The sequence below is a fragment of the Lolium perenne genome, chromosome 3, assembly GCF_019359855.2.
Source record: "Lolium perenne isolate Kyuss_39 chromosome 3, Kyuss_2.0, whole genome shotgun sequence".
In the NCBI taxonomy this organism is placed as follows: Eukaryota; Viridiplantae; Streptophyta; class Magnoliopsida; order Poales; family Poaceae; genus Lolium; species Lolium perenne.
In genome coordinates, this window is record NC_067246.2 from 212565827 (window position 1) to 212637915 (window position 72089).

A 72089-nucleotide genomic window follows, 5' to 3' on the forward strand; every position below is an offset into this window, starting at 1 on the left:
CATCTTCCACACAATACGGTTAATCCTTTGTTACAGCAAGCCGGTGAGATTGACAACCTCACTTTGTTTCGTTGGGGCAAAGTACTTTGGTTGTGTTGTGCACGTTACACTTTGTCCCAGGAATCTCTGGTGTTGCGCCGCACTACATCCCACCGCCATCAACCTTCAACGTGCTTCTTGACTCCTACTGGTTCGATTAAACCTTGGTTTCTTACTGAGGGAAACTTGCCGCTGTGCGCATCACACCTTCCTCTTGGGGTTCCCAACGGACGTGTCAACCACACGCATCACTACCGTCTTCTAGATTGCATCTTGGCTTGGATTGCGTGTTCGCGGTAGGAAATTTTTTGTTTTCTATGCAACGTTATCCTACAGTGGTATCAGAGCCGTGTCTATGCATAGATGGTTGCACGAGTAGAACACAATGGTTTTGTGGGCGTTGATGCTCTTGTTATCTTTAGTTTGAGTACTTTGCATCTTTGTGGCATAGTGGGATGAAGCGGCTCGGACTAACTTTACATGACCGCGTTCATGAGACTTGTTCCTCGTTCGACATGCAACTTGTATTGCATAAGAGGCTTTGCGGGTGTCTGTCTCTTCTACTATAGTGAAGATTCAATTTACTCTTCTATTGACAACACTAGTATCACCGTTGTGGTTCATGTTCGTAGGTAGATTAGATCTTACTCGAAAACCCTAAACCACGTAAAAATATGCAAACCAAATTAGAGACGTCTAACTTGTTTTTGCAGGGTTTGGTGATGTGATATGGCCATAATGTGATGATGAATATGTATGAGATGATCATTATTGTATTGTGGCAACCGGCAGGAGCCTTATGGTTGTCTTTAAATTTCATGTTGAGTAGTATTTCAAAGTAGTTGTAATAGTTGCTACATGAGGTGAACAACCATGAAGACGGCGCCATGAACCTTGACGCTACGCCGACGATGATGGAGATCATGCCCGTTGATGATGGAGATCATGTCCGTGCTTTGGAGATGAAGAGCGAAGGCGCAAAGACAAAAGGGCCATATCATATCACATATGAACTGCATGTGATGTTAATCCTTTATGCATCTTATTTTGCTTAGATCGCGACGGTAGCATTATAAGATGATCCCTCACATTAATATCAAGATAATAAAGTGTTCTCCCCTCGTATGCACCGTTGTAACAGTTCGTCGTTTCAAAGCATCTCGTGATGATCGGATGTGATAGATTCAACGATTCACATACAACGGGTGTAAGCCATGTTGCACACGCGGAATACTTGGGTTTGCTTGACGAGCCTAGCATGTACAGACATGGCCTCGGGACAACGGAAACCGAAAGGTTGAACACGAGTCATATGGATGATATGATCAACATGTTGATGTTCACCATTGAAGCTACATCATCTCACGTGATGATCGGTTTTTGGTGTAGTGAATTTGGATCGTGTACTACTTAACAACTATGAGGGATGTTGTATTAAGTGGGAGTTCATTAGTAATTAGATTAAAACATGAACTAATTATCATAAACATAGTCTGAGTAGTATTTTGAATTAATTTTGTAGTATTGGCATCCGTTTACTACTATGCGCTAGTCTTATAATTGAGGTAGAAATACTGTTAAAATCTGACAAGAAACTTTACGGATTGGTACCGTATTGTTAAAGAATCAAGAATTGATTAAGTCCTATTGCAAACTTTTAGTAAACCTCACATTGTTGATTCAAAGAGCTATGGTTTCAATTAGTACCTAAAGTTATCTTGTCTCCGTGAAACTTGAAGTTCAAATCTGTTTGAAAAGTAAGGAGCTGAAAATTTAGTTTTGAAATAATCAAGGTATGAGATATATGTGATATCTAAGACCTTATTGCAAGATGATAGAATATAATTTGGTGAGACTACATGAACTCATAAGTTTTATGGGAATGTACGAAGGTTGAAGACGCAAGGCGTCACAATCCTCCAACTATTGGGGCACTAACGATATTCACATATCCATGAAGTGACCATCCTTAATATGCACCGTTACTAAAACTCGTCGTTTCGAAGCATCACGTGATGATCGGGTGTGATAGATTCTACGTGTGCATACAACGGGTGCAAGCTAGATTTGCACATGCAAATACCAAGGTTAAAACTTTACGAGCCTAGCATGTACAGACATGGTCTCGGAAAGTCGTCATGATATGATGGATAAAATTATGAGTGAAATTGTTCATCATATTACAAAATTACTAATAGTGAAATCTGGAACACTTGTCATATGATGATCAACTTCAAAGTAAGAACCTCAAGGTTATTGGTATTTGACCAACAAACCTAGAAGTTATTAATGTTGAAGTGTTTTTCTGAATAATGAGGAAAGCTAAAAGAGAAACTGCAAAAGATATTTTGGCAAAAAGAAAAGAAAAGACTAGAAAGTCTAGCTCAGGTGTATATAAATGATATACATGTTATGGTTGTATTCCTAGTTAAGTCACACAATGAAATTCTTGGGTATTAGTACCATATTGGTTGGTATGAAGTGTCATACAAAACAACGCAATACAAGAATACAATGGCCTAAGTGATTGACAAGGAATATGATAGGAATGCATGTCTGGAACAAAATAAAGTGTTAGTATGTTCGTCGTTGGCATTCTATCTAGCCCTTAGAATTTATAATAAAGAACTTAATAATTGTTATTTTGCTCTGGTCAAATGAAAACAATGAGTTGTTCAAATTATGACATTACTCCATGTACGATGGATAAGTTATTATAAATCTTAATGGTGAAACACACATACATAAAACTGACGCTAAAATGCCATAAGGCAAATGATTTGAATTCCACTTATTTATGGAACCGCCATTTAGGTCATGTTAGAAAGGAACGCATGAAGGAACTCCATGCAAATGGATTTTTGGAGTCATTTGATTTTTGAATCATTTGGCGCTTGCAAATCTTTTCTAAAGAGAATGATTAAAATACCGTTCATAGGCCAAGAGTTGAACGGGCAACAAACTTTGTGAAAAATACATAATGATGTATGTGGTTCACTGAGCATAGTTGTGTGCGGGAGATTCTTCTACTTCATGAAAACTTTCAACAATGAATTGAGTATATATGTGGATATATTTAATAAGGAAGAAGTTTGAAACATTTGAATGGATTCAAATAAATTTCAGCATGAAGTGGAAATCATCGTAATAGAAAAGTCAAATATCTATGATTGGATCATGATGAAAATATTTGAATTACGATTTTTAGCGAACATCTAAAAGAGTCATGAAATTGTTCTACAACTCACATTTCTTGGAGTATCATAATGAAGATATAGTATCCGAGAGATGTATCCAAACCTTGTTGGATTAATGATGAGATAAAATATTGATGCCATTATAATTTTGTGGATTATGCTTTAGTGACTACCGCTTTTACACTGAATAGAGCATCATCATGATCCGTAGAAATGACACCATACGAGTTATGGCATGGGTATGAACCCTAATAGTCCTTTTCTTAAATTTTGGTATGCATAGCATAAGTAAATAAGTTTACAACCAAAATTGGATAAATGTCTTTGTTGGTTATCCCAAAGAATTGATTGGGAATTCTTCCCACTATGAAGACAAAGACAAAAGTGTTTGTCAATGTTTCTTATTTCCAAGAAATTGTTTCTAGCGAAGTTTTTGAGTGGGAGGACAATAGAACTTGATAAGGTTTATGAACTTGAGCATAATGATCAGAGTAGCGCAGCATTGGAAATGGTTCCGGAAGCGGCCACGACGATCATGGCTCCCATAGCTACAAAGTGTTTTAGCCATGGAGATCGAAGTACATATTGAACTTTGTAGGTATGGTTTACTTTGTGATCAAATAAATGATTTGTGGACAAAGGATTGATTTTGAACAATGATAAACCAACTACAAACAAAGAAGTTATGATGGGCCCTGACTCCGTTAAAATGGCCATGCGCCATAAGATCCATAATAGATGAATACTTTTTGAAAATAAATGGATCTATAGACTTGGATGAAATATCCTTGAAGAAGCTCGACTTGTCGAAAAATTGTTAACGACAAAGTTCAAAGAGTTGACTACGATAAGATTAGATCTTCCATAGCAATGCTTATAGTCTATGTGGATTATTCTAGTAATTACTACATATTTCTTTTGTGAGATATGTTAGTAGGATGGCAAAATACATTACTTATCAGAAGTATGTATTAAAGGTGTATACAAGATACAACCAAGAGTTTTGCTGGTCCGTGGAATACTAGATAGGTATACAAACTTCAATTGGATGAAGTGAGTATCACGGAGTTGGAATCTTCACCAGATGAAGTAGTCAAAAGAGTTTTTGATTTCATCAGAGACGATGAAGAGGCTTGCATTTGCAAGAAATTAAGTGGGAGCGCTGAGACATATTTATAATACTTATGTAGATGACATATAGTTGGTTATAAATGATGTAATTATATACTTGATTAAAAGGTTTCACTGAGAAATTAATTTCAATGAAAGGATATGGACAAAAACATATTTAGTGTCAAGATCTATGAAGATAGATTGAAACACATAATAAGTTTAGTCAAAGTACATAGAATGGATATTGAAGTAAGTTCAATATAGAAATATTAAGAAAATGTTCTTGTCATGTGAAGGTTTAACAAGACTTGAGTGTATCTGACACTCAATGAGTAAAAACACATGAGTGATTATAGATCACGGATAATATGTACACAATCAGATGTCCTGTGCTCTTAAAAGTGTTATGAGCATGTACCAGAATGATTCATGTGATGATCATTGAAAAACAGTAAGGATATTCTTGAGTACTTGAGAAGAATCAAGGATATATATATATAGTTTTATATGGAGAAATGACAAAATAAATCGCTGTAAGATGTTGCACCGATATTAGTTTTGTCACATATGAAAAAAAATTTTCAAATCTCAAATTAGACTAAGTGTTGTTTAAAAGGTAGCACAATGAGCTAGAAGTTATCTATGCTAGATTTAGAAGAGTTCTAAATATTGTGACGGATTCTACAAAAGAAGGCAGAGTATGTCATTGTTTTGACAATGGCAAAGGATGTTAAGTCAAGAGGTTCTTTGAGAGCCTAGTGTAGTTCCGACAGAGTCAGAACTTTGAAGCTATATTGTGTGTGACAATATTAGTAACATATTTCAGACCGCGGAATTAAGGTTCCACCAGAAGACCAAACATATTTAATGCCGACTCATTTGGAAATGAGTGATGCGTTGAGACGCAAATGAATTACAAAATACATACGTGTCTGAGCATGTCAGATCCGTTGACTAAAACCTCTCCCGTGAGCAAAACATGATAAAACACCAGAAGGCCAAAGTGTTATATCTTTACAAATGTAAACTAGATTATTGACTCTAGTGCAAGTGGGAGACTGAAGGAGATATGCCCTAGAGGCAATAATAAAGTGGTTATTATTTGTATCTTTATGTTTATGATAAATGTTTATATATCATGCTATAATTGTATTAACCGAAACATTAGTACATGTGTGATATATAAACAACAAAGAGTCCCTAGTATGCCTCTTAACTAGCTTGTTGATTAATGGATGATTAGTTTCATAATCATGAACATTGGATGTTATTAATAACAAGGTTATATCATTGTATGAATGATGTAATGGACACACCCAATTAAGCATAGCATAAGATCTCGTCATTAAGTTATTTGCTATAAGCTTTCGATACATAGTTACCTAATCCTTATGACCATGAGATCATGTAAATCACTTATACCGGAAAGGTACTTTGATTACACCAAACGCCACTGCGTAAATGGGTGGTTATAAAGGTGGGATTAAGTATCCGGAAAGTATGAGTTGAAGCATATGGATCAACAGTGGGATTTGTCCATCCCGATGACGGATAGATATACTCTGGGCCCTCTCGGTGGAATGTCGTCTAATGTCTTGCAAGCATATGAATAAGTTCATAAGAGACCACATACCACGGTACGAGTAAAGAGTACTTGTCAGGAGACGAGGTTGAACAAGGTATAGAGTGATACCGATGATCAAACCTCGGACAAGTAAAATATCGCGTGACAAAGGGAATTGGTATCGTATGTGAATGGTTCATTCGATCACTGAAGTCATCGTTGAATATGTGGGAGCCATTATGGATCTCCAGATCCCGCTATTGGTTATTGGTCGGAGTGAGTACTCAACCATGTCCGCATAGTTCGCGAACCGTAGGGTGACACACTTAAGGTTTGATGTTGAAATGGTAGAACTTGAATATGGAATGGAGTTCGAATATTTGTTCGGAGTCCCGGATGAGATCCCGGACATCACGAGGAGTTCCGGAATGGTCCGGAGAATAAGATTCATATATAGGAAGTCATATTCCAAGTTTGGAAATGATCCGATGCATTTATGGCAGGTTCTAGAAGGTTCTAGAAAAGTCCGGAAGAAATCACCATGGAAAGTAGAGTCCCGGAGGGACTCCACCATGCATGACCAGCCAACCCTAAAGGGGAGGAGTCCAAAGTGGACTCCCCTAGGGTGGCCGGCCAACCCACCTCAAGGAAAGGTGGGAGTCCCACCTTGGGTAGGACTCCCTCCTTGAGTAGGTTTCCCACATATGGGAGGTTTTAGTGTTGGGGTCTTATTCGAAGACTTGGACTAGAACTCTTGGGGCTTCCACCTATATAATGAGGGGCATAGGAGAGGGGGCTGACCACTTCAAGCCTCAGCCTTGGCCGCACCCCTTAGAGGGCCGGCCCCCAACCCCCCTCTCTCCCCAAACCCTAGCGGTCTCTCTCCTCCACCACATCCCGCACGCTTAAGCGAAGCTCCGCCGGATTTCTCCACCACCACCGACACCACGCCATCGTGCTGTCGGATTCAAGAGGAGCTACTACTTCCGCTGCCCGCTGGAACGGGGAGGTGGACGTCGTCTTCATCAACAACCGAACGTGTGACCGAGTACGGAGGTGCTGCCCGTTCGTGGCGCCGGAAGCGATCGTGATCAAGATCTTCTACGCGCTTTTGCAAGCGGCAAGTGAACATCTACCGCAGCAACAAGAGCCTACTCTTGTAGGCTTTGGAATCTCTTCAAGGGTGAGACTCGATAAACCCCTCGTTGCTACCGTCTTCTAGATTGCATCTTGGCTTGGATTGCGTGTTCGCGGTAGGAAAATTTTTGTTTTCTATGCAACGTTATCCTACAGAAAATACAGCAAGAAAAAGGAAAAAACCCTCAGCGGATACCTAGCACATGGTCTATGGTTATTCGCTCATTGGAAGCACGAGTACTATGCTCGGCATAGCTACCCTTCACAAAGAACTCAGCATCCATCCGAAGAAGTTCATCCATCATATCTTCGGCTACAGGAGTCACAAGATCATCAATTTTGCCCATGTTTCTCTTCTTTTTTGACATCTTAGCCAGGCACTTGGAAACAATTTGATTCATGGGCAATTTTGGATAGCAAATCTTTATCATTATCATAGCAAATCTTGCGCTAGCAGAGAGTTGAGCTCGCACGAAGCCATGGATTCGAGGAGCATCTCGAAATTTCTCCATCAAAGCAGGAAGAGTTTCTGGCATCTTGTTGCGCGGGAACATGGTTCCATACACTAAAAACAAGGTCTTTGTACAGAAGTCGAGGAAATCACGGACCTGAGCCACGCGATCTTGGAATCTGACTATTTGGCGGGTACGCTCAGGGGTAACCCAAAAGTTAGAACCGTGTTGTGCAGCAAGTCTGAGTAGAACACTGGCTCGAGCTTCAACGCGTTGATCTTCGGCAGCAGTATCCAAAAAAGAGCCTGGTCCAGCGGAGAAAATATTAATGGAAAATAGCAGGAATTACATCAAGTATGGTTACGCATAGGAAGCATACCTGTCATGTCCAGACTGGCGTCACTCATTAGTTGAAGCATATAATTTTCTCGAGAAGAAGCTTCGGTAGCCTCAGCAACCGCGGCATCCTTTGTAGCAATGGCATCTTGAGCCTGTTGAAGAGCAATTTTTTCTCTCTCCGAAGATCTTCGAGACTGTTCCATTAGCACAAGCATTTGTTTTTTCATGGATTGAAGTTGCTGGCGAAGTTCTTGCAAATCTTGCGACAAATGTTTACTCGAAGATCCTTCGATGAGGCTATCATCGACGAGTGTTTTCTTCGAGAAGGAGGAAGCAGGAGAAGTATCGACGGGATGAGGATTTGTAGAGTAGTTATCAAATATCAACTAGAAAAGAAAATCTCAATATCAAATGATCGCGCAAGATAGAATTCCATTGATCTTCAGGAAATTTACACAGACATTACAGAAGGAGTTCTTCAAAAGGATTACTAGGACAATTATCGCCAAAGCTATTGTGGCGACAACGGCAAAAGAAATAGGAAAATAAAAAAGAAGGGGCATTCAACTAGACCTCCGGCTTCGACGAGCTAGGAGTCGAAGTTGGCTTGATTCCGAGATAGGCCAGGATCTTCTTCGTGTTGGGCTTTGCCGCCCTGATCAGTGCTCGCCACTTTGTGGTCTCCATCTCTTCTGTATCGCCCACTTTCGTCCAGTCGATAGTTTGCTGGCTGTCAGCAACCAAGGCGACAGTGCTTTCGACAGCAATCTTCATATTTTCTTGGCGCATCTTCAGTCCAAGATCCTCTGGTGGATTGAAGTCCTTGGCAAGAGCAAGGAAAGTCTTGGGTTCCGTTTTCTTCGGGAAGAAGTAAGGGAACAGCCGTGACAATCCTGCTTCAGCCTGTTCAATGCTTTCACGAGTTTCTGTTCCATGAAACTCAAGGACAGAGAGTGCGTCGAGAAGAGGATCGTTGTCGGGATCTTCAAGCTCAAATTCTTGGTTTGTTTTATCTGTCGAAGAAAATATATATTGGTCGACAAGCAAGTAAAGAAAAGCAAGTCTAAAGAAGACATAATAGATTGAAAAACTTACTGACAAAGCGCCGATTCTGCAAGTTCAAGCGCTTGAGGATCGCTTTTTCACGAGCAGCCTGCGCGGCTTTATGCTCGTTCAAAGAAGTTTCGGCATCATGAAGCCTTTTCTGCAGATCTTCGACACCAGCAGCTTCTGCCTTGGCCTTATCAGCCTCCGCTTTAGCTTTGCCAGCATCAAGTTCGGCCTTCTTGCGAGCCGCTTCACTTTGCTCTAATTTCTGAGCAAGCGTGTCGGCAAGTTTGTTGGCCTCCGCAAGTTTTTCTGCCAAAATAGTCAAAAATAGTCAAAATTGCGATAAAATAGGAGCAAGAAGTCATGAACAAAGGCAAGCAGGGAGTCATTACCTTCGGTCTTGCTGGCATACTCGCGATACCCAATGAATTGGGCACCGATGCGAATAAGTTCTTTGATCATGGGCTGCCAAAGAAGGAAAAAGAAAGAAAGCATAGGTATGAGAAAAAACATGATGGCACAAAGAAGCAAACAGAGAAAATATAGACAATGACAAAAAAGAAATTAAGGACTTACATCGTCCAAAAGAGGACTCGAGGAGCTACCCAATTGCAGGGTAGGCTCCGTGAATGTTTCAACCCTTGTCCTTTTTGGTGAAGGGACAAGGGGGCTTGCAGGAAGAGTAGGAGCATCGAGGTTTTGTTGAGGAGGCGAAGATTCTTCTCCTTCCACTTGCACCTCAGAAACAACCAGAGTGTGCGACGTACTCGTTCGAGCAGTCGCATCAAAAACTGGTACTTCTTCCTCGTCACCACTACGATTAAATGACGTCAGCATAAAAAGCAAGATAGACAAAAATCTTCGAGTACAAAAATAAGGGGAAATAAAAGGTGACTTACGAGCTGATGAGGGCCTCAAGGTATGGATCAAAAGCTGCCTTCTGACGTGAAGGAGCAGCTTCTTCGGCTTTGGAGGTGCCGGAATCTTCGACATCAGCCCTTTTCCTTTTGTTCTTTGGAGAAACAGCAGGAGGAGGAGACTGTGCCGACGTGGTACCCTCCGATTCAGCTTCCTTTTCAGAGGATCCCGCAGATTTTCGAGAACCTGCGGGTTCACTATCAGGGACAGGAGCATCTTGGTTGTCTTCATTGACAACAGCACGTTCTTCGACTTCTCCACCTTCAGGAAGGGGAGGAAGCGAGACAAGATCTGGATGGTTCTATATGAAAACAAGGGGGAATGTTAGCAAAAGAGTTATGCAAAGGATGGTAAATCAAAATGAGCAGAGTCGACAAAGGTTACCTTGGGGAGCGCATTGGTGGCGTTGTATGGTTTTACGCGACAAGAAGAAGGGACAGGATCTTTTTTGCTGAGGGAGGAGATTTTTCGGACAAGTTTCTCTAAGTCCTTGACCTCTGAATCCACCGACAACCGATCTGCATCCTTGTCGCCAGCATAATTCCAGAGAGGGTATTTGCGAGCCTGAAGAGGCTGCACTCTGATTCTAAGGAAATATGCTGTGATTTGGATACCCGATAGCTCTTTGCCGCGAGTGTTTTGCAACTCGTGGATGCGAGTCATCAATGCCTCTATCGCCGTTTTTTCTTCCTCGGTAGCCTCTGCATCCCAAGAGCGGCGGCGGTAGATTTTCTCGGCACCGTCAAAAGGAGGAATATTGTCTTCAGCACATCCATGGTTCTCCTCATGGATGTACAGCCACTTTTTGCGCCACCCTTGAACTGAGTCAGGGAATTTGACGTCGAAATACTCGACATCGGGGCGAACGCAGATAACAATGCCGCCTATATTATAGGCGACATTGGGAGAACCATTGCGGCGACAAAAGAAAATGCGCTTCCACAGCGCCCAGTTAGGTTGGACGCCAAGGAAGGCTTCGCAGAGGGTGATAAAAATGGAAATGTGGAGGATAGAATTGGGCGTGAGGTGATGAAGTTGCAGACCATAAACAAAAAGCAATCCTCGAAGGAAAGGGTGAATGTGGGCAGAAAGGCCGCGGATGAGATGGTCGACAAAACTAACCCGATACTCCATGGGAGGGGTTGGGTAGCTTTCTTCGCTGGGGAAGCACAACGCTTTGGGTTTCTTGTTGATCCCCAGTTTCTTCAGAAGGTTGATGTCTTGGGTGGAGATTTTGGATCTCTCCCACTCGGCGCTTCCCAGATCCACGGAAGCCATCGTCGATTTTGGCGTGCTGTGTCTGGTCAATCTACGCGGTGGCATTAACAATGGCGCAGGAATGCAGCTTGGGAGAAGATGAGCTCAGGGAACTGTGGGCGCAAGAGGAGTTTTTGCAGAGGAGAGCAGGAGAACGGCGCAAGCGGAGGTGCTCGAGGAAGAAGAAGGGGATCTTATATAGAGGTGCGGCGAAGCGGCGTACCGTTGGATGGAAAAATTAGGCGGCAGATGATGACCACGTGGAAGAGGGGTAAACAAGTAATTTAACCCTGGAGGAGTTACAGTGCGTGCGCCAGGAAAAGCGGAGGACGTGTGTCCCCCACTTGCACGACGTGTCAATATGATGCGTAATTTGGGCCCGCAAGGCAGCTGGAGAGGACTTCTCGCGATTTCAGGAAATTGCAATCGTGGCAATCGTCAGCAATAACGTCACTTTAGCAAGAGAAAAATTCGACAACTTCATAAGGATGGCGATGGCAAAAGATATTGGAGAGCCTTCGATCAAATACAAGTTTTTGATCAAATGCTCGGGGGCTACTTTGGAAAAATGAAAAATTTGAGAAAGACAAAATAGAAATGGCGAGAGCCTATGATCAAATACAAGTATTTGCTCATAGCCTCGGGGGCTACTCCCATCGGGAGCGCTGTTCGCGCACCCGAGAGATTTTGACAAAATATGTGACAGGAGAAAATATAGCGACATAAGGCGTGGAGCCTACACCCAAGCACAAGTCCTTGGTTGTAGCCTCGGGGGCTACTCCCATCGGGAACGCTGTTCGCGTGCCCGATGAAATTATAAAAAAAGAGAAGAAAGAGAGATGGAGAAAAAGAAGAAGAAAAAGTGAGCATATTTCGAGTTATATACATAACTCCACATATACTCCCATCGAGAGAGCAATATAAGTCATCCTTTGACTCAATAAAATGTGCCATTCCAACAGCCGAATAAGCACTCGACAATATATTCTCAGAACGCCAAAGTTGCGATCAATTTCTGAATGCCGCAAATTTGCGAAGGTAAGACCCCAGATCAGTTCTGTGTGGCGTGGCGCCGTCTCTGACGTCGGTTTGCTACTTTTATCTGTATCAACAGATACGAAGAAAAATCCTAACGGACGCGTTAGGTACCCGATAAATATGACTGGGACTCGACAGAATGGTAAGACCTTAAGCGGCACCTATCGAAGTTTACACCAGTATCCCGAGATCATGTCCAGGGACGTGATCTTGAAGTAGGTTTTTGCGGATTGCCACTAGAGCAGTTAACTAGTACCTGATCCGTCAGATGAACTAGCCCCAATTACCATTATCCCTGTACAATATAGAAATTCATAAGAAGAAATATAGAGAAGTTTTAAGTTGTCGAGTAAAAATAAACAGTGGAGATTTTCCCTGACTCTACGATTCAAGCAAAATCTCGGGGCTATCGACATAGGCATCCCCAATGGGCCCGCCGAAGATAGTACCCTGGTTTATCAAGGCCCACGACCCGAAGAATATGAAGATTCGGAAGCCCAAGTTGATATTAAGGAAAGTTAGAATTGTAATAGAGATGATGTTTGTAATCTTGCGGGATGAGTTGTAAACCCTCTCGGACTCTGTAACTTGTACAACACGAATCCCTCGGCTCCACCTCCTATATAAGGGGGAGTCGAGGGACAAAGAAAGCATCGAATCATTGTCTCTCAAACCCTAGTTTTCATAATCGTCGAGTACTTTTCGGCTGAAACCTTCGAGATCTACTTGCCCTCTACTTCCAACTAAACCCTAGTCTACAACCCGTAGGCATTGACAAGTTAATACCTTGTCAGTGCCATGATAGTTCATGGGCTCAAACAAGGGAAGTCTTGGAGCACCTCTACATCAAAGGTTGGGGTATTCCGGGCAAGAGTGCGGATCTTCTCCCTACTTGGGACATTATGCTTAGAGTCTACCGGGAGACCATTGGACCAAAGGGTGGCAACCTTGATGAGCTACATCTATATGAAGTGGATCTAATGGCAAACTCCTTTGCTAAGAAGGGCACCGGTGAGAAGCTTGATGTGATGGACTACATCTACCATGAGATGTGGTCATGTGTGATGGAGAAGAAGCTTCCCTCGTATGCTCCGTACATTATGAAACTCATTGAGGACACTTGGGTTGATACTTGTGAGAGTACCCTCCTTCACTCTATTTCTCTCAATATCACATCCCATGAAGTGAACGTTTTGAGGACCAAGCGCCACAACTCCCCTATAGAAGATGTTACCCCCATGGATGAGAAGCCACCTAGCTAGGCTTCTAAGCTTACACGCCGCATGAGACAGATTTTTTGCCTCACATCTGCAGTCAACCACCGTCAGTATCAGCAGCATGCAGAAGCCAAGAAGTCTCGGGTTCGTCAGAAGAGCATCATGAGGGCTCTTGAGGTGGAAGTGTCTCCTCCCAGATCCGAGGAGAATATCACTCCGGAGGCTGAGTGGGTTTCTCGGCATGGTGTTCCTCTTCCTCCGGATGGTCTTGAGATCGAGTCTCCTCCTCACACTCCTCCCTACACCGGCGCTCCATCGGATCTCCCTCCCGGCTGGGCTAACGCCGACCCTTGGGGCGTGTAGCTTCTCCTATCCCTTTTTGGTGCTTTGGTGCCAAAGGGGGAGAGTGAGACCTTATTAGGTTGCTCTCCGTTGGGTATTTGCATGGGGGAGTCACAAGCTCATGTTGGCTTTTATTTTTATTGCTTGTGATTCTATTTATCCTTGTGGTGTCGAACTATGTTCTTAGCTATTTGGTTTGTAAACTCTATCTATGTGTTTGGAACCTTATCTATGTGTATGGTTAACTCCGTATGTGAGTCTTCCTTGGTTATCTATGTGTGCATGATCTTTTTATCCATATGCTTATCACTATGTTGTATTACTAACCCATGGAAGACGGATGCAAGATATAGGGGGAGCTTCTTATGTACCAATGCTCATATCTAGGGGGAGCTCCTCTATATCTCTCACATTGTTGGTTTACATTATCCATTCCTTGCAAATACTTGTGTTGTCATCAAACACCAAAAAGGGGGAGATTGAAAGAACATTTCCCGCCCTTTTGGGTTTTGTGTGTTTGATGTCAACACTGGGTATATATTTATGTGTGTTGATGTAGACAGGTACAAGTTATCAAGAAATATGTTGGATCGGTGAAATGGTATGGCTGTTCTGAAGTTCTGCAGGTCATTTTGTTTCTGGCGGAAGTTCCGGCCCCAGCAGGCGGAAGTTCCGCCCTGGTACGTTCAGCAGAAGCCTCTCAGTGCAGTTATGTGTGCAGCTGTTATTCCCTGACCGAAAGTTCTGGTGGAGTTGGCCGGAAGTTCCGGTCAGCGGAACTTCCGCCCAACTTCCGGACAAGTTCCGGAATTCTGGAATTGTGGCTCAGTAATGTCCAGTATGGTTTTCGCCAAATTCCGGAACTTCCGGTCACCGGAAGTTCCGCCCAAGTTCTGCCCCAACATTGTTTGAACTGGACGTCTGACGAAGGGGGAAGTTCCGGCCCTCATGGCCGGTACTTCCGGTGGAAGCCGGAACTTCCGGCCCTCCTGGCCGGAACTTCCGGTGTTAGTGGATTTCGCCCCAACGGTCAGATCTGAGAGCTCCAATCATATAAATAGCTTTCTTCTCCAAAGGGACAAGTTGCTCAATCATTGCAAGAAAAATCTGCCAAGCTTCACCACCATTAGAGCCACCTCAAGAAACACAAGATTTGCAAGATCTCCTTCCTCCCCCAACCAAAGCTCTTGATCTTTGGAGATTCGAAGGAGAAGACACCGATCTACATCCTCACCGAAGCGTTTTTCATTTCCCCCTCTCTTGTTTGAGGGATCTCATGCTAGTGTTCCTATTTGGTTCCCTAGTTGATTTGTGTTGATGTGTTGTTGTTGATTGTTGTATTGTTACAGATTTGGGAGCCTCCAATTCAGTTGTGGATGTGTGCCCCAAGAACCTTGTAAAGGCCCGGTTTCCGCCTCGAGGAAATCCCTTAGTAGAAGTGGGCTAGGCCTTCGTGGCGTTGCTCACCGAAGATCTGAGTGAAGCCTTCGTGGCTGTTGGTTTGGCTTTCGTAGAAACCACACTCCTCCAAACGTAGACATACCTTTTTGCAAAGGAAGGGAACTATGGGAATCATCTCCGTGTCATCGCGTGCTCCACTCTCGGTTACCTCTATCCTATTCTATCTCTTATATTGCTTAGCTATATCTTGCTTAGTTGATTGCCTTGTCATATAGGTAAATTCACTTAGTTGCATATCTAGAGAATTTACCTTTGTGTCAAGCCTAAATTGAAAAAGAACTAAAAATTGGTTAGCACCTATTCACCCCCCCCCCCCCCTCTAGGTGCGGCATACGATCCTTTCACTTCTTTAGGCTCATATATAGGACAATCAATAGTTCCAACTTTGATAGTTCTCACATTAGAAATGGTATTAACTCCACATACTTTATCAATCCTCTTGGGGAAATAGACGGTATGCTCCTTGTCATCAACATTGAAAGTAACTTTTCCTTTATTGCAATCAATAACAGCCCCTGCGGTGTTCAGAAAAGGTCTCCCAAGAATAATAGACATATTATCATCTTCAGGCATTTCCAACACAACAAAATCAGTTAATATCAAGCAGTTATTAGTAACTTGAACAGGAACATCCTCACATATACCAACAGGAATAGCAGTAGATTTATCAGCCATTTGCAAAGATATATCGGTCGGTATCAACTAATCTAAATAAAGTCTCTTGTAAAGAGAAAAGGGCATAACACTAACACCCGCTCCCAAATCACATAGAGCAGTTCTAACATACTTATTCTTAATAGAACAAGGAATAGTCGGTATACCTGGATCACCCAGCTTCTTTGGAACTTTGCCATTGAAAGAGTAATTAGCGAGCATAGTGGAAATCTCCTCATTGGGAATTTTCCTTTTGTTAGAGACAATATCTTTCATATACTTTGAATAAGGCGGTAATTTAATAGCATCAGTCAAAGGGATTTGCAAGAATAAAGGTTTCACCCAATCACAAAATTTATTATAATGGTCTTCTTCCTTTGATTTTAGTTTCTTAGCAGGAAAAGGTATTTGCTTTTGAACCCAAGGTTCCCTTTCAATACCATGTTTCTTAGCAATAAAATCTTCTTTAGTATACTTTTTATTTTTAGCATGCTTTTCAGGTTCATCTTCAATTTCTTCTTTATCAGAAGCATCATTCTTATCATTATCATTATCATGTTCATTACCACTTTCGGTTTCAGCATCAGAAATAGAAATACTATTAGGATCATTAACAGGTTCAGAGGATTCTACAACATTTTTATGTTTCTTCTTCTTTTTCTTAGAAGGAGCACTAGGTTCAATTCGTTGACAATCTTGTTCAACTCTTTTGGGATGCCCTTCAGGATATAGAGGATCCTGAGTAGAAACACCGCCTCTAGTTGTTACTTCATAAGCATGTTTCTCTTTAGAATTATTTTTTAACAAGTCATTTTGCACTTTAGTGAGTTGATCAATTTGAGTTTGAACCATATGAAAATGTTTAACGAGCATCTTAACATCATTGGTGGTTCTCTCCACAATATCATGCAACTTGCTAATAGCTTGAGAATTTTCCATTAAATGATTCTCTACTCTCATATTAAAATTTTCTTGCTTAACAATATAATTATCAAACTCATCTAAGCATTGAGCAGGAGGTTTTGAATACGGAATATCTTCCCTAGTAAAGCGTTGAAGGGAGTTTACCTCAATCATGGATGAAGGGGGAATTATCTCGCATAAATCTTCTATGGGAGGTAAGTTCTTCACATCTTCGGATTTAATACCTTTCTCCTTAAGAGACTTCTTGGCTTCCCTCATATCTTCATCATTCAATTTAATCAAACCCCTCTTCTTCAATATTGGCGTCAGAGTTGGTTCAGGTGTAGTCCAATCATCATGATTCCGGCCTATTTTAGCCAATAATTCTTGACTTAAATGTCTGGGGTTCTTTTCCTGAAAACACAACCAGCACAACTATCCAAATATGCTCTAGACTCAACGGTTAGTCCACTATAAAATATATCAAGTAAATCATGCTTTTCCAAATCATGTCCAGGTCGAGCTCTGATAAGAGAACAAAATCTTGCCCATGCTTCAGGCAATTTCTCTCCATCTTCCTGGTCAAAGCTATAAATTTTCTGTAAAGCAGCATGTTGAGCACTAGCAGGAAAGTATTTCCGAAAGAAAACATTAAGAAAATCACCTGGACTTTTAATAGAACCAGGAGGTAAACTATTATACCAAGTTTTAGCATCATCCTTTAATGAGAAAGGAAAAATTTTAGCAACAAAATAAGTACGCATCTTGACATCATCAGAAAACAAGCTACTCATAGAAGAAAGTTCATTCATGTGTTCTACAACACTTTCTTTTTTGGTACCACAAAAGGGTGTTTTCTCTACAGTAGCTATATGAGATAGATCAAGAGAAAAATCATAATCTTTATCCTTAATGTTTATAGGAGATGTGGCAAATTTAGGATCAGGAGATAGCTTATATCTAACAGTATGTTGTGCGAGAAACTTTTTAATTTTTCTTGCATCAGTAATAGCATTGCATTTATCAATAAAATCATCATTAAGTTCCACATAATCCTCATCAGGATCATCATTAGAATAATCAATAGACTCAGGTGAATTAACAGGTGTAGCAGCATTAGGAGTTTCAGTATTTTCAATTTGTCTAGACCTAGCAATTGTAGCATCTAGAAAGGATCCCAATGAACCACTATCATCAAGCACAGCAGAAACATTATCAATATTATGAGAGTTTTCAGATTCAGTAGAAGTACCAGCAAGGGAAGGTTGCGGCGGTGAAATAAGTTGACTTATCATAGATGGTGAATCAAGCGTAGCAGAGGTACTCAGAGTTGTACCTTTTCTTGTAGTGGATGGTAATATGGCGACTTTAGTATCGCGAGATTTACCCATAATGGACAATTTGCAGTGAACAATATCAATCCAAGTGAACTTCCAAATAAAGCTATGCTCCCCGGCAACGGCGCCAGAAAATAGTCTTGATGACCCACAAGTATAGCGGATCGCAACAGTCTTCGCGGGAAGTAAAACCCAATTTATTGATTCGACACAAGGGGAGACAAAGAATACTTGAAAGCCTTAACAGCGGAGTTGTCAATTCAGCTGCACCTGGAAACAGACTTGCTCGCAAGAGTTTATCAGTAGTAACAGTTTTATAGTAGTAGCAGTAGTGAAATAACAGCAGCAGAGTAACAAAGACAGCAGTAGTGATTACAGTAAACAACAGGATTAAAATACTGTAGGCACAGGGATGGATGAACGGGCGTTGCATGGATGAGAGAAACTCATGTAACAATCAAAGCAGGGCATTTGCAGATAATAATAAAACGGTGTCCAAGTACAAAGCAATCCATAGGCATGTGTTCCGTATATAGTCGTACGTGCTCGCAATGAGAAACTTGCACAACATCTTTTGTCCTACCAGCCGGTGGCAGCCGAGCCTCTAGGGAATCTACTGGATATTAAGGTACTCTTTTTAATAAAGTACCGGAGCAAAGAATTAACACTCCGTGAACACATGTGATCCTCACATCACTGCCATCCCCTCCGGTTGTCCCAATTTCTGTCACTTCGGGGCCTCGGGTTCCGGACAGCGATATGTGTATACAACTTGCAGGTAAGATCATAAAACAATGCATATCATCATGAAACAATAACATGTTCAGATCTGAGATCATGGCACTCGGGCCATAGTGACAAGCATTAAGCACAACAAGTTGCAACAATATCATCAAAGTACCAATTATGGACACTAGGCACTATGCCCTAACAATCTTATGCTATTACATGACCAATCTCATCCAATCCCTACCATCCCCTTCAGCCTACAGCGGGGGAATTACTCACACATGGATGGGGGAAACATGGCTGGTCGATGGAGAGGCGTCGGTGGTGGTGATGGCGATGATCTCCTTCAATTCCCCGTCCCGGCGGAGTGCCAGAACGGAGTTTCTGGTCCCGAGATGGAGTTTCGCGACGGTGGCGGCGTACTGGGAGGTTTCTGGCGACTTCGAGTTCTCCTCTCGCGTTTTTAGATCGAAACCTTTAAGTAGTCCAAAGGAGGGCATCGGAGACCAGCCGAGGGGGCCACACGCTAGGGCGGCGCGCCCCCCTCCTGGGCCGCGCCGGCCTAGTGTGTGGGGGCCTCGGGCCTCCACCTGGCTTGCCCTTCTGGCTCCGTAAGTCTTCTGGAAAAATAAGACCTTCGACATAAATTCCGGGGATTTTCCTGAAAGTTGGATTTCTGCACAAAAATGAGACACCAGAGCAATTCTGCTGAAAACAGCGTTAGTCCGTGTTAGTTGTATCCAAAATACACAAATTAGAGGCAAAACAATAGCAAAAGTGTTCGGGAAAGTAGATACGTTTTGGACGTATCATTGAGCGAATGGTGCCACCAACCCTCTCATTGCTCCTCTAGTGTCGTCTAGCCTAGTTGGAGGGAATTCCTAGTTGGAGTGCTCCGGCGCTGCGTGGACGCGCCTGCCACCGCGCCTCTGTGTTTTGTTTGGCCGGTAGAAAAAACCTACAGGATGTTGAGGAAGAGGTAAAAAAATGAATATGACATGTCGGTCCCACTGTCAGTGATAAGAGCACATAATCCCGGTCGTCATTGTCGCTTTCCCAGTGTGCCAAGCACCTCCAGGGTTTAAAATAGACTGGGATCAGAGAATTTAGAGTGCCAATTTCAGGGATTGAGAGTTGGAGGTTCGATTTAGCTTTTTCCTACAAATTCAAGGTTTCTTTTGGACTTTTTTCCACGTGGATACGCGCGCGGGCACGAGTACGTGAGACTGCACGCACCTACGCGCGCGGGGGGACGAGTACACACGGGGATGCACGTTGGTTTCGGGAGGTACGTAAGTGGGGAGGGTTGCCACGCGTGTTAAATCGCTAGTCCAACTTTCCTTTAAGAAGGTTGGTCTTTATGTACACTACAGGCATCAGCGCGTACACCGACGGCTAGATGCCCTCGACGTAGCCATGTGCTACGCCGACGGCAGCCCTCGGCGTACCGCCTCGGCGGCTAGTTCTCTCGGCACAGCTGTGCTCACCGTCGGCGTAGGCCTAGCCGTTGGCGTACGCCACCTACGCCGAGGGTCGTCCTAACCGTCGGTGTACACGCCGTCAGCGTACGCTCCCCGGCGTGCCGTCGCCGTTAACGGCGCGATCCATACGCCGAGGGCATCCCCCTCGGCATAGAGAGACGGCAGAGGCGACGTGGCGCACCAAGGCGCTCCGTAGCCAGAGGCTACGCCGAGAGCAACCCCCTCGGCACATAGTTTTAATTTTTTTAAATTTTAATTTATTTTACACCATTATTTTCTTTTTTTACTTGTTTATCTTTCACCCAAAACACTTTTAACTCTAAGTATATTTAATCTTAGATAAAATTACAATCATGGTTAAAATTCCCAGTCGGTCACCCATCCTCACACTACTCCAGGCTTGCACGCTTAACTTCTTGGTTCCATTCGAATGAGTTTCCATTACATAATTGACACATTGCTGATAATAATAGTATATCAACCCTATTAACCCTTGGACCGTGATGTCACATCTCTTTATTCTTAAATTCCAAATAATTACTTAAGTAAACAACAGTGAATATATAATTAATAATAATATTAAATTCAAATAACAATAAAATGATTTTTGGGGTCTTTTTTCTATTTAATATGGAATAATTAATATTTTTAAATCAAAAAATCAAAATTCCACAAATAATATGTCTAAATCGATTAGAAAAATGAGAGGAATCTAAATATAACATCCATATCATAATTTGAACCTAAAAATTAGAGGAATTCAAATATGACGTCCAGTTTGCCACTTGGCCAAAACAGTCCCCTCGGGAGATGCGAAATGGCCTGGTGCACCGTTCGCCAACACTTTAAATGTACAAAAATTAGCATATAAAGTGATGTGTTACATACCTAAAACCATTTTTTCGCGGAATTTATTGAGCGACAGAAAGTGTACCCCTAGTTCAAATCCGGTCAGTTTCCAGCAGATTCGGCGGGACACCGTAGAAAGCCGCAGGGATTCCCAGATACCTAGCGCGCACATATGGCATGTGATATGTGGTCCGGAGGCGGTGTCCTACCACTACACGGAGGTCTCGTGCAATACTAAAATGCGCCCCATGTAGCTGCTTCACAAAAAAAACCGTTTTGACACCTCGAAAATGAAAAAACCATCGCCCATGGGTCGGATTGGAAATCCGCTCCCGGGGCCTTGATTCCCATCCCAGGGACCACACATGTGCCAAATATGGCCTCGTTCCGACAAACTATGAGGTGTCACCGGTCGTTTCCTACTCATTTACCCTAAAAGCCATAGAACTTCGGACGTGATAACCCTATTTGTGAAGGTTTTTTCAAAATAATTGCCGTATCCTAATTCATTCTTTTGAAGTGGTTAGTAGGACACATAAAATGACGCCACGCGGCTCCGCGCGACTTTTTGACTTTGTTTACTTTGTCAACTGTGCAAAACGGGGCCGCCGGGACATGCGGTATGGCCATACCGGGCGCGCGGGTGCACCCGTCCGCCAACGCGCTTTTGAGCCGTGGCGGGAGTTTCCACATACAAATCCTGGATTTTACCAAGTGTTAGCCCATATATGCGGAAATCGTCAACACCGGGTAAATGCAAGGTTAGCCAAACCTTACATCACACTTGTACATATACTTTAGGGACAGATGCAAGTTTTCCAGCGATTTCGACGCTCGGTGGTCTGTATCTTGGGAAATCCTAGGGTGGGGACCACATAGATCTACCGCTATAGGGAGGGACCTAATGCTCACAGCCCAGGTGTTCCGTGGAGCCCAAATCCTGCTATCACCATGTCCTGGAACTGGAAGAACCCAAATTTGAAGTGGATGGGGATGGGGGAGAGAACTATTACTGGGTCCCGTGAAGACCGGAGGGAAGAAGAAGAATGAATGTGCATCCTGCACGCCTGAAGGGGATGCCCTATCACAATTTGTCTCTGCTGCTCTGATGGAACTATACGCTCTATCACTGTAGCAGCACCTGGTGGAGTCAAGAGTCTAGTACTCCTATCCTGGGCTCGTAGACTCATAGGCCCGTCTTGGAGGAACGGGTGGTTTGCCAAAATGTTCGCAAAATAGAAAGTTGGCCCGCAGAAGCGGGAAACCCTAGGGCGGGAATGGCCTCGGTTAGGGTTAGGGTTGGAGTTAGGGTTAGCAATGGACTTTTTTCCTTTGTTTTAGGGCATATGTACATCGATAGCAGATGTTGGGCCTAGTGGCTCCAGTTGACCCGTCTGCGAAGAGCGTCACTCGTTGGACCTACATATGCCATCTACGAATTCATAAAAAATAGAACTATTTTTACATAATTCATACTATTATAAATAATACAAACATAATATAAAGTAATATGAGAGAGAAAAAAATAAAAAAAATAAAAAAATATGCCGAGGGTTGCCGTCGGCATAGGAGGGGCATGCCCTATGCCGAGGGTGGCCCTCGGCGTCTTCGCTGACGCAGTGAGCGCGCGGTGACGGTGCGGGGTGAAGCGGGGGCGATGTCGATGCTATGCCGAGGGCCAGGTAGACGCCGACGACAGCCCTCGGCGTAGCCTCCTCTACGCCGACTGCATGCGTACGCCGACGGTCGTCGTTCGGAGATCACCGGGCGAGGCCGTACGCCGACGGCCCCGACATTTGGCCGTCGACGTACACTCTGGCCGTCGGCGTTGTTTGCCATTCCTGTAGTGGTAGTGCGTTCTCCACAAAATCAGATTTTGGGTGTTACGGAATTACGAAACCTTAGTATTGCCTCTAGAAATTAATTAAATATCCAAACAAAGTTTTATTTTGTCAGGCCTTAAAACGTGTTTGAAGACAACTTGTTTTCCAAAAACTTGCTATCCGAACAACCCCAGGAAAGGGAAACACGGGCCGTGTCGGTTTATCTCTCTCTTGGGGCTGTCATTACTAATGCTTCGGGTTCCTCGATCATGACCTAGCTGCTCATCCAGAGGCCGTGTCTGATCGAGTCGCCAATCGCCATGGACTGGTCCGGTCTTCCGTTGGACGTGCTGATCGAATTCGCGGTCCGCCTCACCGTGGTAGACTGGCTCAGTTTCGGCGCCGTCTGCACGGCGTGGAAACAAGCGGCGGAGACAGCCTCGAAAAGCGGGCTTCGCCCCAAGCAGGAGCCGCCGTGGCTCATGCTGGCGGGAGGCGGCACCGACCTGGCCGTCGCCGACTTCATCTCCCTCCAGGACGGTCGCTGCCGTTCCATCGCGCTGCCCAAAGGCCCCGAACCAGCCATCCAGAAGCGCGCATGGTTCGGCTCCGCCAACGGCTGGCTCGTGACCGTCGACGACGAGTGCGCTCTCCATCTCCTGAACCCCATAACGGGTGCCCAGCTCCCGCTGCCATCCATTTCCACCATGGGCTACTTTCAGGTCCTCCCGAGAAATGAATGCAACAATGCGTTCCGGGTTCTGTACGACAGCCGGTCGTTACTTCGGCTCCACTGCCCGGGGCTCGACCTGGGGCACTTACCGGAGTCGCCATGTGAGCTTCCAGCAGACAACTTCTTGGTGGGCTTCGTCCGCAGAGCTGTGCCTTGGTGGGACCCCGTCATCGGCGAGTACTTCGTCATGATGATCCATGGCCCCGAGAACAAGCTTGCGTTTGCCCGTGAGAGGGACGCGATATGGGTCGTATTGCCATCGACGGACCATTACAACGACGCAATTCTTTACCGGGGCCTCTTCTACACGGTGACCAACTGCGGCTTGGTTCAGGTCTGGGAGCCTGACGGCGCGACATTTAGGCCAAGGCTGGTTGTTCCCGAGCAGGCAGGAAGCTACGAGTTGGAGTGCTACCCCTACCTAAGGAATTACTTAGCGGAGACACAGGATGGCCACCTAATGCTCATATGGAGGGAATCCAGCTATTGTCGGGAGACCGACAGCGACGACGAAGAAAATTACGATGCTCCTATCGACAACGATGCTCGTATGCACGATCATGACGACGGCTACAACTCCCCCGATAGGAGCTACAACAAGCATTGTGGCGAAACGATCCAACAAGCTAATCCGACTATAGGGTTCCAAGTATTTGTCCTCGACGAGTGCCCCGGAGGAAGCGAGTGGAGACAGATGCATGACTTCGGTGGGGCGACGCTTTTCATTGGTTACAACTCCACAGTGTTCTTCCCCAATGACGGGACATCTGGATTGCTCGCAGATTGCATATATTTTACGGATGACTATTATGGCTACTCTTGGCGCCGTATGCACAAGCCGTGCGACATGGGAGTATTTGACATGAAGACAAGCCTGGTGAAGCCGATACATTTGTTCAACGATGAACACTCCAAAAGCTGGCCTCCACCAGTATGGATTACACCTTGTATTTGAATCATGTTGCTGTTGGATAATTAGGTATAATTTTCATGATTAATTTTAGAATATTAAGCATGACGACAGTAACTACTAACATGTGAAACTCGAACATACTAGATGCATTAATTAACATGAATAGTAGCAGGGCAAACAGTACAATATCCATCGCTAAATAGATCGAGATATGTCGCACGTACCGATCTGGTGGAGGTGGCGGTGGAGGTGTAGCAGATGATGTCGCAGCAGTAACGTTGTTGATGGTAACGTTGTTGACGACGGGAACGATGGGTCGAAGTAGACGGCGTTGAAGACGACGGTAGGCAGCACCGCCCAACTTGGACGGAAGGCGACCCGTGATGAAGAGCTTGAGCAGTCACGCAGAGCGCTTCCCAAAAACCTAATTCGCCCTCTCCCGTACAGGATCGCAAAGGCAAGCCGTTCCGGAGACCTTCTCTCCCGTTCGCCGGTGCACAGCGGCGGGCGGGATGGAGTAGGCTACGATGGCGACGCAAGCAAAGAGAGGTGGAAACCCTAACTCGTGTATTAAATTGATTTCTGCGGCAGCCGGACAGGAGATTATATAGGCTCAGAAAACCCTAGGCAATGTGGGGCACGCCCACGTCGCGCGCACGTTCGAGTCAGTTACAGATATCCCACTGTCCGACCCGAACCGACTAACTGTGACGCGTCCATCTAGGACTCTATTCGTTTTCCTGAACCGCAAAAAGAAATGAAAGTCTCGGATCGAGGCTCAATCCACTCACCACGAGCGCGCGTCGCATCGCGTCATGTCGTGTTGAGTCGAGCGAGCGAGGAGGTGGAGGAGGAGCGCGCGTGTACCACTCCTATTCTTACTCACTTACTAGTGGTGGAACAACTTACCTTATAAGATGGTCTAACTTTCTCCCAACTTTCCATGTGGGTCTAAACTTCCCACCTCTTGTCACTCCCTAGTGAGATGCCACCAACTTGGACTTAAACTCACAAGGCTGCAACTATGTGGGCTTTGAGATTTATGGCAAAGCTGAAATACTACATGGGCCAAATTGATTTAGCCCATTTATTTCAACAATCAGCCACCAGATCTCAAATCTCTATTTACATATTTACCAATACTCGCTACTTGTTTATATACCAGTGTTTCAGCGGAGACTATTAAGCCTTGAATTCCAAGTTTTACGTGAACAGGGTTTCACTCAAAGTCATAACCAGTACATGGCTGCCAGTAGCCTACCCCGCGGGTGAAGCATATGCGTCATACTTCGTGGTCTCTTCATGAGTTTACTGGAGATCACCCAAATCTCATAAATTGCGACGTTTAACAATCAGACTCATATATGTGTGTTATTTCAAGAATGCTCTTTAGGACAACATCTTTGCTAAAATAGCCAACATAAACACATTAAGGCTTGTTGGCAACCTGTCTTACAGCAATTGAGAGTTGTCCATCTTCACATAGAGAGGGTTACATAATACTCTACTCAATTAAACCACTAGTTTGTTCTTCTCAGGTCCTAATTCACGGGATATCCGATCACAAAGGTTGGGTTACCACTATGGTATAACATCAACGGGTCTCAAACCCATCTCCCTCGATGCACTTTCTATCATAGTACGTGATAGTCCCTTTGTAAAGGGATCTGCCAGGTTTTTATCTGTTTGAATATACGTAACAGTTATTACACCGGAGTTTCGCAATTTCCTGACAGACTTCAAACGTCTCTTTACGTGTCTTGATGACTTCGTGTTATCCTTAGAATTGTTCACTTTGACAATTACGGTTTGATTGTCACAATTCAGAAGGATTTCCGGAAACAGGTTTTTCAACCACAGGCAAGTCCATCAAGAGCTCACGTAACCATTCTGATTCAACAGTAGTTGTGTCTAAAGCAGTTAGTTCTGCTTCCATAGTTGACCTCGTCAATATGGTTTGTTTGCAAGATCTTCATGACACTGCGCCACCTCCAAAGGTAAATACATACCCACTTGTGGCGTACAGATCAGCTACATCTGAGATTCAATTCGAATCACTATATCCTTCAAGCACAGCTAGGTGTCCTGAATAGTGAATCCCATAACTCATTGTACCACATAGGTAGTGCATGACCCTATCAAGTACATGTCAATGATCAGTACCCGGGTTTGACATGAACCTATGATACGCGTACAACACGCGTCCGTTGGGAACCCCAAGAGGAAGATGTGATGCGTACAGCGGCAAGTTTTCCCTCAGTATGAAACCAAGGTTTATCGAACCAGTAGGAGCCAAGAAGCACGTCGAAGGTTGATGGCGGCGGAGTGTAGTGCGGCGCAACACCAGGGATTCCGGCGCCAACGTGGAACCTGCACAGCACAACCAAAGTACTTTGCCCCAACGTAACAGTGAGGTTGTCAATCTCACCGGCTTGCTGTAACAAAGGATTAGATGTATAGTGTGGATGATGATTGTTTGCGTAAAACGAGAACAAGTATTGCAGTAGATTGTATTCGATTAAAAGAATGGACCGGGGTCCACAGTTCACTAGAGGTGTCTCTCCCATAAGATAAATAGCATGTTGGGTGAACAAATTACAGTTGGGCAATTGACAAATAGAGAGGGCATGACCATGCACATACATGATATGATGAGTATAGTGAGATTTAATTGGGCATTACGACAAAGTACATAGACCGCTATCCAGCATGCATCTATGCCTAAAAAGTCCACCTTCAGGTTATCATCCGAACCCCTTCCAGTATTAAGTTGCAAACAACAGACAATTGCATTAACTATGGTGCGTAATGTAATCAATAACTACATCCTCGGACATAGCATCGATGTTTTATCCCTAGTGGCAACAGCACATCCACAACCTTAGAACTTTCGTCACACGTCCTTGCATTTAATGGAGGCATGAACCCACTATCGAGCATAAATACTCCCTCTTGGAGTTACTAGCAAAAACTTGGCCAGAGCATCTACTAACAACGGAGAGCATGCAAGATCATAAACAACACATAGGTAATAAATTGATAATCAACATAACATAGTATTTTCTATCCATCGGATCCTAACAAACACAACATATAGCATTACAGATAGATGATCTTGATCATGTTAGGCAGCTCACAAGACCCGACAATGAAGCACAATTAGGAGAAGACGACCATCTAGCTACTGCTATGGACCCATAGTCCAGGGGTGAACTACTCACTCATCACTCCGGAGGCGGCCATGGCGGTGAAGAGTCCTCCGGGAGACGATTCCCCTCTCCGGCAGGGTGCCGGAGGCCTCCTGAATCCCCCGAGATGGGATTGGCGGCGGCGGCGTCTCTGGAAGGTTTTCCGTATCGTGGCTCTCGGTACTGGGGGTTTCGCGACGAAGGCTTTAAGTAGGCGGAGGAGATAGGTTAGGGGGCCGCATGAGGGCCCCACACAACAGGCCGGCGCGGCCAAGGCTTGGGTCGCGCCGCCCTGGTGTGTCGCCACCTCGTGGCCCCACTTCGTATCATCTTCGGTCTTCTGGAAGCTTCGTGTGAAAATAGGCCCCTGGGCGTTGATTTCGTCCAATTCCGAGAATATTTCCTTACTAGGATTTCTGAAACCAAAAATAGCAGAAACAAAGAATCGGCTCTTCGGCATCTCGTTAATAGGTTAGTGCCGGAAAATGCATAAATATGACATAAAGTATGCATAAAACATGTAGGTATCATCAATAATGTGGCATGGAACATAAGAAATTATCGATACGTCGGAGACGTATCAGCATCCCCAAGCTTAGTTCCTACTCGTCCCGAGTAGGTAAACGATAACAAAGATAATTTCTGGAGTGACATGCCATCATAACCTCGATCATACTATTGTAAGCATATGTAATGAATGCAGCGATCAAAACAATTTTAAATGACATGAGTAAACAAATGAATCATAAAGCAAAGACTTTTCATGAATAGTACTTTCAAGACAAGCATCAATAAGTCTTGCATAAGAGTTAACTCATAAAGCAATAATTCAAAGTAGAGGTATTGAAGCAACATAAAGGAAGATTAAGTTTCAGCGGTTGCTTTCAACTTATAACATGTGTATCTCATGGATATTGTCAATGTAAAGTAATATAACAAGTGCAATATGTAAGTATGTAGGAATCAATGCACAGTTCACACAAGTGTTTGCTTCTTGAGGTGGAGAGAGATAGGTGAACTGACTTAACATAAAAGTAAAATAAAGGCCCTTCGCAGAGGGAAACATTGATTGCTATATTTGTGCTAGAGCTTTGGTTTTGAAAACAAGAAACAATTTTGTCAACGGTAGTAATAAAGCATATGTGTTATGTAAATTATATCTTACAAGTTGCAAGCCTCATGCATAGTATACTAATAGTGTCCGCACCTTGTCCTAATTAGCTCGGATTACCGGGATTATCATCGCAATACATATGTTTTAACCAAGTGTCACAAAGGGGTACCTCTATGCCGCCTGTACAAAGGTCTAAGGAGAAAGCTCGCATTGGATTTCTCGCTTTTGATTATTCTCAACTTAGACATCCATACCGGGACAACATAGACAACAGATAATTGACTCCTCTTTAATGCATAAGCATGTAGCAACAATTAATGTTCTCATATGAGATTGAGGATATTTGTCCAAAACTGAAACTTCCACCATGATTCATGGCTTTAGTTAGCGGCCCAATGTTCTTCTCTAACATTATGCATGATCTAACCATTGAATAAGTGGTAAATCTCCCTTACTTCAGACAAGACGGACATGCATAGCAACTCACATGATATTCAACAAAGAGTAGTTGATGGCGTCCCCAGGAACATGGTTATCGCACAGCAAGCAACTTAATAAGAGATAAAGTGCATAAGTACATATTCAATGCCACAATAGTTTTTAGGCTATTTGTCCCATGAGCTATATATTGCAAAGGTAGAGGATAGAAATTTTAAAGGTAGCACTCAAGCAATTTACTTTGGAATGGCTGAGAAATACCATGTAGTAGGTAGGTATGGTGGACACAAATGGCATATTGGCTGGCTCAAGGATGCATGAGAAGTATTCCCTCTCGATACAAGGTTTAGGATAGCAAGGCTATTTGAAACAAACACAAGGATGAACCGGTGCAGAAAAACTCACATAAAAGACATATTATAAACATTATAAGACTCTACACCGTCTTCCTTGTTGTTCAATCCTTACTAGAAATTATCTAGACTTTAGAGAGACCAATTATGCAAACCAAATTTTAGCAAGCTCTATGTATTTCTTCATTAATAGGTGCAAAGTATATGATGCAAGAGCTTAAACATGAGCACAACAATTGCCAAGTATCAAATTATCCAACACATTTTACCAATTACTACATGTAGCATTTCCCGTTTCCAACCATATAACAATTTAACGAAGAAGATTCAACCTTCACCATGAATACTATGAGTAAAGCCTAAGGACATATTTGTCCATATGCAACAGCGGAGCGTGTCTCTCTCCCACACAAAGAATGCTAGGATCCATTTTATTCAAACAAAAACAAAAACAAACCGACGCTCCAAGCAAAGTGCATAAGATGTGATGGAATAAAAATATAGTTTCACTAGAGGAACCTGATAATGTTGTCGATGAAGAAGGGGATGCCTTAGGCATCCCCAAGCTTAGACGCTTGAGTCTTCTTGAAATATGCAGGGGTGAACCACCGGGGCATCCCCAAGCTTAGAGCTTTCACTCTCCTTGATCATATTGTATCATCCTCCTCTCTTGATCCTTGAAAACTTCCTCCACACCAAACTCAAAACAACTCATTAGAGGGTTAGTGCACAATCAAAATTTACATGTTCAGAGGTGACATAATCATTCTTAACACTTCTGGACATTTCACAAAGCTACTGAAAGTTAATGGAATTGAAAAATCCATCAAGCATATGAAAACAGACAATGCGAAATAAAAGGCAGAATCTGTCAAAACAGAACAGTTCGTAAAGACGAATTTTATTGAGGCACCAGACTCGCTCAAATGAAAATGCTCAAATTGAATGAAAGTTGCGTACATATCTGAGGATCACTCGTGTAAATCGGCATAATTTTCTGAGTTAACTACAGAGAATTTTTCCCAAATTCGTGACAGCAAAGAAATCTGTTTCTGCGCAGTAATCCAAATCTAGTATGAACCTTACTATCAACGACTTTACTTGGCACAACAATGCAAAAAAAATAAGATAAGGAGAGGTTGCTACAGTAGTAACAACTTCCAAGACTCAAATATAAAATAAAAGTGCAGTAGTAAAATCATGGGTTGTCTCCCATAAGCGCTTTTCTTTAACGCCTTTCAGCTAGGCGCAGAAAGTGTATATCAAGTATTATCAAGAGACGAAGTATCAACATCATAATTTGTTCTAATAATAGAATCAAAAGGTAACTTCATTCTCTTTCTAGGGAAGTGTTCCATACCTTTCTTGAGAGGAAATTTATATTTAATATTACCTTCCTTCATATCAATGATAGCACCAACAGTTCGAAGAAAAGGTCTTCCCAATATAATGGGACAAGATGCATTGCATTCAATATCCAAGACAACAAAATCAACGGGAACAAGGTTATTGTTAACGGTAATGTGAACATTATCAACTCTCCCCAAAGGTTTCTTTGTAGAATTATCAGCAAGATTAACATCCAAATAACAATTTTTCAATGGTGGCAAGTCAAGCATATTATAAATTTTCTTAGGCATAACGGAAATACTTGAACCAAGATCACATAAAGCATTACAATCAAAGTCATTTACCTTCATATTAATGATGGGCTCCCAACCATCCTCTAGCTTCCTAGAAATAGAAGCTTCGCGTTCTAATTTCTCTTCTCTAGCTTTTATGAGAGCATTTGTAATATGTTTCGTGAAAGCCAAATTTATAGCACTAGCATTAGGACTCTTAGCAAGTTTTTGTAAGAACTTTATAACTTCAGAGATGTGGATATCATCAAAATCCAAACCATTATAATCTAAAGCAATGGGATCATCATCCCCAATGTTGGAAAAAATTTCAGCAGTTTTATCACAGTGCGCTTTCAGCTTTAGCAGCTTTGTGCAGTTTTTCGCGCTTTGCATTAGAAGTGGAAACATTGCCAACACCAATTCTTTTACCATTATTAGTAGGAGGTGCAGCAACATGTGGAGCATTAGCATTGCTAGTGGTGGTAATAGTCCAAACTTTAGCTATATTATCCTCTTTAGCATTTTCTTCTTTTTCCCACCTAGCACGCAATTCGGCCATCAATCTTATATCCTCATTAATTCTAACTTGGATGGAATTTGCTGTAGTAACAATTTTATTATTATGATTTTCATTAGGCATAACTTTCGATTTCAAAAGATCAACATCAGCAGCAAGACTATCGACTTTAGAAGCAAGTATATCGATTTTCCCAAGCTTTTCTTCAACAGATTTGTTAAAAGCAGTTTGTGTACTAATAAATTCTTTAAGCATGGATTCAAGTACAGGGGGTGTATTCCTATTATTGTTGTAAGAATTCCCATAAGAATTACCATAACCGTTACCATTATTATAAGGATATGGCCTATAGTTGTTACTAGAATTGTTCTGATAAGCATTGTTGTTGAAATTATTATTTTTAATGAAGTTTACATCAACATGTTCTTCTTGAGCAACCAATGAAGCTAAAAGAACATTATTAGGATCCACATTAGTCCTACCATTCACAAGCATAGACATAATATCATCAATCTTATCACTCAAGGAAGAGGTTTCTTCGACAGAATTTACCTTCTTACCTTGTGGAGCTCTTTCCGTGTGCCATTCAGAGTAATTAATCATCATATTATCAAGAAGCTTTGTTGCTTCGCCAAGAGTGATGGACATAAAGGTACCTCCAGCAGCTGAATCCAATAGGTTCCGCGAAGAAAAATTCAGTCCTGCATAAAAGGTTTGGATGATCATCCAAGTAGTCAGTCCATGGGTTGGGCAATTTTGAACCAAAGATTTCATTCTTTCCCAAGCTTGTGCAACATGCTCATTATCCAATTGTTTAAAATTCATTATGCTACTCCTCAAAGATATAATTTTAGCAGGGGGATAATATCTACCAATAAAAGCATCCTTGCATTTAGTCCATGAATCAATACTATTCTTAGGCAGAGATAGCAACCAATCTTTAGCTCTTCCTCTTAATGAGAAATTAAACAATTTTAATTTTATAATATCACCATCTACATCTTTATACTTTTTCATTTCACATAATTCAACAAAATTATTGAGATGGGCAGCAGCATCATCAGAACTAACACCAGAAAATTGCTCTCGCGATTCAGTAAAGCAGGTTTAATTTCAAAGAATTCTGCTGTAGTAGCAGGTGGAGCAATAGGTGTGCATAAGAAATCATTATTATTTGTGGTTGTGAAGTCGCACAACTTAGTATTTTCAGGAGTACCCATTTTAGCAATAGTAAATAAAGCAAACTAGATAAAGTAAATGCAAGTAACTAATTTTTTTGTGTTTTTGATATAGAGTGCAAGACAGTAAATAAAGTAAAACTAGCAACTATTTTTTTTGTGTTTTGATTTAGTGCAGCAAACAAGAAAGTAAATAAAGTAAAGCAAGACAAAAACAAAGTAAAGAGATTGGATGTGGAGACTCCCCTTGCAGCGTGTCTTGATCTCCCCGGCAACGGCGCCAGAAAAAGAGCTTGATACGCGTACAACACGCGTCCGTTGGAAACCCCAAGAGGAAGGTGTGATGCATACAATGGCAAGTTTTCCCTCAGTAAGAAACCAAGGTTTATCGAACCAGTAGGAGCCAAGAAGCACGTCTAAGGTTGATGGCGGCGGAGTCTAGTGCGGCGCAACACCAGGGATTCCGGCGCCAACGTGGAACCTGCACAGCACAACCAAAGTACTTTGCCCCAACGTAACAGTGAGGTTGTCAATCTCACCGGCTTGCTGTAACAAAGGATTAGATGTATAGTGTGGATGATGATTGTTTGCAGAAAATAGTAGAACAAGTATTGCGTTGATTTCGTCCAATTCCGAGAATATTTCCTTACTAGGATTTCTGAAACCAAAAACAGCAGAAAACAGCAACTGGCTCTTCGGCATCTCGTTAATAGGTTAGTGCCGGAAAATGCATAAATATGACATAAAGTATGCATAAAACATGTAGGTATCATCAATAACGTGGCATGGAACATAAGAAATTATCGATACGTCAGAGACGTATCAACCTACTCAACTTGCTAACAACAAAAGAGATGTCGGGTCTAGTCGCGCTCGCTAAGTACATGAGTGAGCCAACAATCTGAGAATATCTCAATTGATCTATCGCAATCCTCCGGTTCTTTCGCAGTGTCACACTTGGATCATTAGATGATGGAGAAGACTTGCTATCAATATAGCCGAACCGGTTCAAGATCTTCTCAACATATTGGGATTGCGTTAGAGTAATCCCACTCTCGTTTTTAATCAGCTTGATGGTCAGAATCACATCAGCTTCTCCCTGATCTTTCATATCAAAGCTCTTTGATAAGAAGGACTTGACCTCGTATATTACTTTCATGTTTGTACCAACGATCAGAATATCATCCACATACAAACATAGTATAACACCTTCACTCCCACCATGGCGATAGTAAACGCACTTGTCAGCCTCATTAACAACAAAGCCTACAAAAGTTAAAGTTCTGTCAAACTTCTCATGCCATTGCTTAGGTGTTTGTTTTAGGCCATATAAAGATTTCAGTAACTTGCACACCTTTCTTTCTTCACCTTTTACTACAAACCCATTAGGCTGATCCATATAAATTTCCTCTTCCAACTCTCCATTAAGGAGAGCTATCTTTACGTCCATTTGATGAATGATAAGACCATAGGAGGCAGCCATGGATAGTAGTACTCGAATGGTGGTAAGTCTAGCGACAGGTGAATAGGTGTCGAAGTAATCTTCGCCTTCTCTCTGTGTGTAGCCTTTCGCTACAAGCCGCGCCTTGTACTTCTCAATACTACCATCAGGTCTTAGCTTCTTCTTGAACACCCATTTGCAGCCCACTGGCTTACATCCATGGGGTCGTTCTGATAGCTCTCAAGTTCCACTAGAAAGAATCGAGTCCATCTCATTATGGACAGCTTGTTTCCAGTCATCTCCATCTGGAGATGCATATGCCTCTGCAAGGGACGTGGGAGTATCATCCACAAGGTACACAATGAAATCGTCACCAAAGGATTTTTCAATCCTCCGTCTCTTGCTCCGTTTAAAAGCTTCATTGTCATCCTTCTCAGTAACATTCTCATGCAATTGTTCAAAATACTCATTAGATGTACTAGATTTAGGAATTATCTCAGTAGAAATTCTAGCAATGATATGCATATCTTTCATAGGAAACATATTCTCAAAGAATGTTGCATCACGAGATTCCATAATAGTATCAACATGCATATCTGGTACCTCAGATTGAACTATTAAAAATCTATGGCCTACATCAGTGGATCATAACCTAGAAAAATACAATCCACTGTCTTTGGTCCGAGTTTGCATTTCTTAGTAATTGGAATATTGACTTTCGCCAAACATCCCCATGTGCGCAAATACGAAAGTGATGGTTTTCTCCCAGACCATTCCTCGTAAGGGGTTTTATCTTTATTCTTGTTAGGAACTCTATTCAGGACATGACATGAAGTCAACAAAGCCTCCCCCACCATGCCTTTGATAAACCAGCAGTGGCTAACATGGAATTCACCAAGTTAGTCAGCGTGCGGTTTTTCCTCTCGGCAACCCCGTTTGATTGGGGCGAGTAGGGAGGCGTCCTCTCATGAATAACGCCATGTTCCTCACAGAATTCATCGAAGATTTTAAGAAAATATTCACCACCACGATCCGACCTAAGACGCTTGATATTTATCTCTAGTTGATGTTCAACTTCATCCTTATTACGTTTAAAGTAGTCTAAAGCTTCATCTTTAGTTCGCAACAAATAAACATAGCAAAATCTAGTCGCATCATCAATCAATGTCATGAAATATCTCTTTCCACCATTTGTCGACACACCATTCATCTCGCATATATCAGAATGTATGAGTTCTAGAGGTGCCAAGTTTCTCTCCTCGGCCGCCTTGTGGGGCTTCCGAGGTTGCTTTGATTGCACACAACTATGGCACTTAGAACCTTTGGCAATGGTGAAATTTGGAATTAAACTCAAACTGGATAGCCGAGACATTAAACCAAAATTAATGTGACATAAACGAGAATACAAACACTGGTATCATCACTAACATTGCCACAAATATGGTTCACACACTTATTACTGAAATCAGAAAGTGAAAAACGGAACAAGCCTTCGCACTCATAGCTTTTACCAATAAATTGTCCAGACTTGGAAACAACTACTTTATTCGATTCTAAAACAACCTTAAACACATCTCTGCAAAGAAGGAGCCGCTAACGAGATTCTTGTTCATATTAGGGACATACTGCACGTTCCTCAGCTGCACAATCTTCCCCGAAGTGAACGTCAGATCTACCGTGCCAACACCACGAACAGAAGCATGTGACCCATTCCCCATTAAGACAGAAGAATCATGGGCGACCTGATAAGAAGTGAACATGGATTTGTTAGCACACACATGAACATTAGCACCCGTATCGATCCACCAACATGGAGATTGAAATACCGAAAGAACAGTAAAGAGATTACAGTACCCATCAGCATTGCTAGCGGTTACCGTGTTGACTTTCTTCGCCTTTTTCCTGCGGTCTGCCCTCTCTGGATAGTCCTTAGAATAATGGCCAGCCTCTCCACAGGTAAAGCAACTCAGATCTGCTTTGTTTATCATCTTCTTCTTCTTGAAGGTTGTAGTCTTCATAGGCTTATAGGAGAGCTTGTTATTCCCTTTGTTCTTGTTGTAGGGTTTGTTCTGCATCATGTTGGCGCTAGACTGACCCTCTCTTTTCTCAGTAGTATCCTTAGCCCGAGCTTTCTCCTCAACATCAAGAGACGCTATCAGATTTTCAACTGATATCTCCTGTCTCTTGTGTTTGAGAGTTGTGGCAAAGTTCCTCCATGAAGAGGGTAACTTAGCGATAATTCATCCAGCCACAAACTTATCACGTAAGGCACACTAAAGGAGTTCAAGCTCTTTCGCAAAGCACTGTATCTCATGAGCTTGTTCGACTACAGAACGGTTGTTTACCATCCTGATGCCATGGAAGCTCTCCATGATTTACAGTTTACTGCCTGCATCGGTTGCACCGAATTTAGCATTCAATGCATCCCAGAGCTCTTTACGTTATATGCATATACACATCACCCAGACGGTCAGCAAGAATACTCAGAACGCATCCAACGAAGAGAGCATTGTCTTCCTTGAACTTGTTCTGATCTTGGTCAGATATAGTTCCTTCAGGTAAGCCATTACTAACTTGGAATACTTTCAGATGAGTAAGCCAGAGTGTGGCCTTAATCTTCCACCTCTTAAAGTGCACATCGGTAAATATCCGGTCTCAGTGCATCAGCAAAACCAGCCATAGTTAACTCAGGAAATTTTCTACAATTAGGTTTTTGGATTGTTGGATACTTAGGCACAATTTCCATGATTAATTCCAGAATATTAAGCATGACGATAGTAACTACTATCATGTAAAACTCGAACATACTAGATGCATTAATCAACATGAATAGTAGCAGGGCAAACGGTACAACATCCATTGCTAAATAGATCGAGATATGTCGCACGTACCGATCTGGTGGAGGTGGCGGTGGAGGTGTAGCAGATGATATCGCAGCAGTAACGTTGTTAATGACAATGACAGGTCGAAGTAGACGGCGTTGAAGACGATGGTAGGCAGCATCGCCCGACTTGGACGGAAGGCGACCTGTGATGAAGAGCTTGAGCAGTCGCGCAGAGCGCTTCCCAAAAACCTAATTTGCCCTCTCCCGTACAGGATCGCAAAGGCGAGCGGTTCCGGAGACCTGCTCTCCCGTTCACTGGTGCACGCCGGCGGGCGGGCGGCGCAAGCAGAGAGAGAGGTGGAAACCCTAACTCGTGTATTAGATTGATTTCTACGGTCCGGGCAAGAGATTATATAGGCTCAGGAAACCCTAGGCAACGTGGGGCACACCCAGGTCACACGCACGTTCGAGTCGGTTACTTTTCCTGAACTGCAAAGAGAAAGGAAAGTCTCGGCTCGAGGCTCAATCCACTCACCACGAGCGCGTCGTGTCGTGTCGTGTCGTGTCGAGTCGAGCGAGCGAGGAGGAGGAGGAGGAGCGCGCGTGTACCACTCCTATTATTACTCACTTACTAGTAGTGGAACAACCCACCTTATAAGGTGGTCTAACTTCCTCCCAACTTTCCATGTGGGACTAAACTTCCCACCTCTTGCCACTCCCTAGTGAGCTGCCACCAACTTGGGCTCAAACTCACAAGGCTGCCACTATGTGGGCTTTGAGATTTATGGCAAAGCTGAAATACTACATGGGCCAAATTGATTTAGCCCATTATTTCAACAGTTGCTCCACCCAAAACCCTTCCCTGCCGCTCTCCTCCCGGGCGGCGGCGGAGGCCCCCTTCCGCGCGACCGCAGCGGCCCCTCATCCCCTGCCCTTAGGCTGCCATTGCTGCCGTCTCTGGTGGCGGTGGCGGCGCCCCTCCCGTCGAAGGACGAAGGGGTGGAGAGGGCTCCGCGGCGGTGCTTCATGGAAGGCGGTGGGGCGCCCGCTGAGGACGCTGGGTCGCACGGCTGCGGTGGTCATGGCCTGATGCACTTCGTCGGTCGTCATGGAGGAATGGGCCGTTGGAGCGAGGCGGCGTTCGCCCCCGGCGGCGGTTCGGTGGTGGTGGCGAGCTGGGCCTGATTTGGGCCCTCTTGGCCCCAATCGACGCAGGATCCATGGCTTCGTTCAAGCCATCGTCGCTGCTCCATGCCGCCTTATTCTCTGGTGATCCGGTAGGAATGATTGGCGGCGTGGGGGCTGCTGGTCTAGCCATAATGGTGGCGGTCCTCGGGTTTCTCTCATGGCAAGATGAAGACCTGTCGGAGGCCTGTCGGTCCTGATCTGGCTAGTGTGATGAGTTCCGGAAAGCTCCACCGGTGAATGGAACATTGCATCATTTTCCCGAAGTTTGCTGGATCGGGTGGTATTCGGTCGCTCGCACTCATGCTTTTATTCCGACCGTTTGGTTCTAGAGGGAGCGGCGGGAAGCTCTGTTCTGTGTTGACATCAAGTGACATTTTTGTCCATGGTGAAGTCAGAAGAAGGGAATAGCATGAAGGAAGGATTGGAGGACTAGCTAAGGGAGGTTTAAGTCTCCGCGATATTGAGGGACTTGCTTGGTGTTCCGGACTCCGCAGCAGTGGTATGAAACTGGGGGCGGCAGCACAGGTGAAATTCAGAGTCATACCTTTCAGGATGAAAACTCAAGGTCTGCTCTTAATTGGTTGTGCCTGGCATTAACCTTGTTGGAGACATTGTTTTGAGAGCGGAGACTATCTTTTGGGTGAAAACTTAAGATCTTTCGTCAGGCAACGACGACGCTGGTGCACCGTTCCCTTCTTGGAGGCGTCGCTTTTGGAGAGACTGTATTTCATGTTTTGCCTTGGTGGTGGATGTATTGCTGTTGCTAGGCCTGGGATGCTGTAGCGGGACTTTTGTTCCTTAGTTTTCTTTTCTCTTTTTTAGCTGTGTGCATCCATACTATCATTAGGGTGTTTCGTTGTTGCAGAAGCTAGGTGTAATTTGTATCTTTTGATATTATATTAATATATTCCTTTTATCAAACTTTTTTTAATCATGTTAAATGAGGTTGAGTAAACTCCACTCAGTCGCCCTAGTTGATATATGGGGCCAACGATACCCAATTTAAGGCATCTTCTTGGTCCATGATGCAAGACTACCATCTTTAGTCCGTCGAGAAACCTATACATTTTTTTTGTTTTGTTTACATAGACACTGTGATGCACTCTAGCCTCGAAGGGATGGCCCCATCTTCACGTATTTGATGGTGTGCGGCAATGAACGCGAAGAACACGCAGGGGGAAACCCTATACATCACTCAGTGCGGGCGCTAATAGTGCACACACACAACTAATGAGTGAGTTGGGACGGCCCAGTAACACACGCTAACGGCGGGTTTTATGGTATTAGGTGGTTTTTTGTGTGTTCAGTTCCTCTTTCAGGGACTTTTATTTTTTATTTTTTTGGTATTTTTCCTTTTCCCCACCTTTTCTGTTTCTTTTCTTCTTTTCCACTTTTTAGTTATATATCTCAACTTTAACAACAAACTTCTTTTTTCTTAGGATTTTTTTGGTTTTTTGTTGGTTTCTTCGTTTTGCTGGTTTTCTTCTGTTTGTTCATATTTGAATTTTTATGATTTTAAATTGTTCGAATTTTAAAAATCATTCATACTAACTTTTTATTTTTTAAAATTGTCCAAATTAAAAAAAACTTGATTGTTGAGATTTGTACCTATTTAAAATTGTTTGAATTAGAAAATTGTTGTTAAAAAAATAAAATCTTGTTATTGCCCGCATTTTGGATCGACCCATAGACTAAAGTGTGTGTACTACCGATGCACGCGCTGAGCGTGTGATAGGGGCACCTAACGCAGGGTGGAGGCGAAATACAAGCAAACCCAATACACACCGATTGCTCTTGTAGGCTCGGTTTACCAATGCAATAAAATCCCAAGGGAAATATTGCAATCGATATAATTCCTCAAGAAAGATTGTCAAGCAATTGATAGAATATAGAGGGGAATAGAGTGCCACTAGTAAAATACAAGGAAATACTTCAGGCAATATAGTTCCACTCACTACAAGAAAAGTTCTGATAGACAACGTCCCAAAATCGTCCGCTAAGGGGTATTTTTCGTCGCATATGGGCCTAACCCGACGATATGGGTTCTGTTGTCGAAACTGCGTCAGGCAAAGTCCTACGACGATTTTTTCGGTCCGTCGCGCTTGGGCGCCCTTCCACCACGGAAAATCGGACCGTTGCAGAAGTGTTTCCGGAAGCCCGTTGACTGCTGACGTCATGCAAACTGCCACGTGGTAGACACCGTTAACTGGCAGTTAACGGCGTTAACCGGCTGAAACCCCGTGGTAGATGGTAGGCCCACACGAGACCTGCCACGTTTTAAGCGGGCCGGCCCATTAAGTTTGCGGGCCGGGCCAGCTGACTTAGTTTGACCGGTCAACTATATAGCTGGGCTGGTCCATTGGTTACGTGGGCCGGGCCTAACCTCTAAGGTTGACTGGTGATACGCGTACAGCACGCGTCCGTTGGGAACCCCAAGAGGAAGGTGTGATGCGTACAACAGCAAGTTTTCCCTCAGTAAGAAACCAAGGTTTATCGAACCAGTAGGAGACAAGAAGCACGTTGAACGTTGATGGCGGCGGAGTGTAGTGCGGCGCAACATCAGGGATTCCGGCGCCAACGTGGAACCTGTACAACACAACCTAATTACTTTGCCCCAACGTGACAGTGAGGTTGTCAATCTCACCGGCTTGCTGTAACAAAGGAGACGTATAGTGTGGATGATGATGTTTGCAGAAAACAGTAGAACGAGTATTACAGTTGATTGTATTCGATGTAAAAGAATAGACCGGGGTCCACAGTTCACTAGTGGTGTCTCTCCCATAAGATAAATAGCATGTTGGGTGAACAAATTACAGTTGGGCAATTGATAAATAAAGAGGGCATAACCATGCACATATATGTTATGATGAGTATTGTGAGATTTAATTGGGCATTACGACAAAGTACATAGACCGCTATCCAGCATGCATCTATGCCTAAAAAGTCCACATTCAGGTTATCATCCGAACCCCTTCCAGTATTAAGTTGCAAACAACAGACAATTGCATTAAGTATGGTGCGTAATGTAATCAACAAATACATCCTTAGACATAGCATTGATGTTTTATCCCTAGTGGCAACAACACATCCACAACCTTAGAACTTTCTGTCACTGTCCCAGAATTAATGGAGGCATAAACCCACTATCGAGCATAAATACTCCCTCTTGGAGTTACAAGTAACGACTTGGCCAGAGCCTCTACTAATAACGGAGAGCATGCAAGATCATAAATAACACATAGATAATAGATTGGTAATCAACATAGCATAGTATTCCATATTCATCGGATCCCAACAAACGCAACATGTAGCATTACAAATAGATGATTGATACGTCCAAAACGTATCTACTTTCCCGAACACTTTTGCTATTGTTTTGTCTCTAATTTGTGTATTTTGGATGCAACTAACACGGACTAACGCTGTTTTCAGCAGAACTGCTCTGGTGTCTCGTTTTTGTGCAGAAATCCAACTTTCAGAAAAATCCTCGGAATTTATGCAGAAGGCCCTATTTTCACAGAATACTGACGGAGCCAGAAGGACAAGTCAGGTGGAGGCCCGAGGGCCCCACACCATAAGGCAGCGCGGCCCAGGGGGGGCCCGCGCGGCCGGCCTCCGACGCCCTCCTTCGGTCTATATATTGCATTCGACCTAAAAACGCACGGGGGAGAAGTCGAAGTCGCCAGAAAGCCTCCAGAACGCCGCCACATCGCGAAACTCCGTCTCGGGAGCCAGAAGTCTCCGTTCTGGCACTCCGTCGGGACGGGGAATTGGAGGAGATCATCGCCATCATCACCGCCGACGCCTCTCCATCAACCAGCCATGCTTCCCCCATCCATGTGTGAGTAATTCCCCCGCTGTAGGCCGAAGGGGATGGTAGGGGTTGGATGAGATTGGTCATGTAATAGCATAAGATTGTTAGGGCATAGTGCCTAGTGTCGGTAATTGGTACTTTGATGATATTGTTGCAACTTGCTATGCTTAATGCTTGTCACTAGGGCCCGAGTGCCATGATCTCAGATCTGAACATGTTATTGTTTCATCAAGATATTCATTGTTTATGGTCTTACCTGCAAGTTGTATACACATGTCGCTGTCCGGAACCAATGGCCCCGAAGTGACAAGAATCGGGACAACCGGAGGGGATGGTAGTGACGTGAGGATCACATGTGTTCACGGAGTGTTAATGCTTTGCTCCGGTACTCTATTAAAAGGAGTACCTTAATATCCAGTAGATTCCCTTGAGGCCCGGCTGCCACCGGCTGGTAGGACAAAAGATGTTGTGCAAGTTTCTCATTGCGAGCACGTACGACTATAATTGAAACACATGCCTATTGATTACTTTGTACTTGGACACCGTTTTATTATTATCTGCAAATGCCCTGCTATGATTGTTACATGAGTTTCTCTCATCCATGCAACACCCGTCATCCGTCCCCGTGCCTACAGTATTTTAATCCTGTTGTTTACTATAATCACTACTGCTGTCTCTGTTCCATCGTCGTTATTTCACTACTGCCATCGCTTATAAACTGTTACTACTGATAAACTCTTGCTAGCAAGTCTGTTTCCAGGTGCAGCTGAATTGACAACTCCGCTGTTAAGGCCTCCAAGTATTCTTTGTCTCCCCTTGTGTCGAATCAATAAATTGGGTTATACTACCCGCGAAGACTGCTGCGATCCCCTATACTTGTGGGTCATCAAGACTGTTTTCTCGGCGCTCGTTGCCGGGGAGCATAGCTTTATTTGGAAGTTCACTTGGATTGATATTGTTCGCTGCAAATTCTCCATCATGGGTAAAGCTCGCGATTCTAAAGTCGCCATATTACCATCCACTACAAGAAAAGGTACAACTCTGAGTACCTCTGCTACACTTGATTCACCATCTGTGATAAGTCAACTTGTTTCACCACCACAAGCTGGTACGTCTGCTGAATCTGAAAACTCTCATAATATTGATAATGTTTCTGCTGTGCTTGATGATAGTGGTTCACTGGGATCCTTTCTAGATGCTACAATTGCTAGGTCTAGACAAATTGAAAATGCTGAAACTCCTAATGAAAATGCCACTACACCTGTTAGTTCACCTGAACTTGATTATTCTAGTGATGATCCTGATGAAGATTATGTGGAGCTTAATGATGATCTTATTAATAGATGCAATGTTATCGCTGATGCAAGAAACATTAAAAAGTTTCTTACACAATATAATCGTTAGACATAAGCTATCTCCTGATCCTGAATTTGCCACATCTCCTATATGCATTAAGGATAAAGATTATGATTTTTCTCTTGATCTATCTCATATAGCTATTGTAGAGAAAGCACCCTTTTGTGGTACTGAAAAAGAAAGTGCTGTAGAACACATGAATGAACTTTCTTCTATGAGTAGCTTGTTTTCTAATGATGACAAGATGCGTACTTACTTTGTCATTAAAATTTTTCCTTTCTCATTAAAGGATGATGCTAAAACTTGGTATAATAATTTGTCTCCTGGTTCTATTAAAAGTCCAGCTGATTTGCGTGATGTTTTCTTTCGAAAATACTTTCCTGCTAGTGCTCAACATGCTGCTTTACAGAGAATTTATATGTTTGACCAGGGAGATGAAGAGAAATTGCATGCGGCATGGGCAAGATTTTGTTCTCTTATCAGAGCTCGACCTGGACATGATTTAGAAAAGAATGATCTACTTGATATATTTTATAGTGGACTAACCATTGAATCTAGAGCTTATTTGGATAGTTGTGCTGGTTGTGTTTTCAGGAAAAGAACTCCAGACGAAGCTGAAGAATTATTGGCTAGAATAAGCCGGAATCATGATGATTGGAATACACCTGAACCAATGATACGCGTACAGCACGCGTCCGTTGGGAACCCCAAGAGGAAGGTGTGATGCGTACAGCGGCAAGTTTTCCCTCAGTATGAGACCAAGGTTTATCGAACCAGTAGGAGCCAAGAAGCACGTTGAACGTTGATGGCGGCGAGATGTAGTGCGGCGCAACACCAGGGATTCCGGCGCCAACGTGGAACCTGCACAACACAAACCAAGTACTTTGCCCCAACGAAACAGCGAGGTTGTCAATCTCACCGGCTTGTTGTAACAAAAGATTAGATGTATAGTGTGGAAGATGATTGTTTGCAGAAAATAGTAGAACAGTATTGTAGTAGATTGTATTTCAGTATAGAGAATTGGACCGAGGTCCACAGTTCACTAGAGGTGTCTCTCCCATAAGATAAACAGCATGTTGGGTGAACAAATTACAGTTGGGCAATTGACAAATAAAGAGGGCATGACCATGCACATACATATTATGATGAGTATAGTGAGATTTAATTGGGCATTACGACAAAGTACATAGACCGCTATCCAGCATGCATCTATGCCTAAAAAGTCCACCTTCAGGTTATCATCCGAACCCCCTCCAGTATTAAGTTGCTAACAACAGACAATTGCATTAAGTATTGCGCGTAATGTAATCAATAACTACATCCTCGGACATAGCATCAATGTTTTATCCCTAGTGGCAACAAAGACATCCATAATCTTAGAGATTTACGTCCACTTCCCTGCATTCACGGAGACATGAACCCACTATCGAGCATAAATACTCCCTCTTGGAGTTAAGAGTAAAAACTTGGCCAGAGCCTCTACTAATAACGAAGAGCATGCAAGATCATAAACAACACATGGATATAAATTGATAATCAACATAACATGGTATTCTCTATTCATCGGATCCCAACAAACACAACATATAGAATTACAGATAGATGATCTTGATCATGTTCGGTAGCTCACAAGACCCGACAATTAAGCATAATGGGGAGAAGACAACCATCTAGCTACTGCTATGGACCCATAGTCCAGGGGTAGACTACTCACACATCACTCCGGAGGCGACCATGGCGGCGTAGAGTCCTCCGGGAGATGACTCCCCTCACCGGCAGGGTGCCGGAGGCGATCTCCTGAATCCCCCGAGATGGGATTGGCGGCGGCGGCGTCTCTGGAAGGTTTTCCGTATCGTGGCTCTCGGTACTGGGGGTTTCGCGACGAAGGCTATTTGTAGGCGGAAGGGCAGGTCAAGGGGCGTCACGAGGGGCCCAGATGACAGGGTGGCGCGGCCAGGGCTTGGGCCGTGCCACCCTATCATCTGGCCGCCTCGTGGCCCCACTTCGTTGACTCTTCGGTCTTCTGGAAGCTTCGTGGCAAAATAGGACCCTGGGCGTTGATTTCGTCCAATCCCGAGAATATTTCCTTACTAGGATTTCTGAAACCAAAAACAGCAGAAAAACAGCAACTGGCACTTCGGCATCTTGTTAATAGGTTAGTTCCAGAAAATGCACAAATATGACATAAAGTGTGCATAAAACATGTAGATATCATCAATAATGTGGCATGGAACATAAGAAATTATCGATACGTCGGAGACGTATCAGCATCCCCAAGCTTAGTTCCTGCTCGTCCCGAGCAGGTAAACGATAAACAAAGATAATTTCTGGAGTGACATGCCATCGTAACCTTGATCATACTATTGTAAAGCATATGTAGTGAATGCAGCGATCAAAACAATGTATATGACATGAGTAAACAAATGAATCATATAGCAAAGACTTTTCATGAATAGTACTTAAAGACAAGCATCAATAAGTCTTGCATAAGAGTTAACTCATAAAGCAATAATTCAAAGTAGAAGCGTTGAAGCAACACAAAGGAAGATTAAGTTTCAGCGGTGGCTTTCAACTTATAACATGTATATCTCATGGATATTGTCAATGTAAAGTAATATAACAAGTGCAATATGCAAGTATGTAGGAATCAATGCACAGTTCACACAAGTGTTTGCTTCTTGAGATGGAGAGAAATAGGTGAACTGACTCAACAATAAAAGTAAAAGAATGGTCCTTCAAAGAGGAAAGCATCGATTGCTATATTTGTGCTAGAGCTTTGATTTTGAAAACAAGAAACAATTTTGTCAACTGTAGTAATAAAGCATATGTATCATGTAAATTATATCTTACAAGTTGCAAGCCTCATGCATAGTATACTAATAGTGCCCGCACCTTGTCCTAATTAGCTTGGATTACCGGGATTATCACAATGCACATGTTTTAACCAAGTGTCACAAAGGGGTACCTCTATGCCGCCTGTACAAAGGTCTAAGGAGAAAGCTCGCATTGGATTTCTCGCTATTGATTATTCTCAACTTAGACATCCATACCGGGACAACATAGACAACAGATAATGGACTCCTCTTTTATGCATAAGCATGTAGCAACAATTAATTTTCTCATTTGAGATTGAGGATATATGTCCAAAACTGAAACTTCCATCATGAATCATGGCTTTAGTTAGCGGCCCAATGTTTTTCTCTAACAATATGCATGCTCTAACCATAAGGTGGTAAATCGCCCTTACTTCAGACAAGACGAACATGCATAGCAACTCACATGATGTTCAACAAAGAGTAGTTGATGGCGTCCCCAGGAACATGGTTATCGCACAACGAGCAACTTAATAAGAGATAAAGTGCATAAGTACATATTCAATACCACAATAGTTTTTAAGCTATTTGTCCCATGAGCTATATATTGTAAAGGTGAAGAATGGAAATTTAAAGGTAGCACTCAAGCAATTTACTTTGGAATGGCGGAGAAATACCATGTAGTAGGTAGGTATGGTGGACACAAATGGCATAGTGGTTGGCTCAAGTATTTTGGATGTATGAGAAGTATTCCCTCTCGATACAAGGTTTAGGCTAGCAAGGCTATTTGAAACAAACACAAGGATGAAGCGGTGCAGCAAAACTCACATAAAAGACATATTGTAAACATTATAAGACTCTACACCGTCTTCCTTGTTGTTCAAACTCAATACTAGAAATTATCTAGACCTTAGAGAGACCAAATATGCAAACCAAATTTTAGCAAGCTCTATGTATTTCTTCATTAATAGGTGCAAAGCATATGATGCAAGAGCTTAAACATGAGCACAACAATTGCCAAGTATCACATTATCCAAGACATTTTAGCAATTACTACATGTATCATTTTCCAATTCCAACCATATAACAATTTAACGAAGAAGAAACTTCGCCATGAATATTATGAGTAGAGCCTAAGGACATACTTGTCCATATGAACAGCGGAGCGTGTCTCTCTCCCACACAAAGAATGCTAGGATCCATTTTATTCAAACAAAACAAAAACAAAAACAAACCGACGCTCCAAGCAAAGTACACAAGATGTGATGGAATAAAAATATAGTTTCAGGGGAGGAACCTGATAATGTTGTCGATGAAGAAGGGGATGCCTTGGGCATCCCCAAGCTTAGACGCTTGAGTCTTCTTGATATATGCAGGGGTGAACCACCGGGGCATCCCCAAGCTTAGAGCTTTCACTCTCCTTGATCATGTTGTATCATCTCCCTCTCTTGATCCTTGAAAACTTCCTCCACACCAAACTCAAAACAACTCATTAGAGGGTTAGTGTACAATCAAAATATACATGTTCAGAGGTGACATAATCATTCTTAACACTTCTGGACATTGCACAAAGCTACTGAAAGTCAATGGAATCGAAATATCCATCGAACATATCAAAACAGGCAATGCGAAATAAAAGGCAGAATCTGTCAAAAACAGAACAATTCGTATTGACGAATTTTATTGTGGCACCAGACTTGCTCAAATGAAAATGCTCAAATTGAATGAAAGTTGCGTACATATCTGAGGATCACTCACGTAAATAGGCATAATTTTCTGAATTACCTACAGAGAATTTTTCCCAGATTCGTGACAGCAAAGAAATCTATTTCTGCGCAGTAATCTAAATCTAGTATGAACCTTACTATCAACGACTTTACTTGGCACAACAAAACACTAAACTAAGATAAGGAGAGGTTGCTACAGTAGTAAACAACTTCCAAGACACAAAATAAAAACAAAGTACTGTAGTAAAAACATGGGTTGTCTCCCATAAGCGCTTTTCTTTAACGCCTTTCAGCTTGGCGCAGAAAGTGTGTATCAAGTATTATCAAGAGACGAAGTGTCAACATCATAATTTGTTCTAATGATAGAATCATAAGGTAACTTCATTCTCTTTCTAGGGAATTGTTCCATACCTTTCTTGAGAGGAAATTGATATTTAATATTACCTTCCTTCATATCAATGATAGCACCAACAGTTCGAAGAAAAGGTCTTCCCAAAATAATGGGACAAGATGCATTGCATTCAATATCCAAGACAACAAAATCAACGGGGACAAGGTAATTGTTAACGGTAATGCGAACATTATCAACTTTCCCCAAAGGTTTCTTTGTAGAATGATCAGCAAGATTAACATCCAAATAACAATTTTTCAGCGGTGGCAAGTCAAGCATATTATAAATTTTCTTAGGCATAACAGAAATACTTGCACCAAGATCACATAAAGCATTACAATCAAAATCTTTGACCTTCATCTTAATGATGGGCTCCCAACCATCCTCTAGCTTTCTAGGAATAGAAGCTTCGCGTTCTAATTTCTCTTCTCTAGCTTTTATGAGAGCATTTGTAATATGTTTCGTGAAAGCCAAATTTATAGCACTAGCATTAGGACTTTTAGCAAGTTTTTGTAAGAACTTTATAACTTCAGAGATGTGGCAATCATCAAAATTCAAACCATTATAATCTAAAGCAATGGGATCATCATCCCCAATGTTGGAAAAAATTTCAGCAGCTTTATCACAGGCAGTTTAGCTTTCTTTAGCGCTTTAGTGCAGTTTCTCGCGCTTTGCATTAGAAGTGGAAACATTGCCAACACCAATTATTTTACCATTAATGGTAGGAGGTGCAGCAACATGTGTAGCATTAGCATTACTAGTGGTGGTAATAGTCCAAACTTTAGCTATATTATCTTCTTTTTCATTTTCTTCTCTTTCCCACCTAGCACGCAATTCGGCCATCAATCTTATATTCTCATTAATTATAACTTGGATGGCATTTGCTGTAGTAAAAAATTTATTATGATGATTTTCATTAGGCATAACTTTCGATTTCAAAAGATCAACATCAGCAGCAAGACTATCGACTTTAGAAGCAAGTATATCAATTTTCCCAAGCTTTTCTTCAACAGATTTGTTAAAAGCAGTTTGTGTACTAATAAATTCTTTAAGCATGGATTCAAGTCCAGGGGGTGTGTTCCTATTATTGTTGTAAGAATTCCCATAAGAATTACCATAGCCGTTGCCATTATTATAAGGATATGGCCTATAGTTGTTACTAGAATTGTTCCGGTAAGCATTGTTGTTGAAATTATTATTTTTAATGAAGTTGACATCAACATGTTCTTCTTGTGCAACCAATGAAGCTAACGGAACATTATTAGGATCGACATTTGTCCTATCATTCACAAGCATAGACATAATAGCATCAATCTTATCACTCAAGGAAGAGGTTTCTTCGACAGAATTTACCTTCTTACCTTGTGGAGCTCTTTCCGTGTGCCATTCAGAGTAATTGATCATCATATTATCAAGAAGCTTTGTTGCTTCACCAAGAGTGATGGACATAAAGGTACCTCCAGCAGCTGAATCCAATAGGTTCCGCGAAGAAAAATTCAGTCCTGCATAAAAGGTTTGGATGATCATCCAAGTAGTCAGTCCATGGGTTGGGCAATTTTTAACCAAAGATTTCATTCTTTCCCATGCTTGTGCAACATGCTCAGTATCCAATTGTTTAAAATTCATTATGCTACTCCTCAAAGATATAATTTTAGCAGGGGGATAATATCTACCAATAAAAGCATCCTTGCATTAGTCCATGAATCAATACTATTCTTAGGCAGAGATAGCAACCAATCTTTAGCCTTCCTCTTAATGAGAAAGGGAACAATTTTAATTTTATAATGTCACCATCTACATCTTTATACTTTTGCATTTCACATAGTTCAACAAAATTATTAAGATGGGCAGCAGCATCATCAGAACTAACACTTAAAATTGCTCTCGCATAACAAGATTCAAAAGAAAGGTGTTTAATTTCAAAGAATTCTGTCAGTAGCAGGTGGAGCAATAGGTGTGCATAAGAAATTATTATTATTTGTGGTTGTGAAGTCACACAACTTAGTATTTTCAGGAGTACCCATTTTAGCAGTAGTAAATAAAGCAAACTAGATAAAGTAAATGCAAGTAACTAATTTTTTTTTGTGTTTTTGATATAGCAAACAAGATAGCAAATAAAGTAAAAGTAGCAACTAATTTTTTTGTATTTTGATTTAGTGCAGCAAACAAAGTAGTAAATAAAACTAAGCAAGACAAAAACAAAGTAAAGAGATTGCGATGTGGAGACTCCCCTTGCAGCGTGTCTTGATCTCCCCGGCAACGGCGCCAGAAAAAGAGCTTGATACGCGTACACCACGCGTCCGTTGGGAACCCCAAGAGGAAGGTGTGATGCGTACAGCGGCAAGTTTTCCCTCAGTATGAAACCAAGGTTTATCGAACCAGTAGGAGCCAACAAGCACGTTGAAGGTTGATGGCGGCGAGATGTAGTGCGGCGCAACACCAGGGATTCCGGCGCCAACGTGGAACCTGCACAACACAAACCAAGTACTTTGCCCCAACGAAACAGCGAGGTTGTCAATCTCACCGGCTTGCTGTAACAAAGGATTAGATGTATAGTGTGGAAGATGATTGTTTGCGTAAAACAAGAGAACAAAGATTGGCAAAGAGATTGTATTTCAGTATAGAGAATTGGACCGGGGTCCACAGTTCACTAGAGGTGTCTCTCCCATAAGATAAACAGCATGTTGGGTGAACAAATTACAGTTGGGCAATTGAGAAATAAAGAGGGCATGACCATGCACATACATATTATGATGAGTATAGTGAGATTTAATTGGGCATTACGACAAAGTACATAGACCGCTATCCAGCATGCATCTATGCCTAAAAAGTCCACCTTCAGGTTATCATCCGAACCCCCTCCAGTATTAAGTTGCTAACAACAGACAATTGCATTAAGTATTGCGCGTAATGTAATCAATAACTACATCCTCGGACATAGCATCAATGTTTTATCCCTAGTGGCAACAGCACATCCATAATCTTAGAGATTTCTGTCACTTCCCCAGATTCACGGAGACATGAACCCACTATCGAGCATAAATACCCTCTCTTGGAGTTAAGAGTAAAAACTTGGCCAGAGCCTCTACTAATAACGGAGAGGATGCAAGATCATAAACAACACATGGATATAAATTGATAATCAACATAACATGGTATTCTCTATTCATCGGATCCCAACAAACACAACATATAGAATTACAGATAGATGATCTTGATCATGTTCGGTAGCTCACAAGACCCGACAATTAAGCATAATGGGGAGAAGACAACCATCTAGCTACTGCTATGGACCCATAGTCCAGGGGTAGACTACTCACACATCACTCCGGAGGCGACCATGGCGGCGTAGAGTCCTCCGGGAGATGATTCCCCTCTCCGGGAGGGTGCCGGAGGCGATCTCCTGAATCCCCCGAGATGGGATTGGCGGCGGCGGCGTCTCTGGAAGGTTTTCCGTATCGTGGCTCTCGGTACTGGGGGTTTCGCAACGAAGGCTATTTGTAGGCGGAAGGGCAGGTCAAGGGGCGTCACGAGGGGCCCAGATGACAGGGTGGCGCGGCCTGGGCTTGGGCCGCGCCGCCCTATCATCTGGCCGCCTCGTGGCCCCATTTCGTTGACTCTTCGGTCTTCTCGAAGCTTCGTGGAAAAATAGGACCCTGGGCGTTGATTTCGTCCAATTCCGAGAATATTTCCTTACTAGGATTTCTGAAACAAAAAACAGCAGAAAAACAGCAACTGGCACTTCGGCATCTTGTTAATAGGTTAGTTCCAGAAAATGCACAAATATGACATAAAGTGTGCATAAAACATGTAGATATCATCAATAATGTGGCATGGAACATAAGAAATTATCGATACGTCGGAGACGTATCAACCAACTCCAACACCAATATTGAAGAAGAGGGGTTTAATTGAATTGAATGATGAAGATATGAGGGAAGCTAAGAAGTCTCTCAAGGAGAAAGGTATTAAATCCGAAGATGTGAAGAATCTACCTCCCATAGAGGATATATGTGAGATAATTCCCCCTTCATCCATGATTGAGGTAAACTCCCTTCAACGCTTTACTAGGGAAGATATTCCGTATTCAAAACCTCCTGCGCAATGCTTACATGAGTTTGATAATTATATTGTTAAGCAAGAAAATTTTAATATGAGAGTAGAGAATCATCTAATGGAAAATTATCAAGCTATTAGCAATTTGCATGATATTGTGGAGAGAACCTCCAATGATGTTAAGATGCTTGTTAAACATTTTCAAATGATTCAAACTCAAATTGATCAACTCACTAAAGTGCAAAATGACTTGCTAAATAATAATTCTAAAGAGAAACATGCTTATGAAGTAACAACTAGAGGTGGTGTCTCTACCCAGGATCCTCTATATCCTGAAGGGCATCCCAAAAGAATTGAACAAGATTCTCAACGAATTGAACCTAGTGCTCATTCTAAGAAGAAAAAGAAGAAGAAACATAAAAATGTTGTAGAATCCTCTGAACCTGTTAATGATACTAATAGTATTTCTATTTCTGATGCTGAAACTGAAAGTGGTAATGAACATGATAATGATAATAATAATGATAAGAATGATGCTTCTGATAAAGAAGAGGTTGAAGATGAACCTGAAAAGCATGCTAAAAATAAAAAGTATACTAAAGAAGATTTTATTGCTAAGAAACATGGTAATGAAAGGGAACCTTGGGTACAAAAGCAAATGCCTTTTCCTGCTAAGAAACTAAAATCAAAGGAAGAAGAACACTATAATAAATTTTGTGATTGGATGAAACCTTTATTCTTGCAAATCCCTTTGACTGATGCTATTAAATTGCCTCCTTATTCAAAGTATATGAAAGATATTGTTACTAACAAAAGGAAAATCCCCAATGAGGAGATTTCCACTATGCTTGCTAATTACTCTTTCAATGGCAAGGTTCCAAAGAAGTTGGGCGACCCAGGTATACCTACTATTCCTTGTTCTATTAAGAATAATTATGTTAAAACTGCTCTATGTGACTTGGGAGCCGGTGTTAGTGTTATGCCTTTTTCTCTTTATAAGAGACTTTATTTAGAAAAGTTGATACCTACTGATATATCTTTGCAAATGGCTGATAAATCTACTGCTATTCCTGTTGGTATATGTGAGGATGTTCCTGTTCAAGTTACTAATAACTGCTTGATATTAACTGATTTCGTTGTGTTGGAAATGCCTGAAGATGATAATATGTCTATTATTCTTGGGAGACCTTTTCTTAACACCGCAGGGGCTGTTATTGATTGCAATAAAGGAAAGGTTACTTTTAATGTTGATGATAAGGAGCATACCGTCTATTTCCACAAGAAGATTGATAAAGTATGTGGAGTCAATACTATTTCTAATGTGAGAACTATCAAAATTGGAACTATTGATTGTCCTATATATGAGCCTAAAGAAGGTTATCAAAATCTTATGATTGGATCCATATCGATACAATTCAAGGTAACATGATTGATTTGAGGTTTATTTTTTCATATGCTATGTAAAATTTATTTGGTGGCAAGACTTGATCAACCTTGTTAACAAATACCTTTTGTATGCATAGGGGAGGTAAACAACATCTCTTTCTTCCTCCACTTGTTTTATTTGCTGTAGCACTTCTTGATTTGCAAAGTTCCTTAGTTAATTAGAGATTTCAAATTTTTTCCTGGCCAGTAATAATAAACTTAATACCCAGAAATGTGCATTTTTCAAAGTTTTCAAAAATTCACAAAAATTATACCGTTGGTCCTATTTTTCGAAAATGCACCTGGGAGCACCAGAGGATGACCTGTGGGGCACCCCAGGGTGCCACACCACCAGCCGGCGCGGCCAAGGAGGGGGGCGCGCCACCCTGTGGTGTGGGCCCCTCCTTGCCCCACTACTTCATCTCTTTCTCCCAGACTCTTCTCTCTCCCGAAAAAACTCGCACCAGCTTTCTCTCACTCGCGTTTTTGCTCAAGAGCTCGGGATTTTTCGATCTCTTTGCTCAGCCCAGATTTCTGTCTGAAATTTGGCACATTTGCTCTCCGGTATGTGACTCCTCCGATTATCCAAGTAGAATTTTGTTTGGTTGAGTATATCTTGAATATTTTGCTGCTGTAGGTAACATGTTTAGTGAGCTTGCATGCTTGTTCTAAGTTGTATAAACTAGTTTTGATGCATGATTAGTACTCTAGCAAGTTCCTATAGTAGTTCCCTTTGATTATATGTCACCAAATCAAGTTTTATATTGTTTGTTGAAAAATTTCAGAAAATGGAGTGGAATAGATATCAACTAAACCAACAAGAATTGGAGGTGCAACAAGTCATGAGAGTGAACCGCGAAGAGGGAGTATACCCCTCTTACTACCCGTGCACAGATTTCATGAGAAGCGCAGGAATACTGGAAGATGTTCAGAGTCTAATTTCTCGTGCAGGGTTGAATGGTTTTGTTGATGGAGAACCATGCCAATATGCAAAATTGACTATGTCTGTTGTGCAGGACTTCCAGTTCAATTGGTCACGATCTAACCCCATGGTTTAGTATAAGATTTATAATAAAACTGTCAACTTGCCATTCAATGATTTTTGTACAGCAATTGGAGTACCGCAATGGGGATCATGCGAGAAGATACGGGGATCGCCGCGAGAGCTCCTAAGCCTATTCGAGATGATTTGTCATGGAAGGAGTTTCTCAGAGGATGGTGGTAAAATTACTAGCATTCAACTCCCAGCTATCCGCTACTTTGCTTATTTCATTACTAAATGCGTTCTTGCTAGAAAAAGTGGTGGTAAACTATCTATCCAAGATTTAGCTTTTCTAGCTGCTGCACTGCAAGGTAGTAAGACTTATAATTTGGGGGCATTGATAGCTTATAGACTTGGTACTAACCGTGAGAAAGGTGGAATTTGTGGAGGTCTCATCGCCTCTCGTTTGCTAGCTTTGCATAATGTAGAACCTGTTGATCGCCAAAACCCACCGGCGGGCAGCGGCTTGTCAACACGGTAGAGCCGGGAAGAGCCTAGAGCTGCGGCTGGCTGAGACCCCTCCGAGCGACGGCCCGCAATGCTCTTCTGGTCACACGCGGCGATGCGAAGTGCAAGGGCGTGCCACCTGACCTATACCTGGTCAGGAAGGTGATGGGGATGCCTCGCTTAGTTCCTGCATGGCATACACGTAAACATTAAATAAGAGCCTCGATCGGCTCTCAGGTTATCCTGTGAATCGGCTCAAAGAGCCGATCCACCCATGATCCGTACGGGGTGCACGAATACTTGGTGATCCTGCTTGATCAAAATAAAGCTAATGAGATCTACGACGATTTAGGGTTTTCACCGCATAATCGGATCATCCTACTCCAGGTTGGGCCTCGCGGCCACGCACGGTGCTCGTAAGCCGATCCTAAACAAGGCCACACAACCAACGTGACGTTAATCATCGGAACATCCTGTTTAGGACTTGCGAACGCCACCCTACGTGCCGCTGGATCCTCCCCCCCTTCGTAAGGCCTAACTATTGCAGATATTAAACTAATCCTTGCAGAGCAAGGAGCAATCGTAACGGATCAGATCTACTAGATGATGAACAGTAGGGTGCCGCCCCACGCCTGAGATAGGCGTGAGGGCGGCTAGACATGCGAGGGTTGCACTACGTAAGCATGTTTATACGAAGAGCTATGCTAACCCTAACACATCTATGATAACTACGTTGCCCGCCATCAAAGACGCTTCAGTACGGGCAACGCCTGAACAACGTGGAGCTTGTGCTGCCTAGATCGCAAGATGCGATCTAGGCAGCATGTCGCTTACCTGATTGAAACCCTCGAGACGAAGGAGTTGGCGATGCGCCGAGATTGGTTTGTTTTGGGGTGAACGTTGTGTTGTTGTTTATTCCATAAACCCTAGATACATATTTATAGTCCAGCGGACTTTCTAACGTGGGAATATCCCACCGTGTGCGATACAAATTCTAAATCTTGATCTAAGATATAACCTACTATAATTAAAGATACACGGGCAAACTAGCCCAAATTCTCCGTGCAAGGCCGCTTCAGAGATCTTCCACGTGTAGTCCTCTAAGCCCATCTCTCTTACGGCCCACCTCTGGATTTGTCCAAAATCTGGTGATAACACATGCCCCCCTGGTTTTGGAAATAATTTTTCCAAAATCATTATATTTTCCTTTCGAAGGGTCATGTCGTGGCAGGACAGAGCCATTTGCAGCCTCCGTCATCATTATGCCCTGTCCTTTCAGCTTCTCTGCAAAATTTGACAGCTCTGACATTACCCCTTCGGAAACTGTGATGGCAGTAATTCCCACCAGGTTTCTCATTATTTAACCGTGCCGACTAAATAGTCATCTTTATCCTCTTCCTCTGTTCCAGCCATCGGCACTCCAAAAAAAAAACTTTCTGCGCACCATGTCCTCTTCTTCCTCTGCCTCGTCGGGACTTTCCTTCGAGTCCTCTTCTCCCGAGCCGATGCCAACACCGAGCCCACAAGAAGTCCATGCGGCCAACATCCGCCGCGCCATTGAGGCTGGGGAGGAGTCAGACCATGACTTCTCCATTTGGTCCGAGGACGACCAATCCTCGACGGACGGGGAGAGCGACCTCCGCTTCCTCGCCAACGGGGAATCGGAAGAGGAGAGCGATGACGATCGCTTCTCCTGGGATGACTTTACCTCCCCCGAAGTGAAGGAGGAGGGAGAGGAAGAGGAGGACGACGACGACAGCCTCTCCGACGAGCCGCCGGCCAAGCGCCATTGCCCCTGGCCAGGGAATCTCAGTGATTATGATAGCGACGACGACGACGACGACGTGGAGGACGAGGACAACGAAGGTCCTGCCGGCGGCCGCTACAGCAGCGACGACGAGCTCGCCGGGAGCAGCGCTGACAGCGCTGACGACGGTGACGACGAGGGCAGTGACGGCCCGTAGAATAGGACCTCTAGAATAGGATCAGCAACAGTAGACGGGGCAATGTATCCCCTTAGTACTTCCTTTTGAGAGCAATCAGCTCTTCTATGTAAGAAATCTGGTTTATCGTTGAAGAACTCCTCCCCAATCTTAATTCTGCCGATTTCTTCTGAGTTTGATTGAGCCGATTCTCTCTTCTGCTGACCCCACCGATCGTCACTTAGCCAATGGCCACCAAGCCGATGACAACGCACCGGTAACTTAATGCCCCACCCCTTTGAATTCTGGCGGACAACTAGGCAAATCGACATTCTCACGAGAGAACCAGAATTACTGCCGAAAATGACTTGATCCTGAAGTCGATACCATTGTGTTTTCAGCCTGATGAAATCTCAATCGGCTTCTTAAGAACGGCAAATTCTGCGCCATCAGTTGCCCCCCGAGCCTTTATCAAGGCGAGCATATCAGTGGACTAACCAAATGTGTCACCATCGGTTTCCAAGTCATGACGCGGAACCAGCCGATTTCAGCAAAATCGGCTCTCCAGAGCAGAGAACCTTCAGGGTGAGCTACCCCCCGAGCTTCTTCAGTCCACTTTCGCGCTTCGCAAGTCAGATCGGCTCTTCCCCTGTGGTGGATCTGATGTAACCCATCCTTAACCTGATCTGCACATTGCTCGCAAAGAGGAAACCAGAGGTTCTTGAAGAGAAAATCGAAGTTATCAAGCCACTCAATTGAGGAGCTCTTCCATTAGAGTCTCTTTTCGTGACTCACTTCCTGCTCCGTTGACCCTTTCTGCTCATAACAGCTGTAGCTGTACCTCTTGAGTCGATGGCCACGTATCTGCATCGGCTAAACTTTTGTGTTGTTTGTTTTTTTTTTTTTTTTCGTTTGGCCGATTTTTCTTAATCGGCCCCCAATATTCTCCGCACGCATGTCTGCACATGTTTATCTGCACATGTTCATCTGACTACATGCCCCCCGAGCCGAATCTGCCAAATGATTGCAGATATCGGCTTTCTTGGTAAGTCAGGGCACTGCACTTGCACGTCGACTTCGCAAAGATTCATGCTGACTTTCATCTGCCGACGTGGCCGCTGCCCACTAGATCGTTGCTGACCATAAACAGAATATGTGCAGAAGATAATTTTGGCCGATTGCTGGAATCGGCCTCCACATTGCTTGCTCGATGAAGGTTTTGTAATGTCCCTCCATAAACTTTTTTTTTGGGGCCGATCGCAAGGATCAGCCTCACCCGGTTTGCTCATTGGTTTAATCTTGCTACTCAGTTAGGCTGGATAAAACCAACCCAACCTCTGACTTGATGCGCCTACTGTCGTCCACCTTGAGTGCATCGTATAATCGTGGAGCATTAAACTCTGTCGGCAAGACAAGCACCATGTTTGTGCCAGCCGATGTTTCATCACCGGCTTTCTTTTGCTTGGGACGCCACTCCATTCTCCGTGGACGACCCTCTTCATCCAGGGCTCGCTGAATCTTCGCAGCCAGATCAGGCCGTGCCTTCCTTAGCGTATGCAAGTATAACCTTTCGGCTTCCTCCAGGCCGCGCAACCGCTGAACCCTGCGTTTCTGTGAACGGCTGAGTCCGTCAGGGCACCACCTTGGACGGTGGTACCTGTCTTCTTCTTCTTCTAGTCCCTCGTCTTCTGAATCCTCAAGATCTGCCCAACGAGGTGACTCAGCGCGTTTGCTTGGTGGTGGGAGAGGCCCTAAGCGCTCAAACACAGACACGTTGGCTGCCTCCTTCTTCTTCTTGTTGCATTCTGGGCAATTGCCGATTGTGGGCAATCGGCTCATTCCTGAATCCCAGCAGTGTCTGAAGAAAGGGCAGTTCCAGTGTCTGGCGTTGTCATCTTGCTCCCTTGGCCTGTCCGTGGCACGGCGCTCGTGCTCCTCCTCATCGCGATCCTGCCGACGATGTCTTCTGGCTTCTCTAGCCAGACGATATCCTTCATCATCATAGTTGGACCGTCGGCGTTGGTCATGCTGACTCACATATTTGTTGAGGAGGTGATCAGAGAGAGGTCGCTGATATCTTATGTTCTTCACTTCTCCCCCCGTGACGTAGCGCTTGCCATCATGATGGAGCCGATCGCGTGGAGCGGCCTCTTCTGTGTCCTTGCTATGAGAGCAGCTGCCCTCATCTCCATCTTTGCCAGAGTGGTTCCCAGGCCCTACCATGTTGATGCTGAGCGTGGGACCTGGCTGGCAGTCTCCGGGGTAGATGACTTCTACCATGTTAACGGCGGGGAAGGGCTGGGTGTCTACCTTCATGGCGTACTGGTTGAAAATTAAACGCCCCTTCTCTATCGCCGCTTGGATGTGCTGACGCCACACCCTGCAGTCGTTGGTGGCATGGGAAAGCGAGTTGTGGAATTTGCAGTACGGCTTTCCGTTTAGCTCTTGCGCCGTAGGGAACTTGAGACCTTCAGGAATCGTCAACTGTTTCTCCTTAAGCAGGAGGTCGAAGATTTGTTCAGTCTTGGTCACGTCAAAATCAAATCCCCTGGGAGGCCCTGGTGGCTTTACCCATTTGCAGGATACGGGGGTTCCTCCCCGAGTCCACTCAGCCACTGCTACTTCTTGGTCTCCCGCAGGCACTTCACCTTCCTCTGTATCGACCATGACTACTGCACGCTTGAACTTGTCTTGGTACAGGTCTGGGTGGCGCTGTTCATATGCTCGATAGTTTACGAACCATGTGCGCCGGCGAGGGATAATCTGCTTGGGAGGCCATGTCCTTGAGCTGTGTTGTAAGGCCAGCTACGCCAATTCGATCGCTTCCTTTTCAGTTATACGAACCGAATAACATCGGTTCCTAAGATTCTGAAGCGCTGGATGTACTCTGTCACCGTTTCTCCGCGCTTCTGACGTAGTTGTGCTAGATCGGCAATGCTAGACTCGGAAGCTTCTGAATGGTATTGCGTATTGAACTGTTCTTCCAAATGCTTCCAATACTGGATGGAGTTTGTCGGCAAAGAGGTATACCATCCAAAAGCCGATCCTGTGAGGGACCGTGAAAAGAGCCTCACGCGTAGCTGATCCGACACCGAAGCCGGTCCTAGTTGCGCCAAATATCGGCCGATGTGCTCGATGGAGCTGGAGCCATCCGATCCACCGAATTTGGAGAAGTCGGGAGCCGATATTTAGGTGGCAGCGGGATCATCTCGTACTCGTCGGGGTACGGCTTGGAATAGCCGATTGCCCTCCTTTTCGGCATAATGCCGAACTGGTCTCTCGGTATGGTACTGATCTGATCCGCCATTTGTCTTGGCTGCAGGAGATGCATTCTCGAAGATTCGCCGGGGTGGCGTACTTAGCCAGCCATGTTTGCTTTTCCAGCTACGAGCCAACTGCAGGAGCTGGGCTCGGAGTTTCGTCGGGGTGGCGTACTTAGTTAGCCACGTCCGCTTCTCAAGCTACGTCGCCGACGTTCCTCTGTTTGCGCCGGAGTCCCTGAAGTTGTTGCCTGGTTAGAGAGGGGCCAGTTGCCACTATCTGGCTCATACGTTCACGCGTATCCTTGAGGGATCTCCTTGGGCGCCTCAGCCAAGAATTGGTAGTCACTAGGGTCACCACCGATCTTGTAGACGACGAATGCCGGTGTAGCCGGCACTTCAGCTGGTGCTGCCAACGCATATGGCAGCGGTGGACGGGACTGGAGTGGCAACTCTCCCTGGTGCGTCCCGAGAGCTGGTCCTGACGGCGAGTACTGGTGGCTCATGATCTCCTGGATCACGCGCGCAGAGCGAGACGCTCCAACACGTTGACCAAGTTTTCGAGTGGCGGTGTAGCGAGTGAGCCACCAAGTAGTTGATCTCCTGCCGTAGGGCCACGGTGCGTTCCTCCGACGGGCGAGAGATCTATCCCATCGAGTGCACCTTGAGGTGAGAACCCCTTCCATCCGATGCCATGGGTACGGGTTCTGCGAAAGAGCCGATGAGGTCGGCTTCGAGGGTGGCCTTGATCTCGTCATGTTTCTTCTTGAGCTCGGTGAGCAGCTCCTCGTAGGTGATCGGCGTGCCGTCCGCCGCCATCTCAGATGTAGATGGCGATGTGGTTGATGTAGATGATTGTCCCACCGGCGTGCCGAGAATGTGTTGATCGCCAAAACCCACCGGCGGGCAGCGGCTTGTCAACACGGTAGAGCCGGGAAGAGCCTAGAGCTGCGGCTGGTGAGACCCCTCCGAGCGACGGCCCGCAATGCTCTTCTCTCGGTCACACGCGGCGATGCGAAGTGCAAGGGCGTGCCACCTGACCTATACCTGGTCAGGAAGGTGATGGGGATGCCTCGCTTAGTTCCTGCATGGCATACACGTAAACATTAAATAAGAGCCTCGATCGGCTCTCAGGTTATCCTGTGAATCGGCTCAAAGAGCCGATCCACCCATGATCCGTACGGGGTGCACGAATACTTGGTGATCCTGCTTGATCAAAATAAAGCTAATGAGATCTACGACGATTTAGGGTTTTCACCGCATAATCGGATCATCCTACTCCAGGTTGGGCCTCGCGGCCACGCACGGTGCTCGTAAGCCGATCCTAAACAAGGCCACACAACCAACGTGACGTTAATCATCGGAACATCCTGTTTAGGACTTGCGAACGCCACCCTACGTGCCGCTGGATCCTCCCCCCCTTCGTAAGGCCTAACTATTGCAGATATTAAACTAATCCTTGCAGAGCAAGGAGCAATCGTAACGGATCAGATCTACTAGATGATGAACAAGCAGGGTGCCGCCCCACGCACGAGATAGGCGTGAGGGCGGCTAGACATGCGAGGGTTGCACTACGTAAGCATGTTTATACGAAGAGCTATGCTAACCCTAACACATCTATGATAACTACGTTGCCCGCCATCAAAGACGCTTCAGTACGGGCAACGCATGAACAACGTGGAGCTTGTGCTGCCTAGATCGCAAGATGCGATCTAGGCAGCATGTCGCTACTCGATTGAACCCCTCGAGACGAAGGAGTTGGCGATGCGCCGAGATTGGTTTGTTTTGGGGTGAACGTTGTGTTGTTGTTTATTCCATAAACCCTAGATACATATTTATAGTCCAGCGGACTTTCTAACGTGGGAATATCCCACCGTGTGCGATACAAATTCTAAATCTTGATCTAAGATATAACCTACTATAATTAAAGATACACGGGCAAACTAGCCCAAATTCTCCGTGCAAGGCCGCTTCAGAGATCTTCCACGTGTAGTCCTCTAAGCCCATCTCTCTTACGGCCCACCTCTGGATTTGTCCAAAATCTGGTGATAACAGAACCTCACCATCTTGATATTCAACTTTCCATAGAAAAACTTGACATAGTCTCTATGATTAAACATGAATTTGTTTCTGCTTCATCTAATTTGGGTAGCCTGTTTTACAAGATGACATTTTATAAGAAAGTTTGGAGAATAACTAAGAAAACTGAGAAACTAGTAAGATTGCCTGCGCCTGTTCTATTTAACCTTGATTCCAGGGAGTATTGGTCAGTCACAGAAGGTGCACTGAATGCACACATAGAGGGAGGAGGCCATCATGCAAGAGGCAACACGGAGGAGGCCGAGGAACACCTTGACTCATCATCCGATGCAGCAAGTTCCTCGCATCAACATGTTGGATATGTGGAGCCTCCACGCTTTTCTTCTGCACAGGAACCTTACTATGACTACGCCATGCATTATCCACCGGCGAGGAACAGCGACCCTCGCTGGGGTTGAACTCCACTTAGGCCAAAAGCCTAAGCTTGGGGGGAGGTATACCGGCATCACTCATTCTTTGCATATTATGATTGCTGGATACTTGTATATACTTGTTTAGTTTGTTTGAGTGGTTTTCTGAAGAGAGGGAGATGATATTTGGGGAAGTGCTGCCTGAAAACAGATTCTGGACTGTTAATGAAAAAAATTCTCAAAAATAGCCAGAACAGTATTTTGCGAAGAAATTTTTTTTGCATGTTCCCCAGGTTGTTATCTAACTTTCATTAGTTGAACACTTTTCGATTTGAGCAGTGGAAGAATTTATTAAAAATCGGGTACTGTACTGCTGTCAAGTTTGACGAATTTCTGCTGCTTTGTGTTTATGTGACTTTTCTAGTTTGCCGTTTCTTGTTTTTGCTTTGTTTCCTTCCCAAAACACAAAAAGACCAAAAATATTTCTGTTGTTTCTCTTCATCATTTGTTTGCTTTGGTTTCTTGCATTTGTTTCGCTTTATTTGGTATTGCTAGTTTGCTATAAGAAAACCCAAAAAGATTTTGCTTTGTTTGCTTGTTTCCTTTTGTTCTTGTTTCTAATTTGAAAACACCAAAAATATTTGTTGTTCTTCTTTGGTTTGTAAAGTTCATCATGAGTTCAATGGTCTTCGGTGGCTGGAGCGTGGTTTTCATTTCATATTATCCAAGCTACACAAGTGAAAGGCAATAATGACGATCTACGACAATTGGATTGTGGTGAGAGGCTGGTATGAACTCTATTTGTTTTCATTTTTGTACATATACTCATCCATGTGAGCATGCTTAGTTGGTTCATGTGAGGTATATGTCATTTGAGAAAGTCTAGTAGTTCATGATCTCTCATGTTTAGCTCCAATTTATTAATATGAGTAGCATGTCATGGATGTTTGCTTGCATTGTTTTATTCATAAGTAAGTATGGCATTGTGGTATCCTCCTCTGAATAATTCATTTATATCGACTTGGCACATGCTCACGCATGCATATGACTGAACAAAAGTCAATTAAGCCTCAATGATTTATATTGCTTCAGAGTTCTTGTATCACTTTTATGCCTCCGTTAATTTATTTTGCCGCAAGCATGATTATGACAGTTACTGCTCTCTAGATTTGTCGCTCCCTAGTCTTTTGCTAGCCTTCACTTGTACTGAGCGGGAACGCTGCTCGTGCTTCCAAACACCTGAAAACCAAGTTGTTCCAAAGTGTCCACCATAAATACCTATGCATGGCATTTCAAACCATTCCAAGTAAATTCTCATGCGCTACCTTTAAAACCTTCAAAATGCTTCTCAATTTGTGTTAATGTTTCATAGCTCATGAGGAAGTATGTGGTGTTTAACTTTCAACCTTGTCATTTACTTTTGACGGACTTTCATTATGGACTAGTGGCACATCCGCTTATCCAATAATTTTGCAAAAAGAGCTGGCAATGGGGTTCCCAGTCCCAAATTAATTAACTTAAAGAGACACTCCTCCATGGTATGTGATCGTTGGACGGCACCCGAAGGATTCGGTTAGCCATGGCTTGTGTAAGCAAAGGTTGGGGGGAGTGTCATCATAATAAAACTAAAATAAAAAGGCACTCCTTCATGGTATGTGATTGTTGGCAGGCACCCGAGGATTCGGTTAGCCATGGTTTGTGAAAGAAAGGTTGGAAGGAGTGCCACATAAACATAAAAATAATTCATGGGAGCCGCTCTTGGGAGTCCGGTTGGCGAGGTAGTTGGTGTACCCATTACCATTCGTTGACAACAACAAACACCTCTCAAAATAATTTTACTCCTGATTTTAAAAAAATGAAAAGCTCTAGCGCATGTTAATCCCTGCTTCCCTCTGCGAAGGGTCAATCTTTTACTTTTATGTTGTGTCTCCATTCTTTCTTTGAGCACTATCTTGAGAGCACAACTGTCATTCTTAGTATAATATGCTTGTCTCAAAATATGATTGATTGAGGTATAACTTTGATGCTTTTATCTTTGACAATCACTACTTCTGGTCTTTCTATGAACTCCAGAGGTGCCTGGGCATTTATGTTTTGCCGATCAAATACGGGCAAGCGAGATACCACTTTATCATACTCTCTTATGAACATTGCAATCCTGCTTATATACATGATTCATGATGCTTATTATTAATTGTTGGTACCTCTCCATGGTTGACATAGCTGTTAGATGATCTTATTTGTATGCATCTCATTATGAACTGCCTAAGTGTTAGCCATAGCATGAGAATATATACATCATATGAGCAAATGTGTTCGTGAAAGTTCTTTTATCGCTCAGTTGTTAACTGAATTGCTTGAGGACAAGCAATAAGCTAAGCTTGGGGGGAGTTGATACGTCCAAAACGTATCTACTTTCCCGAACACTTTTGCTATTGTTTTGTCTCTAATTTGTGTATTTTGGATGCAACTAACACGGACTAACGCTGTGTGGTGACCCAGCGTACCACTGCATGGTGTAGTACACAAGTCGTTGACATAACACAAGTGAAACACCGTTCCACTCATATTACATATCTCAGAGTGGTACAACAGAAACATATGCGAGTCCAAGGTATGTCTATAGAAGTACACACGAACTGTTTACATAAGATCCACACAGCCTCCTACTTTACAGTGAGGTAAAACTGCAAATAAAGCTCCAGAAGAACGACTCGTAGTCTAACTTGTTGCTAACTCAAGCTTAAGAGCTAATTGGCTTGCTATAGAAATCTAGCTACTTAGGTGCTAGGATTAGGGAAAGGTTCCCTTCTATCACTAGTCTAAGTTTCCATTATAGCTGATGCAGAAGTTGACTCCATTGACTTCTTTGGTTGGATTCTTCATCTCGTTGCAGTTGACTCCTTTGTCTTCGAGTTCCACGGTAGTTTCTCCTTCGGTGCCTTGATCTAAGAAGGGGGTTCAAATGGGATAGAATGAGTACGAGCGTACTCAGCAAGTTCATATTAGGAAATATGTGTATCATGCACTAGCTACAGCCATAGACCAGAAAGTCATAGGCCAATGCAAGTTTTCATAATCATTTCTTCAAAAGGTTTATTTTATTCTGAAAACTATGCCCGTCAGTCTTCACAGGTTGACTAGAACTTCGTGGAGTTCCTTTCCTGCCGCGTTCGTAGTTCCCTTCCCGGAACAGGGAGTGACAGTCACAATTCTTGATACCCTCTGCAGAGGTGCGTTACTTTACCCCACAAGAGATCTTAACCATGTTGTCGGCCGAGAGTATGTCCCCGTCCACACTTCCTTTGGTGTGAGGCCCAGTATAAGATCCAAGCCAATCACTGCCTTCTCCGCGACCCTGCAAACCCACCCTTTTGTCCAACCGTACACCCCCAGTAGACTTCTCCCGATAATACGGCTTTACTCACGGTGTACTCCGGACAATCCATCATAGATGGTAGAGCTTATCATCACTAATGGATGGGGATTTAAAAGGATTTCCCAACCTATTGCGGCAGTGCCTCCAACACCCCACCGGCTCTACCAATCTGTTGGCGTGCAGAAGGGAAAAGATACAGCTGACTTCCCCAGAGCCATTATAGATCTTATGGATAACGCGATATGTACGGCGCTAGAATCACTGGACGGCATTGGTACTTAGTCCTAGATGAGTAGTACCCATGCAATGGAACCTCCACCATATCAACACATACCATGGTTCCATTTCCCACCACATAGTCATATTCATAATTGTAAAATAATACTTTGCTTTTCAATGCATGAGTGGTAAGTATAGTACTTTGCATATAGTTTGATACAAATAATCAAATGACATGAGCAAGCGATGAACTTGCCTTTCTTGACTGCAAGATTATGCAGGCAAAAGCTTCGATACGTGAGAACTCCAAATGCTGAAATACCATCATCGTCCGGTAAGGACAATGTTTAAAGAACTGGCAATAATGCTATAATGCATAGTATGAGATGCAATCGTCCCGAGCGTAACCTAACCTCGATGATTTAGGATGTATGAGTTGTAAAGATTTCTTTAGGGTTGGTTGCACTTTTAGAATGGTTCTCAAACAAGGTTCTTATTAGGGTATGGTTATATTAGCATCATAACCAAGTGATATAAGACATCATAACAATCATACACAAATAGAATAGTGATGGAATAATATGTAAAGAACAGTTGTCAATTTTAAGTTCTACAGGACATGGTTGATGATTACTTATGCTATACTTCAAAAGAATAACTTTTGAAGAACATGTTGTTTAAGAAATATTGAGTATTTCAAAGAAGGATTAGGGCTTCTAAGGTTTGATTGGTATTTGTACTTCAAAAGAATAACTTTTGAAGAACAGGTTAAAATAAGAATATGAACTACTATATATAGGTGCTATGGCTTCTAGGGTTTACTATTGGATTCATTTAGTTCCACTAATAGGGACTAGTTGGGTTCTTAAGTTGAATGGGCTTCTATATAGCAAGTATTGGTAGGTTTATTACTATGGTTGATTATGGGTATCCTATCCAGAATGATGGTCAAGGTTTTGCTTTGAGTTAGGGTTTACTATGGCTTCACATTTTCTTCATTTAAGTAATCACTAATAGTTCATAAGCTAAGTGGCTTATCACTTCCTAAGTAGGGTTTAGTGGACTAGGAGCATGTGATGTGCATTACTACATAAGGTTGGTACTAAGGTTCATCATTATAGTTTTACTAGGGTTTGATGGTTGAGGTTGATCCTAATGGTGTGGTATATAGGATTGATGATCAATAGTGCTAACATGTGGTAACAAGCTAGGGTTTATACCTAGGTGATACTAGTGAATCATATAGGTTTTAATTAAGAACATGAACATGAAATGACAAACTCATGTGAATTGGTTTTATGTTGATGGATCATAAGCATGCATTCATTGGTCACATAATATGGTTCTCTATGTAAAGTGAAATTCACATGATCACATGTGATAAGCAACTAGGGTTTTAGGGTTTAACATTTTGACATGATCACATGAAATAATGGGATCCAGGTCTTACTTAAATTAAAACTAAGGTTTCTAAGTTATGATACAACTCCTAAAATAATAATTGATAATAGAGGTGTGGTAACTAATTACTTTGAATCAAAATTAGTAATGGTTTAATATTTTATTAATTTTCCATAAGAATTAATAATTAGGGTAACTCCTATCTATTATATACTAAAAGCAAAATAAGGATGTTTTTCGAGACGCTACATTAATCCACATCATCTTAATTATATAGACGGTTAGATATATAGTTGATGGTCATGATTAAACCAAATATTACGTAACACGTCGTCGAAGCGTACACGTTTAAAGTTTGTCGTGTCCTCGTCTGATATATAAAATCTCCCCCGCCATAAAAAAAAACCCTATGCTACGCCCCTCCTATCCCCGTAATTTCCTTTGCTCCTTCGGACCAGAGCCGATGTCCTCAAAGTGCATGCAGAATAATAAATCCGATCTCCTCAAAGTACATGCAGAATAATAAGTGCTTTAAGTTTGGATCATGCAGATGCATGCATTAGACCAGTAGCGGGCGCAGCACGCCACCGCAACAGTATTTCAATCCCATAGCAGATGTATGCATGATAGTCTGATGCTATCAGTTGCCTGGACAGGTTTCAGTCTTTGCCTTATATACACACACCATGCAGCTATGCTTTCCTGCAGCATGGATCCATCCATGAATTTTGACATGGCTCATGCATTCAACCCGGTTGAACAGCTGAAGGCCAGGTATGTACGTATGAGCTTTTTTTTTAATTGTTCCATCTATTTCTTTAGAATACAAGATATATATCTCAGATCAATTTGGTTCTAAACTACTCCCTCCTCCGTCCTATAAATGGTGTCTAAGATGTATGATACATCTAAATTTTCACAAATCTCAGACAACCTTTGTGGAGCAGAGAGTATCTATCTTTTGTTATATACTAAAAGTAATATAAGGGTATTTTTCGAGGCATGAGGTTAATCCACATGTGATAAGCAACTAGGGTTTTAGGGTTTAACATTTTGACATGATCACATGAAATAATGGGATCCAGGTCTTACTTAAATTAAAACTAAGGTTTCTAAGTTATGATACAACTCCTAAAATAATAATTGATAATAGAGGTGTGGTAACTAATTACTTTGAATCAAAATTAGTAATGGTTTAATATTTTATTAATTTTCCACAAGAATTAATAATTAGGGTAACCCCTATTTTGGTTTAATTAAGAATCAGGGTTTAATAATTGTTATTAGGGTTTAAAATAATTAACTTGTTAACTAAAGATGTTTAAGTAAATAAGTTTTGGATTTACCAAAATAATATTGGCTTATAATATTTTCTTGAGTTATTACTTATTTAAAGAAAATGGTAAATGGTAATTTGCAAATTAGGGTTTATGAATTACCACTAATAATTAAGTTAATGCAAATATGATAAATAAAATTAATCTTAACATTTTACTTAGTTACTGAATAGTTAAAATTTAATTTTGGAACTTACTTATTTATTGAATTCAATTTGCATTTTAAATAAATGAAATGGCATAATTAACAAAATTAAAAATAAGTGTATTTTTATTTTGACACACATTTATGTTTTATATTTTATTTGAATAGAGTTTATTTTTGTGAGCATTTTGATATATTATTCATATTTTTCTGAGTTGAAATTATTTTTCTATGATTTTACAAAGTTTCTGCAATTTTCTGGAATTTTGAGATTAACACTAAATACTAAACATACCGGTTCGTTCCTACCCACACACGCTGACATGTGGGGTCGTTGACTGGGTCAGCTGCCACGATGGCAACGACCAGTCGACAACGACCAGTGGCCCCCACACGCCACGTCGACTTCGCCGGAGAGAGCACCGGCGATGCTCCGGTGAACGACGGACGGGACGCCAGAGACCCCCAGAGACCACAAAAATTAGTGCGTTCGATCCCTCTCCTCACTCCGAGTGAAACGGTACCCTCGGCACCATCAAATGGTCACCAGAGTTACTCCGGTAAGCACATCTGCGGTGGCGCCGGCCGGTCGAATGATGAAACCGAGCTACAAGTCACTAAATGACGCAAACAATAGGTCTGGAGATGCGTAATGTTACCCTGATCTTGATGGTGTGGTCGCCGAGGTGGATCCTGGACGGAATCGAGCACGAACTCGCCGATACCGCCACAGTACACCGAAAGGGAAATGTCAAATTGGATTGATCCAGAGCTCCCCTGGATGCGTGGCTTTGCCAGTAGAACGACGACATCGAGGCGCACCTCCTCGACCAAACGGTGAGCTCAGGGGTGGTTTCTATGGTCGGAATTGTGATGTACTCCGGCAACGGTGATTGGATGATGGTGAGAAATAGAGGGCTACTGAGAAAGAATGGCTGGGCGGTGAGACATTAGGGTTTCAATGCGGAGCTCAGGGCGTATTTATAGGCCACGACGAGGTCTATCTCGTCACCTCGCCGGCGGCAGTGGCCGGGATGCCTCTATGAAGAGTGAGGTGGATTGGGCGTGAATCTTGGCGAATTTGGATAGGCTCGGACGCGAGAACGATTGAGCGAGGCTCTGAGACTACTGACGACGTCCGGGATTGATCTTATCATCGGCGGGGATGTGTCGAAGCTCCTCCACCGCGCTGTCGTTGCCGGGAAGGAAGACGAAGCTCCTTTTCTTCTCTTAAGCCGAAACGGTAAGGTGGGTCGAATTTGTTCGTGGGCTGGGCTACTAGTGGGCTTGGTGTGGAGATGGTTGCTGGGCTACGGTGGCCTGCCAGGTTAGCTTTCCCTCCACTTTCATTTTTCAAATTTTCTGTTTTTATTTTCTGGTTTGATTTTACTATTTGATTTCACATTTGAACTCTGTCTTATTTTGCAGGTCTTAAATTATTTGAATATCAAAACAATTTGATAGCCATGCTCCCTGCATAATGTTGTTGTTTAAACAAACATTGCAATATTGGTTATATTTTATGATATTTGAGTAGAGTAGGAATGGGTGTAAGTGTTTATCTCAATTCTCTTTTATTTAGAAACCAAATTTGTTTAAATGGTTTGGAATATGATAACATGTGACTGGTGAAAATATTATTAGGTTTAACTAGTGTGCTTAACAATATGGATTGTTCTCATATAATTTTTATTATGGTTAGAGTTTAATTGAATGGTGTTGAGAATAAGATGAATCATGATTTTATGTAGAGAACTACTATTTCATTTGGTTCACTTAGGCAAGTACTTGGGATACCAAACAGAATTGGATATTGGTTTTACTCTTCTTACCAAATGGCATTTAGTCCATAAGCATATATGGCTTGATTTATTACTTGTGATCCATGATTCACAAGTTAGGATATAATATTTCATGTGGGTTGGATCCTATGGAAAATGGTTTAGGGTTTTGCATAAGCTTCACTATTTGAAGTGTTAATAGGCATGAGGTATGGCAGGGTTCTAATTATAATCCAAGTTAATCCACGGGTTGGAATTCAGATGTAGTTTAGGGTTTAATTAGTGATCACCAATGTGATACACAACTAGGATTAGAATATGAGCATAAGCTTTGGTTATGTTTCACTAATGGAACATGGCTCTCATCTACAAGATTAAAGGTTGGTTTAAACAAGTAAGATGTAATACTACTCTAAAATTCTCTAGGATAGACATGGCTATGGTTAGCATCTATAATCTCTCTCACTTATAAATGTCTTGTAATAGCCTAAGGTCTTACTCAAGATATGATGATATGATCCTCTAAATATATGGTTTGCCTAGGAATTCTACCTTGCAATATTCTGTAGCTTGTTCTTCATGAAATCTGATAAACCTGCATCTTGTGGTATGCCTCCACCTCCTAGCTTCTTCATCTTGATCCTAGCTAATTCACATGGAGTGGCTCTATGTGTTTGTTCCCATGTATCATGGTACTTGATGAGCAAATGGATGA

At 43.0% G+C, this 72089-nt stretch overlaps 1 protein-coding gene across 1 annotated transcript; it reads left to right on the forward strand.

Moving 5' to 3' along the window:
- Window positions 1–23220: 23220 nt before the first annotated feature.
- Window positions 23221–38406, forward strand: LOC127339790 (F-box protein SKIP23-like). The gene is made up of 2 exons (XM_051365605.1): window positions 23221–24564; window positions 38062–38406. The coding sequence occupies exons 1-2, from the start codon at window positions 23221–23223 to the stop codon at window positions 38404–38406; spliced, it is 1689 nt and encodes a 562-aa protein (XP_051221565.1).
- The last annotated feature ends 33683 nt before the right edge of the window (window positions 38407–72089 follow it).

Excerpts from the sequence above, each read along its gene's own strand:
- LOC127339790 (XM_051365605.1), top strand. The coding sequence starts at position 23,221 with ATGGACTGGTCCGGTCTTCCGTTGGACGTGCTGATCGAATTCGCGGTC. Across the intron at positions 24,565-38,061 it reads CCAAAAGCTGGCCTCCACCA|TTGCTCCACCCAAAACCCTT; the intron begins GTATGGATTACA and ends TTATTTCAACAG.